At 34.8% G+C, this 72,089-nt stretch overlaps 2 protein-coding genes and 2 long non-coding RNA genes across 8 annotated transcripts; 3 read left to right on the plus strand and 1 right to left on the minus strand.

Annotated features, from left to right (window-relative positions):
• Positions 1-5,103: 5,103 nt before the first annotated feature.
• On the minus strand, positions 5,104-7,779 carry LOC147292584 (uncharacterized). Of its 2 annotated transcripts, none has more exons than XR_015120641.1 (3): positions 7,643-7,779; positions 7,464-7,538; positions 5,104-5,494 (listed from the first exon to the last, which is right to left on the minus strand). It is a non-coding gene; the product is annotated as an uncharacterized LOC147292584 (long non-coding RNA). The 2 variants fall into 2 exon arrangements; XR_015120640.1 differs by lacking the exon at positions 5,104-5,494 and adding an exon at positions 6,841-7,310.
• A 13,031-nt stretch (positions 7,780-20,810) lies between these two features.
• On the plus strand, positions 20,811-24,068 carry LOC147292585 ((-)-germacrene D synthase-like). The gene is made up of 7 exons (XM_086234590.1): positions 20,811-21,029; positions 21,249-21,519; positions 21,641-22,013; positions 22,133-22,354; positions 22,728-22,866; positions 22,983-23,231; positions 23,578-24,068. Exons 1-7 carry the CDS (start codon positions 20,892-20,894, stop codon positions 23,869-23,871), a joined length of 1,686 nt encoding a protein of 561 aa, XP_086090716.1. The 5' UTR covers positions 20,811-20,891; the 3' UTR covers positions 23,872-24,068.
• A 17,445-nt stretch (positions 24,069-41,513) lies between these two features.
• Positions 41,514-44,675, plus strand: LOC147292586 (uncharacterized). Of its 3 annotated transcripts, none has more exons than XR_015120325.1 (5): positions 41,514-41,737; positions 42,740-42,892; positions 42,965-43,035; positions 44,241-44,309; positions 44,505-44,675. It is a non-coding gene; the product is annotated as an uncharacterized LOC147292586 (long non-coding RNA). The 3 variants fall into 3 exon arrangements; XR_015120324.1 differs by having other exon boundaries at positions 44,246-44,309; XR_015120326.1 differs by lacking the exon at positions 44,241-44,309.
• A 4,765-nt stretch (positions 44,676-49,440) lies between these two features.
• Positions 49,441-55,839, plus strand: LOC147292587 ((-)-germacrene D synthase-like). Of its 2 annotated transcripts, XM_086234484.1 has the most exons (7): positions 52,579-52,801; positions 53,021-53,291; positions 53,409-53,781; positions 53,901-54,122; positions 54,501-54,639; positions 54,756-55,004; positions 55,349-55,839. In XM_086234484.1, the coding sequence occupies exons 1-7, from the start codon at positions 52,664-52,666 to the stop codon at positions 55,640-55,642; spliced, it is 1,686 nt and encodes a 561-aa protein (XP_086090610.1). In that variant the 5' UTR covers positions 52,579-52,663; the 3' UTR covers positions 55,643-55,839. The 2 variants fall into 2 exon arrangements, with proteins under 2 accessions (XP_086090611.1, XP_086090610.1); XM_086234485.1 differs by lacking the exons at positions 52,579-52,801; positions 53,021-53,291 and adding an exon at positions 49,441-49,699.
• The last annotated feature ends 16,250 nt before the right edge of the window (positions 55,840-72,089 follow it).

Here is a 72,089-nt window from a genome sequence, read left to right on the forward strand (position 1 = left end):
TGATCTTTGAGTGACAAACTAATAAATGAACGGTTCAGATCGTTAAAAACACAATCGACATATAAGGTTCTACATATAAATCAGTGGTTTTTGCACTTGAAGAATAAAATTATATCAACTCTTTCGTTAAAACCTTGTAGCTTCAATAATTGTGAAGACCACAACGTGATTATCACAATCAGAGCCATTCTTCATATATGTTCATACTCAAAGATCAACCCTGGAAAAAATCGGCTCAATCGGAGTTCATCTACCCGTTCGATTATTATTATAAGAATCAAGATCGTTCATACATCCTAAATGCTAAACCTAACTTCTACATCTCCAATTGAGTTAATTTTTTGCATGGATGATCTTTGAGTGAGGCACTAAGGAATGATAGGTTCGGATCGTTAAAAACACAATACAAAAGTGATCTTCTACATACAAATACACTTGAAGAGTATAATTATATTAACTTTTGGGTAGAAATTTTGGCGATTCAACAATTTGTGAAGACTACAATGTGATTTCAACGATCGGAACCGTTCATTCTATTCGTTTATACTGGAAGATCATCCCTGCAAAAAATCGGCTAAATCGGAATTCATCTCATACTTCGATTCGTATTAGAAAATTTACAATCGTTCATAAGTTCAACCACCGTTACCTAACTTCTACATCTCCGATTGAGCTAATTTTTTTGCATGGATGATCCTTGAGTGGGGAATTAAAAAATGAATGGTTATGATCTTTGGAAATACAATCGTATCGTATGCTATTACATATATAAAATTGTAAACAAAAAAGTATTCTTACTTTGGGCGAAGAACTACAAATTTCGTCGCCCAAAGTTATCTTGGGCGAGGAACTTCACAATTCGTCGCCCAAAACGACTTTGGGCGACGAAATGTGAAGTTCCTCGCCCAAACCATTATTACAAAACAATCATTCCTACATTCGAGCTCTGATACCAAATATTTACATCTCCAATTGACCTAATTTTCTGCAAGATTAATATTTGAGTGAGAAACTAATAAATGAACAGTTCGGATCATTGAAAACACGATCGACATATGAGGTTGTATATATACATGAACGATTTTTGCACTTGAAGAATAAAATTATATCAACTCTTTCGTTAAAACCTTGTAGCTTCAATAATTGTGAAGACCACAACGTGATTATCACAATCAGAGCCATTCATCATATATGTTCATACTCAAAGATCAACCCTGGAAAAAATCGGCTCAATCGGAATTCATCAACCCGTTCGATTATTATTATAGAATCAAGATCGTTCATACATCCTAAATGCTAAACCTAACTTCTACATCTCCAATTGAGATAATTTTTTGCATGGATGATCTTTGAGTGGGGCACTAAGGAATGATCGGTTCGGATCGTTAAAAACACAATACAAAAGTGATCTACTACATACAAATACACTTGAAGAGTATAATTCTATAGTTTTTTCATTGAAACTTTGTCGATTCAAGAATTGTGAAGACTATACTGTAATTTCAACGATCGGAGCCGTTCATTTTATTCGTTTATACTCAAACATCATTCCTGCAAAAAATCGCCCAAATCGGAATTCATCTACTCCATTGATTAGTATTAGCAATTTCTTGATCGTTCATACATTTGAGCACCGTTACATAACTTTTACATCTCCAATAATCCTAATTTTTTGCAATGCTGATCTTTCAATGAAGAATTAAAAATTGAACGGTTCGGATCGTTGGAAACACGATCGCATTGTATGATTAACATACATATAATTGTACAAAAAAAAAGGGAATGACCCTTTGGGCGACGAACAAATTCCTCGCCCAAACATAGTTTGGGCGACGAACAGAATTTCGTCACCCAAAGAGCCTTTGGGCGACGAAATATTTTGTCACCCAAAGTATGTTTGGGCGACAAATTTACGTTTTCCTCGCCCAAAGACACTTTGGGCGACGAACATGTATATTCCTCGCCCAATGTATTTCTCAATTAATTGTTTGTCGCGTATGTTTAGGCGACAAGATGAGTTCGTCGCTCAAAGTAACTTTGGGCGAGGAACGTGTTATTCGTCGCCCAAACCTCCTTTGGGCGACGGACCTGTTCGTCGCCCAAACCTTTATGACATTGAGCGACAAATGTTCTTGTTCGTCGCCCTAAATTTCTTTGGGCGACGAATATATGTTCGTCGCCCAAATATGTTTTTCTTGTAGTGACCTCAACTTATTTATGTTGAGGTATACCTTGTTAGGGCCCACACTAGCTGTTTTGCGTCGATCCGAACCGTTCATTTTTTACATCTCCATTGATAGATTATCCTTGCAAAAAATTAGCCAAATCGGAAATCATTTGCCTATCTAACTTTGATCAAATAAATGGACGAACCAAATATTTTCGATAAAACCGTCCATTTGTTTTATCAAAGTTAGATAGGCAAATGATTTCCGATTTGGCTAATTTTTTGTAAGGATGATCTATCAATGAAGATGATTCTTGTGAACGGTTCGGATCGACACAACACGACTCATGTGGGTCCCAACAAGGTTATACCTCAACATAAACAAGTTGAGGTATACCTCAATAGAAAGAGCCTGTATATATATACCACTCCCGTTAGCAGCATCCACTAATTCGGAGCTTAATTTTAAAACCATATTTCGACCTGGATGTTTTCGAGATGCCCCTAATAACCAACGAATAGCAAGTGCTTTTCCTTGTGTGATCCTATTTCAATGGGAACTTGATGAGTCGATCCGCCTACACGTCTTTCTTTTACTGCTATATCGGGAGTTACTCCACGTATTGCTTGACGTAAAACAGATAGTGGATTTGTTTCTGTCTTTTGTTGAATCTTTTTCATGGCTCGATAGATAATTTGATAAGCCAATGATTTTTTTCCGTGTTTCAGAATACGGTTAACCAACATGTTAACTAATCGATTACGATAAATTGGATCGGATTTTGCAGTTTTTTCTTCTGCAGTACCTCGACGTGACATGAGTGTGAAAGGGTTCAAGAATCAGTTTTCTTTTTATAAGGGCTAAAATCATTTATTTTGGCTTTTTGACCCCATATTGTAGGGTGGATCTCGAAAGATATGAATGATCTCCCTCCAAGCCGTACATACGACTTTCATCGAATACGGCTTTCCACAGAATTCTATATGTATCTATGAGATCATATATATATATATATATATATATATATAACACAACCAAATCTAATCCAATGCCATGTTTGGTTGTGCACAATCCAAAAGGCAGGATTAGCTAAATAATGCTATTTTAGTCTTGTTTTTCAAAAAAGTAACCATTTTTTTTTTCACATTTTGAATAATAAAATTTAACAAAATAATAATATATGAAATAAAATAACAAATTTTTTTTTTTTCAACTTCAAAGGAAATGATTTTTTTCAATACAAACAAAATAATAATGTACCAAAATTACAAATATAGTAAATCAAATACTACTCAAATATTCAACTCATTGGTCATGCAATGAGTTTAGCCACCATACCAAAATAATAGTACCAAAATTAGTATCCACCAATCTAGTCATTCAAATACTACTCAAATATGCAACTCATTCTTTATGAGACGAGTACGTTGCAATACGTACTCCATTTTATCTCCTGCAGTATCTAAAGCAAGAAAAAGATCAATTGTAGATGCATCAGAATCAGCCACAAGCACTTTTAAAGCTTTAATTCTATTTGCAGTGGAAAGCTCCAACCTTAGTATCTCATCTTGCACCTCATCTTTTTTAGCCCGAGTCTTCTCCTGTTTATCCTTTTTGTCATCTTTGGATTGCATTGATTGGATTAGGAGGCGTATTTGCTCATTTGATGTCTGCATAACTTCCTTGAATGATTCAACAAACTTGTCTAACCCAGCAGATAAAACTTCATCTTGTTTTTTCCTTTGCCTTTGTGTGGAATGAGATTTAGTAGCCGATACTTCACCAGTGCGCCTCTATATTAGTTTGATTCTGGTTGACCTCCTCAAGAATGTCAGCTGGTGCAAGAGAGTTTCTTCTAGTTGCAAGGTCTGCTCCAAATATATGTATGAGTCTCTCATAATATGGACAAAGTTTGCCATATTACTTTGAAACAGAAGTAAAGGAAATAAGAGTTGTCATATTAGTTTTTATATATATATATATATATACAGGCTCCTTCTATTGAGGTATACCTCAACTTATTTATGTTGAGGTATGACCTTGTTGGGGCCCACACGAATCGTTTTGTGTCGATCCGAACCGTTCATTTTTTACATTTTCATTGATAGATCATCTTTGCAAAAAATTAGCCAAATCAGAAATCATTTGCCTATCTAACTTTGATCAAACAAATGGACGATTTCATCAAAAATATTTGGTTCGTCCATTTATTTGATCAAAGTTAGATAGGCAAATGATTTCCGATTTGGCTAATTTTTTGCAAGAATGATCTATTATTAGAGATGTAAAAATTGAACGGTTTGGATCGACACAAAACGACTCGTGTGGGCCCTAATAGGGTATACCTCAATATAAATAGGTTGAGGTATACCTCAATAGAAAGAGCCTGTATATATATATATATAATTGCTATATTATTAAAAATGCTGATATTTGTACACTAAAATTAAGCTCCTATGATGTGTTTGGATGGAAGAAAAAAAAAACTTAGAATTTAAACAAAACTCAACATTTAAAAAATTACATACTATAATTTCCTTATTTGGGTAAATAAATACAGAATTTTGTAAATTCTAGCTATAAAAAAACTTGGGATTTGAAAGCTATAAATTCCAACTTTAAATTTAATCTAAATTGGTGTCATTTTCAAAATTTCAATTTTTACAAAAGAAAAATAAATCGTGTCAGCATACTACCACTGCCGCCAACATCACCACCACTAACACCACCGCCCCCGCCACCCCCGCCACCACCACCACCACCACTGAGACCGCCACTACCGCCGCCACCACCACCATCACCATCACCATCACTGTTGCCACCGCCATTGCCAACACCACCACCACCACCACCGCCACCGCCATTGCCAACACCACCACCGCCACCCCAATTTTCGCCGCCACCATTTCTCTCACCGCTTGTGGGCCATCACCACTACCAATATGGTCAACTCACCACAAGTATCATTTTTATTGTTGCAACCATCACCATCACTCTTTTTAATTAATGCATCAAAAATTAAAACTACCATAAATTTCGTATTTAAACTTCATTATGTTTACATGTTATCCAAACAAGAAAATTTACATATTCTAGAATTTTAAATTCCTTCATTTGTGAATTCCTTAGTAATTTTAATCTACTTCATCCAAACGCACCACTAGAGTTTAACTAAAACCCAATAGACATTACATCAAACCAAACTACCAACTTATATAATACATACCGGTAAATGCCTGCACCAAAGAAGATAAAGAGTGATCAGCCTGCTCCAAAGAAGATAAAGAGTGATCAGCCTGCTCCAAAGAATATGAAGAGTGATCAGCCTGCTCCAAAGAAGATATAGAGAGTGATAAACCAGCTCCAAAGAAGATGAAGTTGATTTGATAGGATGAAGCGCGCACTGGTTAGTAGTTATTCCACCCACCCTTTAGCTGGACAAAGAGGCTTGCTTGATATCTAGAGGTTTTGTACTTCTTTAATTTGGAGTTTCTGGATCCTTCATATACCCTTTTGTAGCTTATCATTTATGACCTTTTCATCACTTCGTGTAATGTAATATATCATGTTTTAGCTATCTTCAAGCTTTATATAGGAAAATATTTGGGTCACTCCCAGGAGGTATTTCAAGGTCACCCCATCCCCCCAAATTTCGATTTCGGCAATGCCGGTGCATGATCGAAACCGTTCACTTTTTAGATAACCAATTAAAGATCATCTCTGTAAAAAATCAAATCAATCGGAAATCGTTTGGTTATATAACTGTTGTCAATTAAGTAGAAAAAATTGATGGTTTTCAATTAAAGAGTGATTTTTTGACCAAACCGTTGATTTTTTCTATTTAATCAACAACAGTTATATAATCAAACAATTTCCGATTAAGTTGATTTTTGCAGAGATGATCTATAATAGGTGATCTAAAAAGTAAACGGTTCCGATCATGCGCCGGTATTACCGAAATTATTATTTTGGGAGGAGGGGTGACCCAAGTAGTGTCCCTTTATATATAAACATCTTCAGTTTTAAAGATATCCCTTGTAGGGAGTATTCAAAGAGGAAATCTCAGTATTATGTTTGTTTTTTTTTTTTTGGCCACTCAGTATTACGTTTTTAACCTGCCATTTTCTCCTGGCCTGAATTCAATTCAGGCAATACGTGGTTTTAAGTCTTTTTTTCTTTCTTTGGATATTGTATTATTGGTAAGTTTTATGGATGTTATATGTAATAATAAAACGTTTTCATTACTACTTTATAAGTCACACTAAATACATTATAATGTTTTCTCTACACCCACTTAATTTAAGATGATGTTTTAACAGTCACCACATTGCTTCCAAAACAGAAAATTATCCCATTTCATCAAAATAATTTTAAAATTTTTGGCCATGGTTGTATGATTACCACAGGGTAGAATATAGGGAGGCTGCTATATATTTGACATCCAACATATTTTATCGAAAAGTTTGAAACACTTGACATCCAACATATCAATAAATGTATGTTTGTTTCTGAGAAAATATGGGTCAGATTATATTCAATGAGAATAAATAAAATAATGATATGCATTTTTTTATATCAACAAGGATTAAGAAGAAAAAAAAAAAACCAAAGTGAGAGATGGAAGGTTCCAAGTGTTGTTTACCAAACTGCTCTAATTACTAATCTGATCTTCATCTTTATCACAAGAACTGAAGAGACACCAAGCTATATATGTAGCACTTTCATTTATGTACCAAACTACTTTGTTGCTATCCCTATCACTAGTCATCATTACCAAACTATTTCATGGTTAACATATGTTGCCAGAACCACACTGGCCATCAAAATCTCATCCCAATTAAACTATAGCTAGCTAGACACGTATAACCCAAGACCAACCTTTTAGCATGAACAAAGTTATACTCTAGTCTCTAGCTTATTGCCCATACACATTCAAATATGCATTCAAAGCTGTTATCCCATACACATTCAAAAATTAATCAAAACCCAAATGATGAAAACCAAGATAATCTTGTCCAAATCAACAAAAAATCAGACTAATCTCAAATAAAAAAGCCTATATACATGAAAACTTGCACAAAAGAAATACAAACCTCAAGCAAATCAGGTTTATCTCAAAAGAAAATGCAGAATCCTAGTAACCTGCAACAAAAAAAAATTCAAACAAACCCATAAATTCAAAACCTAGAACCAAATTAAGTAACAGATTGAGAGAGTGTGAGCGAGAGATAGAGACATAGATAGAGAGTGAGAAAGAGAGGGGAAAAACCCTCAGAAAAAAGGAAAAACCTCAACCTTTTCGTAGCTCACAACCAAAGCCCCAAATTTGAGAGTGAGAAGATGGATCACGTAGCAGCAATGGAAGAACAACTGGTATCAGAGAGAATTAAACAAGATTGAGAGAGAGTAAGCGAAAGACAGAGACAGAGATAGAGATAGAGAGAGTGAGAGAGAGAGAGAGAGAGGAGTGAGACCTGAAGATGACATTTGGCGAAGATCGATGACTTGCCGAAGATGACTTTTGCCGACGATGAGTGGCTGGAGATGATCACCGTCGTTGGAAATCGAATCGACGAGAGCAAGAGAGGTAAGAGGTTCAGCTGAGGTATGCATGATTGGAATATTAATCCTTCACATTTTAATTGGATAAGTTATCCTACAGCATATAACTTAGGCTGGACTAGGTAGGATTAGGCTTTTTCCAATCCAAAGTTATACTTGCAGCCCAAACATGGTAAATAGATAACTTATTCTATTCCAAGCCCATATCCTACCCAACAAACGGGCCTAAGAGATTTAGAATAGTTGAGAGAGAGAATAGAATAGTTGTCTAGGCTATCTCTTTATAGAGGCAAACTCTCAGCATCACAAGGGAAATCCGGGTGCTAGTAGGGAGTCTCTTTGCCGACTTTGGGGGCCCACCTTCACTTTCTTTCTTTCACCTTTTTCCTTCAATTTTGCTAGGAGTCTTAAGACCATTACGTGACCCACTTCTCCAAAACATAACCACCAGCCCATCTTATGCTTTCCTTAATTAATTTATTTGCTCACTGCAATGCCTATGATGTCTTTTCTTCTTGAAATTGATCCCTCAATCATGTTCCAACCTTCATGGCATTTTTCTCTAAATGAACAAAATAAAACTCAAATGGATAATTACCATTAAAGAAAAGTGTGATAGAATTAGAGCATCCAACCCAATACGCGTAATTTGCGTGTAATTCTATCATGGTATCAGAGCCAGGTTATCCGCGTGTAAGGCCTAACGGCTACACGTGCTCCCACGTCACCCAATACAATTTGTTCACGTGTAAGGCTCAAAATATCGCCACACGTGCGGGGGCGTGTTGAGAGTAATGTGGAGCAATGTCCCACATCGGAAAAACTAGAACTTAGCATATGTGCTTATAAGTCTTGGGCCTCTCCACCCATAGCCAATTGGTTTTGGTTTGATGCTCTAATTCTATCAAAGTGCACAAAATATATAAATTAAGAACAATAAACAAGCAATTTTGAATTATTATCAGTGATTGAAGAGCTACAAATTAATGTCGTGAGGTCAATTTACTTTTTAAAAGGAAATTAGTTAGGATTTGGATCGAGTCACTAGATGTATTTTTTCATATTATCATAGTGGATTATTTATTTGAATTAGGTCCCGCGGTTTTTGTCTAGTGGAGGTTTTTCCGCGTCAACAAATATCTGTAATCTTTGTGATTATTTTTTATTGCTTTGTTTTGTTGATTGATTCATATTGATTTAATCCGTTGTTTAATTCATCAACTTGTTAAAATTAAAATTGGACAAATTTTTGATAAAGCCTGTTCACCCCTTTGTAGGCTTGTTTAGTGATCTACTTGGGAATTTCAAAAACCTCCCTATATATACAATCTAGTGTTGGATTGCCTTTTCTTTTTTGGCTGAAACAGCGTTGCATTTCTGACTGAATATTGTTTAGTCATACTCATTAGTTTGTCACTCTGTTCCACCTCCACCTTAATTAACCTCCATTTATTCACTCACTCGCTCGCTTCTCTCTCTCTCTCTCACACACACACACACACACACATGCACACACACACATACATGTATGTATCTACATATATATGTATGTTTATATATATATATTTATATATATGCAGACTACACCAGAAGCAGGTATCAATCAACTTGCCATGGCACTATGGCAGCCTCAAAAATTCAAAAGGAACTTCTGAAATTCTAGAAGACCAACCAAATGGGTGCTGTAGAAAGTATGTCTCTTTTGATTGATTTTAAATTCTGGTCATGGCTCAGAAAGTTGAATGCCTAGACAATCACCATTGAGAAAGCTCCAATGATTTAGGAAGGATTTTGTTGTAATTGTTCATCCCTGATATTAATCTTTTGGCTTGAATATGCAGCGAAGGGGATGGAAATGCTGGTTTCAGAAGAAGAACATGATAAGATGGAATTGAATAAGAAGTGGCACTTGAATAATGTTATTTTTATTGGCCACGTCGGTGATTATTTTATTTAATTTTTTCCATGAGGTTGCTTAATTTAATATATCTTGACTTTAGAATTATTCTTCTAGTTGCTTAATTATCTTAGAACTATCTGCGTGCCACTAGACATTAATGTTCCCATTGGTGATGTAAGTTGGTGTTTTGTGCTCTATTTGACCTGTGTGATTATTTTAAAGCCCACCCCCCTCTCTTTCTCTCTATCTCTCTCGTTGGTGTTTTAGAACCATCCTAAAATTGACTATGCAACTTAATTTCCAACCAATAGGGCCCCAAATCATCATGCTTTTTGGTACATATGTAATCAGTACATATGCTTTTAAATTTATGACTTCTCACTTCTCAGTTTGGTTGCTGCTTTTAAGTTTATCATTCAGATTAGTAACTTTTAACATTTTTGTTATCACTATCTAAAATTTGGATCCCCATCTCCATCCCCTCGCTGTCCACTTTTAAATTTTTTCTCCCTAATGTAAAGTGAGGTTAATTCTTATTTAATTTTACAGTAATACAATATATGCTTCACAACAGTGGAAAGATCTCTGGAAGGATTGGGTGGGTTGGTGGCTACGGTGGAATTTGTGTTTTGATTTGATGAGATGGAAAGAAGAGCGAGAAAGAGAAGGAGAGGGAGAGAGAGGCAAAAAGAGCGGAGGGAGAGGAAGGGGTCGGCGGTTGGCAGTTAGTGGAGTGGGTTGGTAGGTGGGGGTGGGGGTGGGGCTGGGGTGGGCTGGGGAGGGAGGGTGTGTTGGGAGATGGATCTCGTTTTTTTGTTGTTTTTTATTGGTTTTTTTTATAATAATTTTTATTTGATTTTTTTATGGACAAATTTTAGTTGATATTAATATATTTTTCTTTTTAATATTAATTTATTTGATGCTGTAATTGTTTGTATTTTTTTTTTTCAAGATTTTCATTTAAAATTTTTAGGATATAATATAATAAAGGGTGCCACTATTCGAATCAAACTTTTTTATTGATAGCCCAACAATTAAATGAAATATTAATTCACAATTTTATCCTATTATAAATTAACTGGACAAACACTTAATTTAAAATTAAAAAAATAATTAACTTGAAGTATACCCAATATTTTTGTTTACCCAGCATCTTCACTCCTCTCTCCAATTGCCAAAGCAATGAACCCAAGATGAGCTTGCTTTGATTCACCCATCTTTCACAGACAAATTGGGTAGGTGGGAGGGGGTATCAAATCCTTAAGGCATAAATTCAATTTAGATACATAACTATATATGCTATTTCAACGGGGTCCACGAACTTTCAAATATAAACCTGATTTATTATGTAAATTGAAAAATGAAATTCCGTTCATCAATTTATTGAGAGATCAATTAAATGTCAGCTTGCCTTTTGCTAACGGGGATTAATTGGTGACGTGGCACCAACTCAGCATACATTTCCCGCCAAATGAGCAACAGGGGTCCACACACCCATCACCTCTTTCCCGCTCGTCGAACACTCTCCTGACCATTTGTCTTCAAAAAACATCACGTTTTCCCCCAAATTCGAATACAAATCCCTCATTTGTGTTCAAGGAGAGAGAAACAGATGATGAGCGACACAGGTCCACCTAACCCCTGACACGGGCCCACAAACTCTCTCTCTATCTCTCTCTCTCTCTCTATTGTATTTAAATTGTTGACCCGTGTCGCTCATTTGGCGGGAAATGTTTGTTGAGATAGCGTCACGTTGTCAATTAATCCCGGTCAGCAAAAGTCAAGCTGTCATTTAACTGATCTCTCAACGAATCAATGGACATAAATTCATTTTTCAATTTAGATAATAGATCGGGTGTATATTTGAAATATTTTAAAGTTCATGGACCCCGTTGAAACAGCTTATATAGTTAAGTGTCTAAATTGAATTTATGTCAATCCTTAATTATAACATTGTTGGAAATATCAATCACTTTTGAATAGTTCTAACTTACCTTTCTTGGCAATGCAAATCGGCAAATCCATCTATATCGGATGCTATTTATACTAGTTTTTTATGGGTATTGAAGCTTGGAAATTGCTTGAACTGAAATGAGATCAATAGATTCAATACACTCAGTTCTAGAATATAGTAAAACCTGTAGCCAAGTCTGGCCATTATTTGGTGATTTCCTTGATCTATATAAATGCATGAATGCCCAAATCCCTTTGTATATGAATTTAAGTTTCTTCAACAATATTTTTGTTCAAATGATTGATGATGTCTTTAACACTTCTCTTGAATGGATCTCTGTGATGGCATTGTTGATACCCAAGTTGGTGTTGGATGGCGGTGGTTATGGTATTTGGTGATGGTGGTGATGTTTGTTGGGTATAGAAAATACAAATTGTTGGGTGTGTTTATGGGGTTTTGATAAGGGTAATTTTGGAAAATTGGTTCGGTGTGGTAATAAATTTTTTAAATTTTTAATTTGGAGTTGGGTGTAGAGATCATGGTGGGGATAAAAAAAAAAAAAAAAAAATTTTAGGTGCAAATAGCGGCACCCTATAATAAAAGACTGAATTTTGGTACATATGTAATCAGTTCATATGCTTTTAAATTTACGAGTTCTTAGTTTATTTTGAAACTTTTGTTTTTTTGTTTTTCCTCTTTTTCATTTTTATTTGAAGATAAAATCTAGGGAGACTTAGAGTTCAATCAATTTTATGAGTCTTTCTGAGACTATGACCGGTAATGATTTATGTTTTTTAATCAAGTCTTTTTATTTTTCTTCTTTGACGGCTTTATGTTAGGTTTTAACTTCGCCACCCAAAATCCCGGAGTTAAATTTTAACATGAAATCTCTACAAAGCCCACTCTACATCTTAGGAGGGAAAATACCCTACAAATCGGGGAAGAACTTTATTATGAATTAAAATAATTTTCTTATAAATTTTAAAACACATCCGGTCTCCATCTACAAACTATTTTTCTAAAGAACCCAAGCCTAATTATTTCTAAAATCTATTAAAAACCAAATTGTTAGTGAAGTTGGGAAAAGATAGATCCCTTCTCATATGACAAAAGATATATCAATTAAAACCTCTTATCATTTTGATTCATAGTAACCAAGGAGCCAAATTTCAAGTTTCAAGGAAATGTCAATTGAAATTTCGATGGAAATTTGGAGACAATTTTGATTTCAACAAAAACGACAAAAATTGCTATCAAAATATGAAAATTTTGAATAAAACTTTAACATATGTTTATTTAACATATTATCTACTACATTGATAAAAAAATATTGAAGAAACCAAATTATATAGTAGATTTCATGTGATATAAGATGAATATAATGCGTACTGGTGGCAAATACTCTTAAATAAAAATTGTTCACTAATTAATAATTATAGAAATTTTATTGAACACACACCTCAATTTTATTTATACAACAACTTTTTACACTTTTTATATTGCATCATGAATTACACAAGTAATCAATACCACATAGAGCTTCTATGAGGTTCAAAATGTTTATTATCTTCATTATCCTCATGTGCAGAGTAGGTGTATTGCGAAGAATAATCACCTCATGATACTTCAGAATAATTTTGCATGTAATTGTTAACATGCCAACCATGTAATTATAACACTAAAGTAAAAAAACAACAGTAAAAAAATAATAGATGTATACGAATATCATTGTTTTATGAGATTAACTCATTAATAATAATATTATCATTTACAAATAAAGAAAATTAAATCAAATAATACAAGAGATTTACTTAAAATGAAAAAATAAAAAAATATATAGAATAACATTGTGTGAAATTGTTTTTGTTAGTGGATCGAAAGCTTGAGACAAATATTTGTTAGAGAAAAGATTTTGAAACAAGAGAAAACAATAATGAGAGTCATATAAAGGAGTGTCTAAAGAGGAGGTGAGGCTAGTTTAGTATTATTGTGCGGTGAGAATAATCATTTATAGCTGTGCTGTGAAAATAATTAACTATGAAATAAAATAGCAAGTGTTTGGTAAACTGTACTTTTAAAAGTGTTGCGGGAATAAAAAGTAATGTTCAAGTGTCTGGTAAATTTTAGTGTTAAAAGTGTTGTGACTATGTATAAGGACTAAAATAGACATAATACTAATATTGATAACATAATTAAATTAGACGTTAAATACTCAACCAATGTTTGACATTGAATCACATATATTGGATTAATAGCAAATTCCCTATCAATAGTAGTAACAACTAAACTAACCATTAATAATGGAAACATTATACTATATCCTATTAGTCCTTATTTTTCTTCCTTTCTTTTTATGGGAATCCTCCTTATTTGTCTTCTCAGTTTTGTCTTCTCAATGTTCTTATTCATCTTAAGCAGTTGCAGTACTTCGTATGTTTATAGTTTAAAGCTCCTCTACCTTTTTGAGATTGGCATCTTCATCTTCCTTCTTCTGTTTAAAAAATGATAGCCATGCTCTCAAATTAAAAAATGAAATAATTTAAGACAAATATGAAAGTTAACTTCAATATGTGTGATACAAGTAATTAATCTATGAACTTCTAACGCACTTTGATACTTGAAAATTGTTAGGAATATGGACCCCCATTGGTTTAATGGACCACTATCTTGGATTAATTATTAATGGCCTTATTGAGATGATGCTGCAAATTAGTTTTGACATTTTATTATAGAATAATGCTATATTTACCACATTCTTATACCATATTTTTATACTATCTCACGTGTCATTATTTTATGCTATACTCAGAAACAGACTTGGAACCGTTCTCCATGGACAACAACTGAAAGCGAAGATTGTTGGAATTGGCAATGGAGGCCTGAGAAAAATGCTGACGAAGACATTCCCAAATAGCATGAGCAGAGGATTTGCCCACAGCAAGAGAGAGCACGGGGTCAGAGAGAGTAGAAGTGATATAACTAACCACCAACTGCTCTTGTTGGAACCAAAAAGCATAGGCCAGATTGGGAGCAAGGGAGGCAGCAGCACCAGTGGCGGCATCAGCAAGAGTAGCCACGGTAGAGGAAGGAGAGGGATAAGAACCATCAACAAATTTAAAAAGACCATGCCCAATAAGAAAAGGACGCATCTGACTCTCCCAAAAGAGATAGTTAGTCTCAAAGAGCTTCAAAAAGTGAACCACATTAGGACCCGAGGGAGTAGAGGAAAAGAAGGAAGTAGATGCAGACGCCATGGAAACAAAGAAGGAAGAGGAGGGGGGCTAGGGTTTCGAAAAGAAGAGAGAAAAGCCCACAAAGTTCATTAGAACCTCTGATACCATGTAGAAAGGTTAAACTTGATAATTGCATTATGAGAAGAGTACATATGTATACACAGCCCAATACGTGTTAACCTAAAGTAATTAGGATTGCTTGATATACAAGAATAACATTAACCACAAGGACAAGAAACTAAAGTCCTACACTATGAGGGTTTCCTAACAACCTGGAGAAAAACCCAAGAACCTCTTCTTTGTGAGCACCGTTGATCAGAGCGTACTAGAATGGGCAATTGATGTACGTTGCTATTGATTTTGGCTCGCCATCACTGATAGATTATTGAGAATTTTTTGATTTGGGTTTTGGGGTTCTATAGGAAGAAACTGAAGACATAAACTGAAAATGAAAGAGATAAGAAAATTACCTAAAATAAAATTAAAGAAAAAGAGTGAAGAAAGCTGAAATCAGTGATGGGAAGAAGAAGAAAGTGGAGAGCTGAACAAAGAAATGTGTAAAATGAGAAGAATAGTTGTTGTCAATTGCAAAAGTTATTAAGGACTCGTTGGGTATTTAAAAAAAAAAATCATTAAACCACACACCGGTTCTTTTCCACTTCTGGTGAACGAGAATTTCAAAAGCAGCCTTGAGCTACTTCTTAAAACTGCTGCGAGAACCCCTCGCTTTTAAAATAAGCGGTTACAATTTATTTTAGAGAAAATTAGGCTTAGACCCTTTTAGATAATAGTTTTTACGTAGAGGCCGAGGGTGTTTTAAAATTTATAAGGAAATCCTTTTAATATAGATTAAGGTCCTTTTTCTGATTATCACATCAGAAAATCTAATACACGTCAGCATTTCTGATTTAAATGATATATACACATCATCATTTTTTATTTAAATGATATTTTTCAAAAACCAAACAGATATTTGATTGTTATCTTTACTCAATTTTGAATTAAGAAACCAAATAACTATTAGAGTTTGAATTTACAAACCATATTATTGTACAAACTAGATTACATGTTCTCATCTTGAATATTAGCTCTTGAATATTAGCTGCTCCAGCCACGAGCTCTTGATTGTCTCTCAATACACCCTTGTTATGTTCTTCATATACATTATTCTCTAGTAAAAAGTGTTTAAATGCATGATGTTCAATCATTTTCCCTTTTGGATGCGTGGAGACAAATGAAAAAATCATTAGTTTATATAATGTACCAACCATGCATAGACAAATTTAAAACCACGGGCCCTTTAATTAACAAGCAGATGGATGAAACTCAATCCTCAAAGACAATGATCGATAATGAAAAAAGAATATGATTGAATATTATTGAATATTATATATGATAAAATTTTCTATCTATCAAGAATCATTTGCAAACAAATGGGCACCAACCGCACCATCATATGGTCTGATACATTTACAATCACAAGTGGTACATTTAGTAAATGAATTGGTACATTAATGGTACATTCAAAATGAACTGGTAACTATCTTTAGATTTACAAAGTACAGTTAAAGAACCACGCCTTAAAGTTTAGGGTGCAAACATCCCTCATCATGCACCTGTCCATACAAGTGCTCACTGAAACAATCAAAGAAAAGAGAGCAATATATGCCCTCATCTATGTACACAAACTATTAAACTGCAACAATTCATAAATTACCATACACATCCCTTCATCAATTCACATAAGCAGACATTTGCAGACCAAACGCACTCAATAAAATCCAATCAATTTACTTTTATAAAGTCACCAAATAACTTTGAAGACCAAACAAACATTGTAAACAATAACTTTGCAGACCAAACCCACTCAATAAAATCCAAACAAACATTTGCATTTATCAATTAACTGTCATAAATTCACAAAGTAGGAAAAATAAGCATCACAACCAAAATGAACTTGATCTCCTGCATCATTGTACCAAAATGAATGATCCACCAATCCTACACACCATGGTTGTTCCAAAAGTAGAGCAACATCTGACCTAAATGAACCAACCAATAAAGCAATAAAAAAACACAAAGTACCAACAACTTGTACATCTTAAAGTCATAAGTCACTGCTGCTGCCAGACATTATTTTTGGGCTGCATTAGTTTCTAAATCATCTAACATCATTGACACCTCACCCTCATTAACACATCATGCTCGGACGTCAAAGAACTTTTGATCTGTTCAAATAGTAAAAAAAAAAAATGGTATATGGATGACCTATATAAGAGCTGCTACGATGTCACGCGTTTAGTGGCCTCCTGTAAAACGTGAAAAAAAAAAAAAAAAAAAAAAACCTTAAATTTACCTCCTCAAAATCCAAAAAACCAAGGTAGATTTAATTCCAAAAGAAAAAAAAAAAAAAAAAACCTAAACCTTAGTCTATTTTGCAGGAAATTAGCATTACGACCTTCAACAACACAGAATCACCCATGTTCATTTTGACACCTTAATTGATTATGTAAACACATCAACTAGAAAGAAAAACAATAAAATCACACTTTAAACACAAATGGTGATTCTAAGAAACTAATCAACTACTAATTGTGCAATTGGTACAACACAGAAAATTAACAAAATAAATAAAAATCAATTGATACAACACAAATGGTTCCCTTCCACTAAGAATTGCCAAGAACCCTAAAACTTGGTATAAAAAAAAAAAAAAAAAAAAAAACCAACCACAAAAAATAAAATCAAACACACACCAAAAAAGAATTGACAAAAAACCCTTCATGTTGGACGAAGAAGTTAAATAAGCACAAGAAACCCAATCTGACATTAAACTCAATCTCATGGTACATGGAAAACAGAAAAATGAAAGAAATTAAATAAGTACAACAAACATAATTCGATCATAAACCCTACCCTATGGTACATGAAACAAATAAATTAAAATTAAATTAAATAAGAACAAGAAAACCAATCTGAAATTAAACTCTATCCCATGGTACATGAAATTCAGGAATTACAAAGAAATTAAATACGAACAAAAAACTCAATCCAACCACAAACTGTATCCCCTGGTACGTGAAATCCAGAAATTACAAAGAAATGAAATACAAACTAGAAACCCAACCCGACATTATACACTATCCCATGGTACATGAAATTTTGGAATTAAAAAAAAAAAAAAACATAACAAGAACCATAAATCAACCTTAATCCCTATCCCATGGTACATGAAATACATAAATTTAAGGGAAATTAAATAAGAACAAGAAACCTCAATTCGACATTAAACTCAAACTCATGGTACATTAAATTCATAAATAACCAAGAGATTAAATAAGAACCCTAACCCCAAACCACCCTGAAACCCAAACCCATGGTACATGAAATACAACAATTACAAAGTTATTAAACAAAAACAAGAAATCCAATCCAACATTAACCCCTTTCCCATGGTACATGAAATACATAAATTTAAGGGAAATTAAATAAGAACAAGAAACCCCAATCCGACATTAAACCCAAACTCATGGTACATTAAATTCAGAAATAACCAAGAGATTAAATAAGAACCCTAACCCCAAACCACCCTGAAACCCAAACCCATGGTACATGAAATACAACAATTACAAAGTTATTAAACAAAAACAAAAAATCCAATCCGACATTAACCCCTTTCTCATGGTACATGAAATACATAAATTTAAGGGAAATTAAATAAGAACAAGAAACCCCAATATGACATTAAACACAAACTCATGGTACATTAAATTCAGAAATAACCAAGAGATTAAATAATAACCCTAATCCCAAACCACCCTGAAACCCAAACCCATGGTACATGAAATACAGCAATTACAAAGTTATTAAACAAAAACAAGAAATCCAATCCGACATTAACCCCTTTCCCATGGTACATGATATACATAAATTAAAAGGAAATTAAATAAAAACATGAAATCTCAATCCGACATTAAACCCAAACCCATGGTACATTAAATTCAGAAATAACCAAAAGATTAAATAAGAACCCTAACCCCAAACCACCCTGAAACTCAAACCCATGGTACATGAAATACAGTAATTACAAAGTTATTAAACAAAAACAAGAAATCCAATCCGACATTAACCCCTTTCCCATGGTACATGAAATACATAAATTACAGAAAACCGAAAAAAAACCCAAATGAAATCCCAACTTGAAAAGGAAACGTACGTACCATTTGTGGTTGAATCAGTCCCTTCGAATGTCTAGTGTCAACCATGGTCTATCTGGTAGAAGAAGGAAAGATATAATTCCAAAACCACAAAACCCAAATAACCCCAGCAACATTCTCCTCTACCCAACTTGGTACAATCGAAACTTAACTATACTAGATAAGAGATAAGATCAAATTTTGAATAGAGAGAGTTTCGGATGATAAGAAACCAGGCTTGAGAAAAAAAAAAAAAAGGAAGAAAGCAGGCTGGAGAAAAAAAAACGAGACTTCTGGAGAAACTCACAGTGTTGTTTCTAAATTAAAGGGGAAAAAAAAAAGGTGACATGGCTGCTGAGTAATTGATGACTAGGATTAAAAGGACTTCTATCTATATTATAAATCTCTCCTGGTGTTACTCTAAGAAAGGTGTTAACATTGGACCTATCTCTAAGTTTCTCTTTATTTTATCAAACACTTTTATCAAGAAAATTTTCAATAAAAGCACTTTTAAGACCTCTCACAGCAATATCAAATGTTAGTTAAATGTTAAAAATGTAAAACTCACACCAGGACGCTATAAATATATAATACATGAGAAGTATAACAAAAACAGCTTGCAGCTTGCAGGGAAGGAAGCGGTTCGACTCTCATTGCTTCCAATTTGTCTAATACTTTTTCTGATATTGTGAAATTGAAGAGAAATTACCAAAAAATTGGAAAAAATTGACGAAATTATCAAAATATAGACTGGTAGTGTATTAAAATTTCAAACCTTGAAAAAAGTGAAAATTTTGAAAGTTAATTAATACCCTGATAGTAACTAGTAACTAATCAAAAAATCTTATGCAAGTTTGTGATAATAGGAGAAATAAATTTCACATGAAGTATGTATGACAAATGCAAGAAAACCATAAAAGATGGAGTTGGAGAATATATAAGGCCCATAAGTTTTGTTTTATAAAAAAAAAAAAGTAATAAGAAATAAAGCAGATTAAAGTCTCTAGCTAGAAAACTCATGGTAAGGACCGTAAGATTAATCAAACAAAGAAAAGTCATCGTGGCCAAAAAATTAAAACAAACAAAGAAAAGTCATGACAGGTGATGTGGTGGTTAAAGTTCAGGGGTAATATATAACAAAATGGATGCTTGAATATGTTTTGGCAGCAGCGATTTATTTTGACCGTGTACTTTTCAATTTTCATAGAAATGGGGAAAACATGATCAACTAATTGCTTTTCCTCTACGTGGATTTGGAACTCCATCGAGATGAATTGACTTGTTTGGACCACCCCCATTGGATCTGGGAAATTTTGACACCTACTGTTGGCCGGTGGAATATTTGCATGTTTTATATATTTTGGGAGTGGAGACGAAACAAATATAATGATATTTCCATGGAAATTTTGACACCTATGTCCTGTATAGAGTGGAATGTTTGCATGTTGAATATATTTTGACACCTACCGTCTTACGCGCGTAGGCCCAAAATTTCATTCTTTCAATTTTTCAAAGGAGACTAACAATTTGACTCCAATTGCAATCAACTTGAAAATTAATGACTGAAATTATTACTTTAAAAAAATAGGACCAAAAATATCATTTGGACTTTTATATTTTGTCTAGAAAGAAAAGTTTTTTGTTCGGTGTACGTAGCTGCTACTTCCTAGTACTCATCATTCGGTCCGCTCTACACATTTAGGTACAAGTTGCTTTCACTACAGTACGTAGCTACATATTTTTCTATAAATAGCTAGCAAGCATTGCTATTCGACTCACTCACTCCAGCTAGCCTAACTTTCAAGTGCCCCAAGTTTCAGCATATCAATTAAGCTCAAAGCCTCAAACCTCAAGTTTCATTTCAGTCTTTGTAACAAAATGTCTGCTCAAGTTCAAGTTTCAGCATCTCAAGCTCAAACCACATATATTGCCAATACTACTCCTGATGTTAATCGACTTTCAGCTAATTTTCCTTCCAGCATTTGGGCTGACCATTTTCTGTCAAATGCTTCCGTGGTAAGTCATACTAATTAATTTCTTAAAGTTAATTAGTCATTCATAATAGATTAATTTTGAATTGTTTAAATTTGCACCATATAAAGAGGTCACTCTTTTTCATTTTTTCTTTTTAAGGCATCCAAGCTAGGCTCTTAAAGATTGTTCAGTTAGGGGAGCAAATTAATTTGGTCATTTTTTTACTAATTTTATTGTCTTTTTTCCAATTTGTCTTAACAGAAAACAAATACTAAAATGGAGCAACGAGTCCAAGAACTGAAGAAAGAAGTGAAGAGGAAGATAATGGCTCCAGTTCAAAATGTTTCACAAAAGTTGGACTTGATTGATGACATTCAACGTTTAGGGGTGTCTTATCATTTTCCAAATGAGATAGACGAAATTTTGCAGCAAATTCACAAGAATTATTATGAAGTCTGTGATGATGGTGACCTTTACACTGTCGCTCTTCATTTTCGATTGCTTAGACAACAAGGTTATAACATTCCATGCGGTAAGTCCTCCTCTCCTCGACAGTCATAATATCTTTTATAACTGCTTTCTTTCAGTACGGTAATTTTGCTCATGATCATATATATATGATGCTGTAATTAATGCATTGGCGGATCTTGCAGACATATTCAACAAGTTCAAGGACAATGATGAAAAATTTAAGGAATCACTTATAAATGATGTGGTTGGATTGTTAAGCTTGTATGAAGCAACACATTTTATGATCCACGGAGAGGATATACTGGAAGAGGCACTAACCTTCACCACCACTCATCTTGAGTCGGCATCAAACCGTTTAAGCCCCCCACTTTCGAAACAAGTGAGTCATGCCTTATATCAGTCATTACGAAAGGGCATGCCAAGGATTGAAGCAAGGTACTACTTGTCTCTCTACCAGGAGCGCGATTCACATGACGAAACTCTCCTAACATTTGCAAAGTTAGATTTCAACCTGCTCCAGCAACTCCATAAAAAGGAACTAGTTACTATTACAAGGTGACTTACTAAACCCTATCACACTCAAATTTGTAATTAGATCTCTGATCAAGTTCTTACCGTGCTACTGAAAACTGAAGCAAATCCTAATTCCACTAAATAATTATGCAATTGATCAGGTGGTGGAATGACTTGGACGTTGGAAACAAGCTACCTTTTGTAAGAGACAGAGTGGTTGAGCTCTACTTCTGTTGGCCTTTGGCAGTCTACTTTCAGCCTGAATACTCCTTCGGTAGGATTATATTAAGCAAAGTTACTGCTGTGGCATCCATTATTGATGACATTTATGATGTTTATGGCACACCTGAGGATCTAGAGCTCTTTACTGATGCTGTGGAGAGGTTTGAACACTTGCCCTCTTATATTATATATATATAGGAATATGTTTATTGCCTCAATTACTTTTCTCAAATTTTGATTCCCAACTTAGGTGGCAACAATTCATATATTTGAAAGGGTTTATTCTCTTTAAATTTTTTTTTTTTTTTTGTAGAGTCCAATACATGAATGATACATTAACATCTTCTTTCTAGATCGTATAATAGGGTTTAGGGTTTAGCGGATTAATATATATATATATATGTTGATCATTAATAATCCTTAATTTTAAATTGAGGTCAGCTAGCTTATTGCAACAGACGGTAGGTTTAGTTAACTGATTTGACTCATTTGAGATTATATATATAGTCTAGCTTATTAATTTTGATGATCTAGGTGGGACATCTCTGCCATGGATCAACTGCCAGAGTATATGAAAGTATGTTATCAGACACTGTTGGATGTGTATAGTGAAATCGAAGAAAAGCTTTCCAATGAAGGAAAATTATATCGCAACCATTATGCCATAGAAGCAGTAAGCCCCAAATTCAGAATCTACTTAATTCCATTCTTAATTTGTGATCAATATTTAAGCCTAAAATTAATTACTGATCAAAATATATTATTAATTTGGGTTGGTGTCTCAAATAGATGAAGGAACAAGTTAGAGGTTACTTCCATGAAGCAAAATGGTTCCACAAGAAACACATACCAACACTAGATGAATATATGCCCATATCGCTTCAGACCGCTGGCTACGAATTGCTAACATCCATATCCTTTGTTGGAATGGGAGATGTTGTTACAAAAGACTCCTTTGAATGGTTGTTAAGTAACCCCCAGGCTGTAAAGGCTGCATCAACAATTGCCAGACTCGAGAATGACATAGCGTCCCGCAAGGTATGTACCTAGCTACTTATAAGTTATAATAATAACAAGTGCATATACGTATATAGAATTTTTCTCTAAAGAGAATATCTACATTTTTCAAAATTTACGGATGTCGATACATTACTGACATGGGGTAGATAGTGTGTCGACATATATGATATGTTGTAGCAAGTTCTGATGTGTTAAAGCAAGTTTTGGAATTTCGTGTCGATACACTGTCTACCCCATGTCGGCACTGTGTCGACTTCCGCAAATTTTGAAAAATGCAGACATCCTCTCTAGAAAAGGATTATATATATATATAGCACTAGTAATTAATTTATGATGACATTAATTATGATGTACGTTCATGTAGCTTGAGAAAGAGAGGGGACATGTTGCCTCAGTTGTGGACTGCTACATGAAACAATATGGTGCCTCAGAAGAAGAAGCGATAATCGAACTTCGTAAACAAGTGAATAATGCATGGAAGGACATAAACGAAGCGTGCCTCCAACCTACTGCTGTCCCCATGCCCCTACTAATACGAATTCTCAATCTAATGCGTGCCTGTGATGTTGTATACAAGCATGGAGATGGCTACACTACCAACATAAATGTGCTCAAGGATTCTATAGCTTCTGTACTTGTCGAACCTGTGCCTATATAACCCTAAAATTCAACTTGTCGTATTTCATATAAATTAAATAAGGTCTCCCAAGTCCTATAGCTAATACGTCCTTTAAAACTGTTTCGACAGTGGGAGCTTAATTGCAGTTGAAACCATATCTCCATGAAGTAATTAATATTTGGGATATTGTTTGTCAGTCCTCTTTTCTTTCTATCAATAAAGAATAAAATTTTTTATATGGTGGGTACATATCATTCTCGTTCTACTATAGTTTATGGTCTTGTAATTTGGATCCGATTCTACTTTGTCTTAATATTTACGATTTTTAACTCAATTTCAATGGTTAATAGTGTTAATTATAATTTATTTGAAATTCAGTTCAAAATCACATTTTATTTAGAACAAATTTATGAAAGAACATCACATTATTGGTTGGCTTTCTGTGCAATTCTCAATCATGGTTGTAAAAGAGAGTTTCGATTCACAATTAATGTATGTCACACTACAGGAAAAACTGTAATAGACATCACTTTTTTAATATCAGTTTTTACATTAACCGATATCGTATATTTTTAGATATCGGTTAATTTTGTAGATGATGTCTAAACTCATTAACATATCACCATTTTTTTTTCCGATATCTTAATTTTTCCCTGTTGATTAAGTTTTTTTAAAAACTGATATGTAAAAATCATATCTGATATCTATATTTTGACCGAAAAAAACACGGGGGAATTTTTTCCACAAACTTAAAAATTTTGGCTAAGTGTTCCAACCCCAGCACGATATCCACACACACACATTCCCTTCTATGCAGACATCTCCTTCTCTCGATCTCACCCTCTCAAACACAAACTGAGACACACACTCGATCGCCGCCATTGTCGATCTCTTTCTCTCTCGCGCGTCTCGTTCTCACTCAGACCTTGCCGTCGAAGTCGAAGTTGCCGTCGGCGGTCAAGTACGAACTATCTCATCCTCCTGGGTTGCGGCGTCAAAAGGTAAGCTCAGTCTCATCTCTCCTGGGTTCTCTCTTTATCTCTATCCTCTTCTCTCTATCTCTCTGTCCTCTTCTCTCTTGTTGTTGTTTAGGTTTTTCTTCAAATTAGGGATTTCCATAGGTTCGTTTGCAATGCACAAAATAAGGGGTTTTCTTGGTTTTCAATTTCTCTCTCCTTGGAACAGGATATTGTCACATATTTAATTCACTAGGAGGATCTGTTACTGAGAAAGATTTGCTAGGAAACTATCTTGCTATGTTTACAAGTTTTGTTCACAGGGATTTGTATTTTGACTTTGTGCTGGGATCTTTCCCTTTGTTTCATTTCTTGACGTTATATTGTTAACTAAATTCATTGGTTAGTTGATTGATGATTTTTAATTTCAGTTTGTGTTCGGGCTCAATCACCATAAATTTCCTTCGATCATCCAAGATGAATATTTATAGGTGATTAATTGGTTGTGGGTTATTGGTATTTCTGTATGTCTTGGTGAATCTGAAATTGGGTTTTCAATATATGGGGTGGCAGTATGGAGGCCAAACAGGCAACATTGTAGTTTGGATGGGAGATGAACTGCACAAGATCCCTGTTTTGGATCTTAGTAAAACCAGTAACTTTTCAGATTGGTTTAGATTTTCTGAGATTTTGCAGTGTGGCAGGTTTCTTGTTGTTGTTTGTATACAAAATTCCTTCACTAATTAAAAGGAAATAATGTTTATTTGGGGGCTGAACTTGTTTTATTTCTTTGCAGGGCCTTTAAATTTTATTTGCTTCCGGGGAAATCATTTATACCCAGAGTTTGTTGGTATATGCCTATATGGTAAGGGTGCAACGTACTATCAGAAAAAAGCAAGGAAAACCTTTGATCTCTGTTTTAAGCAACTTAAGGCTTTAATTTGTAGGTAACTTTTCTCTGCTTTGTTTCCTTTTATGATTGTGCAGCCAATTTTCGTGTAGTAAAGTATATCAAATATACTTGACATGTACTCTGTGGTTGGTTTCAAGAATATGAAGGGCTCACATGTGCTTGAACTATATTGAAGGCAAGAACAAATTGATTTCCTGAAGAGAGTGCTTGAACTATAATGAAAGCATCTAGGGTGATGTAGTATTTTGCATTATCATGCAATTATGGGACCAAGCATATCCACTGTAAATCTTACTATTATTAACTACGAAATGAGTTGCTTAGTTGCTTATAATAAATTTGTTTTGTTTTGGTTATTTATTTCAGTTTGTGCTATAATAGATATAAGATTTAATTTATGTAAATTTAATAATGAAATATGAGAATTAAAATAAATTCTCGCTGTAGAGGACCTATGAGTATATTCTCTTAGTGCAATACTTAAACTTGTAGCTTTTATTTGTATAATTAATTGCTATAAAAAAGAGCTAGGCTACATAGATGATTTAACAGATTCTGCCCAGTCCCATACCCTTTTATTTTTACATATGTTTGCATTATGCAATTTCTGAAACATCTTATTTTTGCATTATATATATGCTTAAAAATTGGTGAAAATTGTGTTGTATGTTGCTATTTTGCATGTTTTTGTGTTAGGAATGCTGAAATAATTGTGGATTGTGACTTTGCTAGATTGTTGTTTTGGGAAATAGGTGTCTTAATAGCTATATATTTTGCATCTTTAATTGGTATTTGGTATTGAATTAACTTGGTTTCTCTTCATGTGAAGTTGATATCAATAAGTTCAATGGATAAAACATGGATACATGCTGATAGAAGGAGTAAGGTGTATGAGGTGGGAGTTGAGAATTTTCTAAGGTTAGGAGTAGGCAATAATGGCAAACATAAGTACATCCATTGTCCTTGCAATAGATGTGGGAACTTGAGTAAGTATACGGTAAAAGTGGTTAGGGAGCATTTGTACTTTCATGGTTTTGATGAAAGGTATAACAACTGGATATGGCATGGTGAAGCTAGTGTCTGTAGGGATGAGCAATATGGTTTTCTTGGTTCTGAAACAGTAGACATGTGCGAAGGAGCGTTTGATAATTTCAATCATGATCCGGACAAGTTTCAGAGTTTCGTTGAGGAAGGGGAAATGCCCTTATATGTTGGTTGTGATAAGTACAGCAGGTTATCTGCATTGGTCAGATTGTTCAACCTGAAGGCAAAACATGGGTTGAGAAAGAGTAGCTTCTCTGATTTTTTGGTTGCTTTTGGAGATATGCTACCTGATGGTAATGTGCTACCCGATGGTAATGTGCTACCCTTGTCTATATACGAGGCGAAGAAGACATTGGCTGCTTTAGGAATGGAGTCTGTGAAGATACATGCTTGCCCGAATGATTGTATCTTATATAGAAAGGAGTATGAAGATGAAACAAGGTGTCCGAAGTGTGATCTCTCTAGGTGGAAGGTAAACAAAGAAGCAGTTGAGAAGGAAGGGGTGCCAACCAAAGTATTGTGGTACTTTCCTCCTATTCCAAGGTTTAAACGAATGTTTAAATCTTGTGAAACTTCGAAGAACCTTACTTGGCATGCCGATCAGAGAGTGAGTGACGGCATCATGCGCCATCCAGCTGATTCTCCAACTTGGAAGTTGGTTGACCATAAATGGCCGGATTTTGCAATCAAGCCTAGAAATCTAAGGCTTGCCCTTTTGGTTGATGGGATAAATCCACACAGTTCATTAAGTAGTCGATATAGTTGTTGGCCTGTCCTCTTAGTCACCTACAACCTTCCTCCGTGGTTGTGCATGAAGAGGAAATTTATGATGCTAAATTTGTTGATTTTGGGTCCTAAGCAGCCAAGAAATGACATAGATGTGTATTTAGAACCATTGGTTGATGATTTGAAAGCACTATGGAATGGAATTGAGGGAGTGTATGATGGTTTCAGGGAAAACTCATTCACTTTGAAGGCTGTACTTCTATGGACGATCAATGATTTTCCAGCTTATGGTAACTTGTCTGGGGCCTCAGTGAAAGGGTATAAAGCATGTCTCATATGTGGAGAAAACATAGATTCTGTTAGGCTAAAACATGGTAAGAAAATTTGTTTCCAAGGCCACAGAAGATTCTTACCACGCCACCACCCATATCGGAGACAAATGGCTGCTTTTAATAACAAGCAAGATGAGCGTGAGCCTCCTACACCTCTAAGTGGACATCAAGTCTTGGAAAGAGTTTCAGTAATCAATTGTATCTTTGGGAAGAAACAAAGAAAGGACAACTTAGGTGGTGAAAGCCATGCTCTATGTTGGAAGAAGAGATCAATCTTCTTTGACCTAGAGTATTGGAAGTCCCTTCATATAAGGCATGCTCTCGATGTAATGCACATTGAGAAGAACGTGTGCGAGAGTATCATTGGGACTTTACTAAACATTCCATGTAAGACAAAAGATGGGGTGGCTGCCCGTTTAGATCTCGTGGAAATTGGGGTAAGACTAGACTTGGCACCACAAATTGGGAACAAGAGGACATTTCTGCCTGCAGCTCCATATACACTTTCTCGGGATGAGAAAAAAGCTATATGCAAGTGTTTGTTTAGTATCAAGGTCCCGGAAGGTTACTCTTCAAATATACGAAACCTAGTATCCATGGAAGAGCTCAAACTTTTCGGTCTTAAGTCTCACGATTGCCACACCTTAATGCAACAATTGCTACCTGTTACCATCCGTTCAGTTTTGCCCAAGAATGTGAGATATGCTATTACTAGGCTGTGTTTCTTCTTTAATGCCCTATGCTTCAAAGTGGTTGATGTGTCCAAGTTGGATAAAATTCAGTCTGATCTTGTAACCACCTTGTGTTTGCTGGAGAAGGTTTTCCCACCTTCATTCTTTGATATAATGGTCCATTTAACTGTGCACCTTATTAGAGAGGTACGATTGTGTGGACCAGTCTTTTATAGGTGGATGTATCCATTTGAAAGAGGCATGAAAGTGTTAAAAGGTTATGTCTGGAACCGTAATCGTCCAGAGGGCTGCATTGCTGAGTCTTATATTGGTGAGGAAGCCGTGGAGTTTTGCTCGGAATATTTATCTGGGGTACATGCAATTGGTACTCCCTCTTCGCGTATGGGTGCACCAAAGACTAGTAAGCCTCTATCAGGTGGTAGGGTAGTTAATGTAGACCGTGAAGTTTGGGAACAAGCTCACCGTTGTGTTTCGGAGAATTCCGCTGAATGCGATTCGTATGCCGAGTAAGCTCACTGATTGTGTTAAATACACACTTAATTAGCAGTTTTTGTAATGCATAATATACATGTTTTAATAATTGTACTTTATCTGTTTATAGACAGCATATGGCTTACTTAAAAACCCTTTATTCAAGTAAAAAAAGAAGTGAAAAGTGGCTACTAGAAGAGCACAACCGCAGATTTATCTATTGGTTACGTGACAAGGTATTACTTTGTTACCTTTAAAACCACTTAGCCTAATGTCATCTATTTGGTGTTGTGTTTCTGTTTTAAAAATGACATCCTAACCTTTGTTCTCATAGGTGGCAGAGTTAATCAATGGTGGATCCAGTGGCATAACGGCCTCGTTGAAGCGGCTAGCTATAGGTCTACCTATGAGTGTGTTGCAGTATGAGGGCTATCAGATTGAGGGCTGCCATTATCACACAAAGGCACGTGATTCCATACGCACAGTCCAAAACAGTGGGGTGACCTTGGTGGCAAAGACAATGCAAGTGGCAAGCGCGAAGGATAAAAATCCTGTCTACACTGATATGTCTTTCTATGGTGTTATCGAAGAAATATGGGAACTGGATTATAACGACTTTAGGGTGCCTTTGTTTAAATGTCAATGGGTAGAGAACAATAAGGGAATTAAGACAGATGAACTAGGGTTCCAATTGGTTAATCTTAGTAGGATAGGTCATAAGAAAGACGTATTTGCTTTGGCTGCCCAAGTGAAGCAAGTATTTTATATAGAAGACCCACTAGACTCTAATTGGTCAGTGGTACTTGCAGTCCCAAATAGAGAGTTTAATGATTGTGCTCATGAGGATGAGTTGGGGGACACCATTATTGACCATCAATCCTTTAGCCTTGGATTACCTCCTGTTGAGGAATTTGATGATATAATGGGAGAGGATGATAACAGTTACAAGAGGGATAATTGTGAGGGTGTATGGATTGATCACTCCAAAAACACAAATTGAAAATCTAAAGGTTTGAATTTATTCAGTTTTTATTTGTCACTTAATTTCAGTGATCGAGCTTCAATTTAAAGGTTTCTATCTCTTTTTCTTTTCTTGATTGTTGGTTTTGTCACTAACCTGTCAGTTTACACGTTACTAAGCACACAAGTAAGTATTGCTCTAACTTTGAAGCTACTAATGTTTTCAGGAATATGAGTTGATAATGGCTACACCATCAAGAAAAAAAGCTATAGCTGCGAAATCCAAAGGCAATAGGGTTGCCACCCCAAAATCAAAGGCCAAGAAACCTTCAGTTTCCAAGGCCAAGGACAATAAAAAAGCATGTTCGACTTCAAAGGACACTGTTACAGATGAAGGCAGCAGCAAATCCTCACGTGGTGTTACAAAGATGCACAGAATTGTTGTTAAGAAGGCTTTAGGTCGAAAGCTGAAAGTGAATTACAACTCACATGGCTTGCCAGTAGGGGAAACAAGGTTGTACTTGGCTTCTTACATAGGAGTTTTGGCAAGGACAACTATACCTATTACGCATACTTGTTGGCCGAAAGTGCCAGATGACCTAAAGCAGAACATTTGGGACGATGTTCAGGTAATTAAGACCTTCATAAAATTTCTTATAATCAGAGTGTCATTTGAATCTGTATGTGTCTTAATTAAAAAGTTTATAAATTAGATATACTATTGTAGAAGAGAGTGGGAGCGAGGCATACATTATAATTATATATACTATTGTTTAGAAGAGAGTGGGAGGCATACATTATACCAGATACCATAAATTTTCTGCTCTAAGAATATGCCTGTAACAGTTTAGGCTAATTGGCACAAGAAAATTAAGGGAATGTTACTCTTCTTACTGCTCACTCGTTGATACTTTAACATGGATATACAAATTTGCCATTATACACACTTGCGTATATAATATAGGCATATTGTCATATACACTACCACATAATGCTCTGCCACATTATAAGCATTTTTCTTTCATTACACACTTCCTTTAGATACACTTGTTACACACTTGCTTCATCTTCAATTCATTATAAGCATTATAATTTCAGTCACATAAGCTTTATAATTTCAGTCGCATAAGCATTAACATTTCAGTCACATAAGCTTTATAATTTCAGTCGCATAAGCATTATACTTGTTCCTTGTAGAAAGCGTTTGAGTTGGCCAAAGAAAGCAGGAAATGGGTGTTGTCATCTGCTGGCAGTAAATGGAGGTCTTTCAAGACTACATTAACCACCAAATACATATTGCCATTCAAAGATGACCCAGAAGCGGAAGCTTTGTAGACCCAGCCGAAGGAGTACGACTTTATTGCACAAGAGGATTGGACTGCCTTTGTTGCTCAACGATTATCAAACGATTTTCTGGTAAAGATTTCAGTTTAGAATTCAAAGTTTGTGGTACATATATATGTTTGTTAGCTTCCATTTAGGGTCTAATGTTTGTGGTATGTGGTGTCGTCATCGTAGGAACTACACGAAGCTCAAAGGCAAAGAACTGCAAAGCAGAAGTATCATCATAGGTTATCAAGGAAGGGATATATTGGCTTGGAGGAGGAATTAGTAAGGCTATAAGAATCCCATAATTGATTTGTCTTTCAACTATATGTAATGGGAATTGGAGGTTGGACTAACTATATATATGGTTAATTTTATGCCGAATAGAGGAAGAAAAATGTTGATGAAGATGATCTAGACCGCTCTAGCCTATAGAAGAAAGCTAGGGAAGACTATAATGGGAACTTGACTGAAGAAGTGATGCATGTGGCTAAAGTCATAGTAAGCTACTGAATCTCACAGATTGAGGTTGGATAATTGATTGTGTAGTGATATGCTGAAACTGTTCATGTTTTTCTTATTTTGGCAGAACGAGTTGATGGACAAAGTGAAAGCTGGAAGGTGCTAATGATGTTCTAAGCATGGCATTGGATACTCCGGAGCATGCCGGTAGGGTCAAGGGTGTGGGGGGAAATATCAATCCTTCGGTGTACTTCAACATCCCAAAAAAACCTAGGGATGAGATGACCATGAGTAAGAGAGACCTAGTGGCTATATTGCAAAGGAACAATAGGGAGCTGTTGGACAGAATTGAGAAGTTGGAGTCAATGAACAATGTGGCTACACCAAAACAAGTTCCAAGTACAGGGATGGTCTCCGATAAAGCAAGTTGCTTTGGTGAGGAAAAGGCTAAGGATGCAGAGGTTGATGTTGAAGAGAAAGTTGAAGCAGTGTCGGTGGAAGAGATGGAAGAGGCAGCAATGAAGGTAACGTATGATTCTTTGGTGCCATGTTTTCATATGACAAGTAATATACTTAAGTTTGATTGTTTCTAAGCCAAAGAAAGCTATTGATTACAAATCTGATTTTAAGTTTAAGCTTATGAGTTGTTATGTTTGTGTAGGGAAAATCATGCAAAATGGCAGTAGGAGATGTCGCCAACATTGTTGCATGGGATACAGTGATTGATATGGCATCCAACATAGTACACGGTGTTCCCTTAGGTGAGGGAAATGTGAGGGTTTCAATTGACATTGCCAACAAGGAAGAAGCATTACTTCCCTTCCCGGTAAGGGACGAGTTAATCACAGTTGGGCAGGCTGTTGGAAGCCATGTGGCTTGGCCCCAAGAACTTGTTATCATTGGGAACAAGAAGGTAAATACCAACTTCAGGTCACTTGTGTTTTTCCTTCATATTTCAGCGAGTTACATGTTTGTCACTAGCAGCTTAATAAACCTGCGTCTAGCTAGACATCAGAAACATGCTCTTAAAACTTTTTTTGCGAAGGCCACTGATTCTCTAGAACTAAATGCAGTATTTCCAAGGTTTTAATATTACTATAAAACTATTATCTTCTATCTTCCTAACAGCAGAAACAACATAGACCACTCTTTTATATAAAACTAGCATCTGAAGCAACACAATTTTCTTGATGATTAGCATACAATATCTGCCAAATGAATGAAAAATAAATCCACAGCTACGCAAGAAAGTTATGATCATAATTCCAATATGCCTGATGTGTCTTTGTCTTAGTAAATCACTAACAAGCTCTTGTTTATCTTTGATACCCTATAACCAGAAAAAGCAGGTTCCTGCCATGGTGAAGGAGCTATTCAAGAAGGAAGCAGCCGAAAAACACGTCCCGAAGCAATGCAAGTTGTTGTATCGATTTGCAACGGAAACAATGGTCGCTATTGGCAAAGTCATGAGTAGTGAAGTGGAGGCAGAAGTCTTTGGAGATGTCCGAAGACTTTATATATTAAAAGAGGATATTACTAGCTTATTGGAGATGAAAGAACTTTCAGCCACATGCTTAGTTGTGTACATGAGGTAATTTTACTCTTTCAACCACATGCATAGTTAATTTATTCAACTATTTCTCAACTTGAATTGTTTCTGATACACATGCATTGTAAAAACATTGATAGGCACCTATACGATAGGCTGTTCGAATCAAACATGACTGACATGGTTGGTTTGGTGGACCCGGCACGCATCTCTATGGGAGTTGGAAACCCAGAGCGGAGATCAACCTACCTAGCAAATAGGTTCCAGCAAGGAAAATGCGATCGTGTCTTTTTAGTGCCATTCAATGCTGGGTATCCCTTGACTGGTTGATGTTTTAATGCTAGTTTTATGCTCATGTGTATTTCTTTGGCTAAGTATCGTTCAATTTGACAGTAACCATTGGATTTTGACAATCATTAATGAAGAAAAGGACGTGGTCCACATCATGGGCCCTCTCCCAAGACAAACCAGTAACCCAGCCTGGATGGATGTCATGAACACATAAGTGTCTATTAATATGTACCATCTTACATAATATGGATTGTATATTAAATTGTGATATATAACTTAAATTGATATTTTGTCTAAACTAGTGCTATTAGACAATTTAATGGGGTTACGGGAAGGAAAGGTCCGAAATCACCAACTTGGAAGCATCTCTATGTAAGTGTCTATGTATTACTTAAGTCTTTAAGTTTCTTATGTCTTACACATTGGACTAATTTAATTAAGTATAACTCTATGTAATTTCCTTTGCTTGTCTGTAGTGTCCTAAACAACCGGGTGGTGTTGAATGTGGATATTATGTCATGAGGTACATGAAGGAAATAGTTGATGACACAACCCTTGCATATGAGTCGCAGGTTAGAATACTTACTCCTATTGGGGCAGTTGACTGGTATATTTTGCTATCCTTTGTACAGTTCTAACTTAGGAAACTTGTAAAAGGGAATTACAGGAGGAAGGGATGGCCTAGCTAGGATACTAGTTTGTTGCTGGTTTTTAAGACTTTGTTTTCTGGCTTTGCATATTTTTAATTTTTTATGTGTATTTGTGTTTGGGTTGGTGCTGTGTGCATTAAAGGGTGTGTTTGGGTTGATGGTCTGCATTTCTCTTCTATTTTCATTATTTTTAACTTGCATTATTGCTGAACTCTAGGCTGATACTATGACTACTCATTTATACTTGCATGATCCATTTTTTGAATCATATATATGTGCAGCCATTTGAAAGCCCTTTGAAAGCCCAATTCCCTTATCCATCAGTTTTGCCCTTTCTGTTTGTGGCATGGACCCTTCTTGGCTCAAAACGATTATGCCTCACCCTCTGTACACACTTGTTTACATTATTGTGAATCTTCATCCACTATAGTAAATTATGCATAAATTGTGAATGTCACCTTGAAATTCAAAGAAGATTACCCTACACTTAAGAGGATTCTATCATGCTTTTCCTTATAATTATTACAATGGAATCATTATATTGGATTGGATTGCATTACAATAAATATACTTTTCTCACTGGTTGTGAAAGTTTGTATGGAAGTTAGTTGAGATGGGTCCCCAAAAGGAAAAGGCAACGTGGTGGAGGAGGTTTCCAAGATGAAAATGTAGCAGCATGGAGCGAGTGGGTGGTAGGCAGTACCTTTTGATAGGCTTTGACTTTTATATCTACAAAATAGGTGGTCTAAGCTTGGTAAAAAAATAAATGTCGCATTAGAGCATGTCTTGCCACGCATGAATTGACATGTTTTCTCCAACATGCTCAAGTGAAAATCATCACTAGCTACAGAGAGAAAGAGAGAGATGATTCAAAGTCTCATTTTCTATTTTTCACACTTGTTATTGTCAATAATTCTTCCAAGTTTGTCTGAATTTTGTTAGTTTACCCAATTTTTGCTGAATGCACTTTTCAATACTTTGGGATCCTTGCTGCCATCTTATTAATTAATTCACTTTTCTTTCTTGTTTTCAGTGGAGTAACCTGAAGAACAAGATGAGCAGTTACACACATGAACAAATAGTTGAAGTCCGGGTTGAATGGGGAGATTATGTTTCCATGAATTTTATTTAGACTAACATGCATGTTTTTGGTACCTTTTTGAGCATTTTGTTGTAGATATGAAGATATATACTAGCTAGTTCAGATTCAAATCTTTTTTATAGGCAGAATTTAGGCTTAGCTGAATTGCACTGTCATGCCTTCATTATTTTTGTACATGTTGGCATGTATTTAATTAGGATCTAGCTAGCTAGAGATGGATTTTGTGAAGGTTATGGAGATAGGATAGTGATTTTGAGGTATACATGATGAGGGCTATCCATCTTTTTATATGGATTTGTAATCTTATTTTGTTAACTTCATTACTGAGTTTGGATGTTGGATTCATTTATATGAATGGAAGAATTTAAGTTGGATTACTTTAGAAGCTTAGTAATTGTTGCGTGGATGCATATTTACCAATTAATTTTTATCCATATCAGAAGCATATCAGATTATATAAAAATGCAACGATAAGGAATGATGTTTCAACATCATTTAAAAAACAAAAAACCGATATGTAAAGGATACTTTCATATCAGATTTCAAGTACAAAACCGATATGTTATACACCTTTTATATCTGATTTCAAGTACAAAACCGATATGTTATACACATTTTATATCCGATTTTAAGTACAAAACCGATATGTTATACACCTTTTATATCCGATTTTAAGTACCAAACTGATATGTTATACACCTTTTATATCCGATTTTAAGTACCAAACCGATATGTTATACACCTTTTATATCCTATTTTAATTTAAAAACGATATGTTATCCACTTTTTATATCATATTTTAAGTACAAACCGATATGTTATCCACCTTTTATATCATATTTTAAGTACCAAACCGATATGTAATACACCATTTATATCCGATTTTAATTACAAAACCGATATGCTATACTCATTTTATATCTGATTTTAAGTACTAAGACGATATTGAATACATTTTTTATATCGGTTCTAAAATTACTAATGATATCATAAGTATCTTACATATCGAAATGAAGTTTTTAAGATATAATAAATGATTAATATCTGATAACGATGGTGGTATATCATATCAGATTATCAAACAAATACGATATCTAATATAGTATAGACATCAGTGTATAACTGATATGTAATATGGGAGAATAGATATCGGCACTCAATATATCGGTTAGAAACCTAAATAGATATCGGTTTTTCACTGATATATATTAAGGTTTTTCTTGTAGTGTCAAGAGAGAATGACTCTGTAGAGTGTAGACCCCTTAATCCTATCAATTTAGCCCTTTTGACCAATTGGGTTGGGGAATTTTATTTAGGATATCAATTAAGTAAACATAATTTTATTTTTTATGTCTCGTATAAATATAGAGTTGGACTTTTCATCAAAATATAGAGCTAGAATTTTTTATTTTTTGGGTTATAGAGCTGGACTTAATTGAAGTATATATTTTTCATTTTTTGGCTAGAAAAGTAGATACTCATGGCCAGGTTGCCTCATTTTAGTCTTTCATATGACTGCCTCTGCCTACCTTGAACATGGTATTGGATGTTTATTGACATCAATTAAGTATAAGCAAGGTTGAAAATATCGGAGATATCTTAAATATCAGTACTCAAATTTACGGATATATCGATATAGGAAAATATCGGTGTAAGTCAACAAAAATACATAATTTTTTAGTAAAACTCTAAGAAATATATAATCAATCATCAATTCATATATTAAACAAGTAAAATGCATAAACTATTACTTTCATAATGAGTATATAATATGCAAAAAGATATAATAAACATCGGTGATAATTAGATGAGAGTCCATCTACATCTAGAAATAGGACCTAGCAAGTTCATAATTAATTATATGAGCTTTCATCTACCCCATACAATAGTTGTACCAATTCATGACACTTGAATAGCTCATCATGTATGTTTAGACATGGAACATATACATCTCTCTTGAGCTCCCTACATTACCCAATTAATTAACCTAAATTCTACATTCCCAATCTGTGATGCATGTTATTGTAAATTAAACATATTTCACTAAATCTTATGCCATAGTAAATCAAATGTATTTCACTAAATCTTATGTCATAGTAAATTAAACATATTTCAATAATCTTACGCCATAGTAAATTAAACATATTTCACTAATTTTTTTTATTGAACATATTACATTAAATTAAACAACCATATTAATTTCAATTAAAAGTTACATATACCACTAACATATTAATTATTCTCTTGTTCTTACTTATTTTGAAAGAAAAAAAAATAAAATAAAAAGCCCAACTGAGAGACCACCAGCCCTTTTGACCACAAAAAAAAAGAAAAAAAAAAAAAAAGTAGCCCACCAGCCCCACGCCCCCACCCACAAATTTAAGTAAACCTATTAATTAACCTACCCACCCACATTTCCCAAGTTCTCAAGCACAAAAGCCCACCCACGCTCTTCTTCAAAATACAACATGCAATGTGAGTCTGTGAAAGAGAGAGTGAGAGCAGAGAGCGAAAAATGCAGAAAAAATTGAAAGATAGCATACCTCAAATCTCAATGAAGTATGAACAAATCAACTGAGTTTGAACTTTGAAGGCTGAATTGAAGAGAAGCCAACTTGAAGTGAAGAAACAAAGGATGTGAGAAAGAGTTTCTGCATTTAAATTTTTGAAGTTTTCAGGAACCAGCCTATAAGATATGGATAGAAAATGATGGGAAGGTTGTAAAGGATGGGAAAGAAAAGTTGGACAAAGTCAGATTGTGGAAGACAAGATGAGTGCTTGTTTGAATTTACTGGCCGATGGGAAATAATTACACTATTAGAAAAACATCGATATACGTACATTAGTGCAAATTAAATTGATGAATAATCTTCATTTCAACTGATGTCTCCAGGGGTAATATCTAATGTACCCTTTTAGACATCAGTTTTTAGACATCAACTTATAACTGATGTCTAATATATGTTTTAATATCGCATTATTTTTAATCTGAAATTAATGATGGACCAAATACATCAGTTTATGTCATTTTCAATGAGTAAATTAAGTGAAACACATATGTTAGATATATAGGTTATCATAAATTATTTTGGAACTGATATAAATTCCTACATTATACATCAGTTTTTGAATTTGTTTAGATATAGTAAGTCACGTATTTCCAAGTATATACATCATAATTAATATGATTAGACATTAGTTTTGATAAAACAGTGATACAAAAGTTGTGTATGGTATCAGTATTGTTTTAAAATATGATATGTAATATCTCTAAAATTACAGTTTTTTGCATTAACTGATATCTTTAATGTTTTTTCCACAAAAAATAGTGATATGTGAAGTGTGGTATATATCAGTTTAATTTGTGGACAAGTGATATAATTGATAATGGTACTTGAGTACCCAAGATAAAACCTGCTGGCAATTTCAAAATACCCATGATTGCTTGCAATTTCACAATACACAAGTGCTTGCAAGTTAAAAATGCCTTCCTCTCATAAATGAATCATCCATACAATATCAAAATGATAAAAGTACTTGGTCAAATTTAGCCAAAAGAGATTACACAATTTAAACTAGCTAGCACATCTACTTAAGCTATCTTATTTCTTATTTCTTCTTTTCAAGCACTTGGTATTCAAAAATCTGCCACAATTTACAAAATATAGGCATGGCAGCAGCACTTGGTCTAAACCAATTGTTCCTTTACAAAAAAATGGCATGGTAGCAGCACCTTATCAAAATTCCATAAGTAGCAACCCTTTATCTACAAATATGCAATATTCCTCCTTAACAAAATAATGGCATTGCAGCATTAGCTAACTATATTGATTTAAACAAAATATCAAGGGACCAAATACCAACATGCACATAATTCAAGTTCCACTACAAGAAAGAGGGACATGAGGCACATAGAAAGTGGGCACAAATACGGATTTGTGACATGTTATTCAATAAGGGGCATAAATATAAATATATTTGTGTTTTGTTATATTTGGCATATGTGATTGTGTCTTTTTTATATGTGTTCTATTATATAAGACATGATTTTTGTGCATTTTTACATATTACTACTTTGAAAGCTGTGCAACAATTTTATTGAAACCCATGTGAGGGCTGAGGAAGTAATTAAATCCAAGGAATAAAATTTTGAAATTTTCGCCGAAAATTTCGTTTTTTAGGAGTATGGAAATTTTAACACCATACCAAATTAATTTCGAAAAATTTCGCCGAAATTTCGTCGAAATTTTCCGAAATCCTTGAAATTTCGGCGAAATTTTCGATGTAGAGACCGGAGAGAGAGAGGGGAGGCAGAGACCGGAGGGAGAGGGGAGGTAGAGCACCGTCGCCGGAGGGAGAGACGAGATCGGAGAGGGAGAGCCGTAGTCGGAGGGAGAGGAGATCCGGGGAGGGAGAGGGAAGAAAAGATTAGGGAGGGAGGAGGGAGAGGCAAGAGAGAGATTATGAAGGGAGGAGAAAAATTGGTGAAGGGAGAAGAAAAGAAAAGCTGGAGAAAAAAAAAAGAAGAAGGCAGCCACTGGATGGAAGAAGACGAAGAGATGAAGACCGGTGGGGAAGAAGAAGGAAAAGGAAGGAAGAAAAGAGGAAGTCACGTGACGTGGGAAGAAGAGAAAAAGGAAAGAAAAAAGAGAAGAGAAAAGAAAGGAAAAGGGAAAAAAAAGAAAGGAGAGAAAAAAAAAAAAAAAAGAGGAAAGAAAAAAAAAAAGAAAGAATTTTTTTTTTTTTGGTAAGATAGATTGAGATTTGAAATCTTTAGGCAATTGGAAAGAAAAAAAAGATTTGAGATTTTATTTGAGGTTTGATTTTGTCATTTTAGTGTTTCGTTTAGTTGTAAACATAAATTATGAAAAAGAAATTTATCATTTTATCATGAAGTTTCATTTACTTAATGTTTGGTTTTCCAATTACGATAATTTGTAAAATTGAAATTTTAGATAAACCGTTGTTGCCGCTACTGTTATCGGATTGGTTCTATTTTAACCCAATTCGGCTTAATTTAACTATCGAAGACCATTTCCAAGTCCCTTTGAGTAAGCTTGCTACTTTCCGTTGCCATATTGGTGATTTATTCGTGTAATTTTATTATGTAATTATTAATTAGTGAAGTATTTTTTTAACAGTATTGTCTCCGGCGCGCATTATATTCATCACATATCACATGAAATCTACTATATTATTTGATTTCTTCAATGTTTTTTATTAATGTAGTAGATAATATGTTAAATAAACATATGGTCAAATTTCATTCAAAATTTCCATATTTTGATAGCAATTTTTGTCGTTTTTGTCCAATTTTATCAAAATCGAAATTTTAATCGAAATTTCCGCGAAAATTTCCATCGAAATTTTTATCGAAAATTTCCTCGAAACCGAAATTTTACTCCTTGATTAAATCTACTCACAAAATTAAAAATAATATTAAATTAGGTTTATACTCAAATATTTGTACTCTTTTTGACAGGTCATAAGACACAAATATATGATTCATGCTCTTTGTTGCTGTCATAAAACACATATATTACCATTGTTCTACTTGGAAAGTCACCCAAACCAAACCAAACCTCAAACAACTAAAACACAAAAATCAGAAAGTCTCTCACTCACTCTCGAAACCTACTCACTGTCTCTCTTTTAGTCTCTCAAACTCTCTTGCTGTCCAGCGCCGCCCTCTCTCTCTCTCACTCATCTCGTCGTCTCACGCCGGCACTGCCCTCTCTCTCTCTCTCTCTGTGAGTCTGTGACTCTGTCACTCATCTCTATCAGTCTCTCGCCTTTCATCTCTCACTATCCACTACAAGAAATTTGGATTTTAGTGATGAATTTAAAATTCGTCATTAATAATACTGATTTAGTGACCAAATATTTTTATTCATCACTAAAAGTTTGCCCTTCAAAATTTTTTCCCATTAGCCCATTTTCGATTAATTAGTGATGAATTATTTAAGTACTAGTCACCAATTATAAACTCATCACTAAATTTTCTTTATTAGAAATTTAGAATCATCTATAAAATTTCTTATTTCTTTTTTCATCAAATAATTTTTTTGGCCAAAAAGAAATTTGTTTTTTATTTTTTTTGGTAAAAAGAAATTTTATTAATGTTAGCAATTATACTGATTTTATTCTTGTTAAGTTTTATTTTATTTTATTTTTTTCTGATTGCAGATAAGTAGATAAGTGACTCATCTCTCTCTCTCTCTCTCTCTATTTCTCTCGCTCTCTCACTTAGAAGCTCACCTCTGCATCCCTAAATCCTAACCCTAACAATGGCCTCCGATGACCTCTCGACCTTGTCTGTGGTTGGCGAATTTTATTTCGGGCAACCGATTGTTTTGAGATTGTACCAGACAGCTTTCTCTGTCTCTCAACGTAGCAGGAACCAGACAATTTCTATCTCTCTCTAATCGGTGGTAAGGATTTTTTTAGCTTTATTTTCTTTATCTCTATGAATTAGCTTAATCAAGGTAGACTAGCTTGGAGGCTGAAGAAATATAGGAAAGGCCAAGTCGGCAAACTAGGTCAAACTTGGTTCTAGCTGAGATGATGGATATAGATATATATATATATATATATCTGATAATAGGCATAAAATTGGAAGCCAAAATAAACTTAGATCAATAAGAATACCAAAGAGACATCAAATTCGTCTTGTTCTTTGAACGGATTTGCTCTGGGTCTTGTGGATCGCATGGGTGCTGCAATGGGTGTCCAATTGGGTCTATAGTGTTGATATTTATTTCAATTCCATGCCCCAGAATCTTGGTTTTTTTTTTTCTTTCAATTTTATTTTGTATTTTTGTTTGATTCTTTGTTTCTAAATAACATGTTTTATATATCAGTTTCTCTCTCTATATATCGATTCATTTGTGTCTATTAATCATTACAATTTCATCTTGTAAACTTTAGGTTGTAGAGATAATTTCAGGGTTTCAAAACAAGGGATTTAAACTGACTACACAAATCTCCTTTCAAAAAAGAAAAAATAACTAAACAAATGAAAGAAGGTTGGAGATAGAATCTCAACAACATAAATAAATCATATCTTATGTGTTTGGCCCGATTTTAATGGAATGATTTGGGTTTAAGGCAAGAGAATTGAAGGCCAAGGCCCAAAATGGTCCTTTTAGGTGGTCCTTGTTTTTGTAGTTCTTGATTTCATCACCTTGAGTTTGATAAATGAAGGACAAGGCCCTCTTTGGCTTTAACAAAAAATCATACAGAAGGACAAGGCCCTCTTTGGCTTTAACAAAAAATCATACAGATATAAGAGCCACCAAACTACACTCATAGTAGCATCTTTGCTGCCATTGTTTGCTTTGCTTTCAGTTTTTTGCCTGTCCTTTCTTTCTTTCTCTCTCTCTTATTCACCTTCCTTTTTCTCTCTCTTATTCACCTTCCTTCTTTTTTTTTAGCAATGGACTTATGGTGCTAATCACTGAATTATCATCATCATTATATGTATTTACCAAGATGTGTCTACATGCCGTTTGAACAATGCTGTCTGTTTGGGCCTCTTTCTCATTACTACAAATGAAGCATACGATGGGTGATCATATAAAAAAGAGGTATGTGACTCTTGTAGTTTTAATTTTTTTTTTTTTCATAGTTGGCCTCTTGATTTTATTATTTTTCTTCAGTTTTAGTTGTGTGGGATCAGAAGACAGGACGTTCATGAGGCTTTGGGTTTGTCTCATTCCGAAACCAACAGGTAGTATTTTTCAATTTGGTGTCTTTTGGAATGCATGGGATCTTGAATTTGTTCTGAATGGTATTTTGTAATGGATTGGTATCTGAAAGCAAGGGATTTGGATGTAGGAATTTAAGTAATGGCTTTGATATAGTCAGGAATTTAAGATCATAAATAGTTTCCCCATTACATTAAGCAGTTCTTTCCTGCTTTAAGAAAAGAGAAATGAAGTAGTTGAAATATAGTGCCAGCATAAGTTAAGAATCAAACATCTCTTTTCTGTCTTTTTTTTATTTTTATAGAGAAGTCAAAAGTTACACCTTTTTTATTATCTTTGTTGTTGCTTGGTGAGTTCTGAACAGATAATATGTAGTGACAAGCCTTGTGAATTGTATAGTTTTCTGTTCTTTGAGTTCTGCATGTAGGCTTGGTGTTGTGAAGTGCTTTGCCTCTAATACATGTATTAATTTATTTTGTTATTTACTCTCTGTTGATGGTTCTTTGGTTAAATTTTTATTATTCTTTTTAACAATGAAAAAAATTTTGAATCAAAAGAAACAGCTTTATGATTGATTTTGTGGTGGACTTGATATAGGTGGGAAGATTAAGCAGGGTATTGAAGCATAAAACTAAGATAAAAAAATATTAAGAATTGGGACATGGAAGTTCAGTTTTTTTAGTTTTTTTTTATATGTTTGCAGAATGAAGTTAAGGTTTGGAGCTAGAAGATACTGTATTAAGTGCTATTAGTCTAACTCATCATTTTGTTAATATAACATATCATCTAAGCATGTGAGACCTTAAAATGTACTTTAGCAGTGCATTTTGTATAGATCGAGATTTCAGTACGAAAGCAAATTTTATTGTCTGTTGATGTTAAATGCCCTGTTGAACTTGCGAAACATTTCTATTTTACCAAATATTGAGCACACCATCTCTATTTAAATTATGTATTTGTTGGTTGTTCCATCATTTTCTGTCATGGCTACCTCCACCAGATCATGCATCGATGTTGATGGAACATGGTTTGTGTTTCTTTTCAACAAAAACGAAGAAGTTCCCTAGCCTTTACTTTTATTCCTTTTCTTTTCTTCTTTTTGTTGCTAGACAAATATTAAAGGATATGGCTTAGGCTCTAACCCGATTGTAATGCAGCTAGTATTAAGTACCCTTTTGTAATTAAAATGAGCAGATTTATTCACTTATTCTTGCTTAACGAATAAAAGTGCAGATACTATTTGCTTAGTTGTGAGTGGAGTACTGTATGATGAAGATGCTTAGATGAGAAAAGCAAGGTAAGATGCTCAGAAACTGGGAAAAGCATACTTGAGGATGGGAATGTGAATGTGAATGTTTGTTTTGTTAAAAGTAATTATATAGTTTGTTATATAAGTACTACTTGAATGCAACATAATATGATATGACAAATATATGCTTCCAGTATGCTTTCAATAAATTAAAGTACTCATTTCTTTTTTGCCCTTTTTCAGATCATTGATTGAACTGCCAAAGACTCATGCCTACATCACTCTCGGAAATTCAATCAAGTATAGAGTGTATGCACTTAAGTGTAGTTTTTTCGTTATTATTTTTTTGTTATTATAGATGTAAGCACATAATTTTTTTTAATTTTTATTATTATTTTCTTATATCTGTATGTAAGGATCATGGTCTATTTTCTTATTACGCTTTTTTTTCCGAACAGATTACACAATAGAATTAAGTACTGATTGTCATTATAGTCTATATGATTTGTTTGTAGCATATTATGATGAAATTAACTAATTGCAATTAAATCTTTTTTATTAGGTATTTTTACAATGATTATTTGTCATATCATTTTACTTTCTAATAGGGTTGTACACTATACTAATTTTTTACTAGTTTTAATGGTATAATATAATAACATGTTTGCATATAGTTTTAATGGTACTACACTTCCAGTAGGTAGGATGGTATTCTAGATTTCTAGTGTGTAGCATGTGCTATATATACTTACTAAGTGCAAAATATTAGGTGTAAATATTAACACAAAATGGTCTTCATAGTTCATACTAATTTATATTGTTTATTTATTTATTTTTAAACATAAACTCATTGGGCACATTTCTAGTAGATGTGCCATGTTCGTAACAGTCAGGCCACTGCACATTTGTCAACGTAATGCTCAGAGGGAAGGCACAATTACTACTTGTATTTGTGTTTCCGTGTGTGTGACACAAATATCAAGGTTGTGCCCCATCTTTATGGGTAACGGAGAAAATGATCCCACAAACAAAGGAATTGTACACTACAAAATAACATAAAAATCGATTCATTAAAATAAAAAAATCTTTTACTCAAATTGTGTTTTTTTGACAGGAATCAATAAAAAATAATAAATATTTTTATCCCATTAGATTATATTTCATCCAAATGTAGTAGTATAAGAATGAAGGGAACTATTCCGATTTCATTGAAGTTGAAGAATCAAAGAATTTATTACACAAATTGGGATAATTCAAAAAGTTTTGATTGAATTATGATCCAAAAAGGAAAAAACAATACCGGTCACAAGCATATAATTGTGGCTGTACCATTACCAATGACATTAGAGCATGATTAATTGTGTTTTTTAAAACAAATGACACAAAGATAAGTTTGTGCTTTGTAAATTTGTTCTTGCAGTGTTCACAAAGTTAACATCAATTCCTTCTTTGGCCTTTAAAAAGAAAATTAAATACTCCTGCTAGCTACTCAATTCCTATGGTCAGAGAGATATTTGACGTATTCAGTTCAATTCAAAGATAAAAAATGCGTCCACCCAAAAAAAGAAAAGAAAAAAAAGACAAGATAAACAATGAGAACAACACTAAATATATATAACATAAATATAGCATAACTAGGACTGTTATCATAAAACAAATGCAATCAAACCATTTATACAAATTGTCACCACTCATAACCTAATCAATTTATCAACTAATTTGTAATACAATTATATTAAAGAACTCAAAAAGCATACCAGAGGGGCCAATACTCAGAAGTAATGAAAATCCACATACGAAATACACTAACAGATCTGGCCTTTGAAGGGAATAGAAGCAAGAATTCTGTCAAATGCACTATGCCGACTGCTCTTGACCAGTACTAGATATTCCCCACTATAAACAAATTTTGTAAGTTGGAAGACACAGAATTACAAGCCTTTTCCCATTGAAAATAAAATCCCGGCCAGAAGTTGGTTGTTGAAAAAAGAAAATTACCTGGAGAAAAACCCAAGGACCTCTTCTTTGTGAGCACCGTTGATCAGAGCGTACTAGAATGGGCAGTTGATGTACGTTGCTGTTGATTTTGGCCTGCCATCACTGATAGATTATTGAGAATTTTTTTATTTGGGTTTTGGGGTTCTATAGGAAGAAACTGAAGACATGAATTGATCGAGAATTGGGAGCTTAATTGCAATTTGGCGTATACTAAAAACCCAATTAAAGAGGAAGGGGAAGAACTGAAAATGAAAGAGATAAGAAAATTACCTAAAATAAAATTAAAGAAAAAGAGTGAAGAAAGATGAAATCAGTGAACAGAAGAAGAAGAAAGTGGAGAGCTGAACAAAGAAATGCGTAAAAATGGGGTGGGCATGGTCCAGTCCAATTCAGTTCTCCCCCCAAACCGTGCACTGGACTGTGGAGGTTATCCAGTCCGGTCCGGTGCTGAGAACTGTACATTTTGCACCAGAACTGGACCAAACTGAACCGTAACAAGTTCAGTTTGGTCCGGTGCACTGTTTGGGGCTGGACTAAAAATTGTACTGCACCAAGCCACCAAACAGATTCACAACCCCAAACAGATTCACAACCCCAAATCAACCAAGAAATTAAGAAACAAACCATTGTAAAATTTGACACTGAACACCATTTGATTGAATACATACATCCCAGAGAAAAATTTCTAATGAAAAACAAAACCCAAATTGGATTTGACAACAACAATCGTTTGACTTTACTGTAAAATCAGTAAATCCCTAACCCCTAACCCAAAATCAGTAAATCCCTAACCCAAAATCAGTAATCCCTAACCCCAAATCAAACCCTAAATCAAACCCCTAACACAAAATCAATAATACTGTAAGATATGAGATGGAGAGGCGCTGAGAGAGTGAGAGATCGAGAGAGGAAGATCGCCACGGCCACGGCCACGGCGACGGGAAGAGAGGAAGATGGCAAGGGTGACTTGGCGAGTCGGCGACGGACACAGCTTGAGGAAGACCGCGACGGCGAGAGGAAGACCGCGACAGCGTAAGGAAGACCGAGTCGGCGTGAGGTCTGGATTGCGGGCTCGGGCTGCGGCGTGAGGGCTGAGGGTTTCAGACTTTCAGTCTTTGAATTGAGTTTGATACTTTGATTCGTTTGAAGTCTTCGAGTTAGTCAAAATGAAACACAGAAACTTTGACTGTTTACTTGTTTAGTGAATAGTGACTTGACTTCAGTCAATGAGTCTGTTTGAGTTTTGTAATTAAATTGGGGTTTTAATTTTTTAAACACTTAAGTCGCTTAAACACTTGTAATTAAATTGGGGTTTTAATTTTCATTGGGGTTTCAATTGTGGTTATATAGTTAATTAGTTATATATGTTATATATGTATAGAGTAATTAATATAATTTAGGGTATATGGTTATAGTTGACTATGAGTCTAATTGGGATTTCATTGTGGTTTCAATTGGGTTTATATACTTATATAATTATATATGTTATATACTTATATATTTATTACTTATATATAATATATGTATAGAGTAATTAACTAATTAATATAGTTTAGGGTATATAGTTATAATTTTATTAAGATATAGGGTTATAGTTGACTATGAGTCTAATTGGGGTTTCAATTGGTTTTATACACTTATATACTTATTACTTATATATAATATATGTATAGATCGAGTAATTAACTAATTAATATAGTTTAGGGTATATGGTTATAATGTATTAGGATATAGGGTTATAATTGACTATGAGTCTAATTGGGGTTTCAATTGGGTATATAGTTATATATGTTATATACTTATATACTTATTACTTATATATAATATATGTATAGAGTAATTAACTAATTAATATAGTTTAGGGTATATAGTTATAATTGTATTAGGGTATAGGGTTATAAAGTTAGCGTTTGTATTGCTTTGGTACAACTTGGAGAGTTTGTGGACCAAATTGACACTTTTTATAGTTAGTGGATTAAATTGAGACTCATTGTAAAGTTTATGGACCATTTTTGTATTTAACTCTATACAGTTTAGAAGAGACACCTACAAGCAATGGTGGCTCAATGGAAAGTGAGGCCTAAAGCGAAACTACACAGAGGCTTTCCAAATATATTATTCAAAAAATCAGCCTTTAGGCTTGCTTCATTTAGTTTTAACGAGAGAAATTACAAATAATGAGAGAAAAGGACAAAAAAAAAAAAGGCAGATCACAATGTACAAATGAAATAGATGTGAGATATCCCCGAAAACAATTCATGAAGCACTTTTTTTTAGTGGAAAGCCTAAGGGAATAAAAAAATCAAAAGTCTCACTAACAAATAATGAAGAATCTCACACCTAAACATTAAATAAGAAAGTAGAAAACCTCTTTCAAAATTTTGAGACCTAATTGACTAATTATAAATATTTTAAGTTTTTTTTTTTTTTTAATAGTGTGTCAAATATTTTCAATATGAGGGAGGCCCTAGGCACAGGCCTTGCTTGCCTTATGCTTGAGCCGGCACTGTTTTCAAAATTTTGAGACCTAATTGACTAATTATAAATATTTTAAGTTTTTTTTTTTATTTTTAATAGTGTGTCAAATACTTTTAATATGAGGCCCTAAGCACAGGCCATGCTTGCCTTATGCTTGAGCCGGCACTGCCTACAAGTTGCTTTCACTACAGTAGCTACATATTTTTCAATAAATAGCTAGCAAGCATTGCTATTCGACTCACTCACTCCAGCTAGCCTAACTTTCAAGTGCCCCAAGTTTCAGCATATCAATTAATTAGCTCAAAGCCTCAAACCTCAAGTTTCATTTCAGTGTTGTCATAAAATGTGTGCTCATGATCAAGTTTCAGCATCTCAAGCTCAAACCACAAATACTGCCAATACTACTCCTGATGTTAATCGACTTTCAGCTAATTTTCCTTCCAGCATTTGGGCGGACCATTTTCTGTCAAATGCTTCCGTGGTAAGTCATACTAATTAATTCCTTAAAGTTAATTAGTCATTCATAATAGATTAATTTTGAATTGTTTAAATTTGCACCATATAAAGAGGTCACTCTTTTTCATTTTTTCTTTTTAAGGCATCCAAGGCTCTTAAAGATTGTTCAGTCAGGGGAGCAAATTTGATCATTTTTTACTAATTTTATTGTCTTTTTTCCAATTTGTCTTAACAGGAAACAAATACTAAAATGGAGCAACGAGTCCAAGAACTGAAGAAAGAAGTGAAGAGGAAGATAATGGCTCCAGTTCAAAATGTTTCACAAAAGTTGGACTTGATTGATGACATTCAACGTTTAGGGGTGTCTTATCATTTTCCAAATGAGATAGACGAAATTTTGCAGCAAATTCACAAGAATTATTATGAAGTCTGTGATGATGGTGACCTTTACACTGTCGCTCTTCGTTTTCGATTGCTTAGACAACAAGGTTATAACATTCCATGCGGTAAGTCCTCCTCTCCTCGACAGTCATAATATCTTTTATAACTGCTTTCTTTCAGTACGGTAATTTTGCTCATGATCATATATGATGCTATAATTAATGCATTGGCGGATCTTGCAGGCATATTCAACAAGTTCAAGGGCAATGATGAAAAATTTAAGGAATCACTTATAAATGATGTGGTTGGATTGTTAAGCTTGTATGAAGCAACACATTTTATGATCCACGGAGAGGATATACTGGAAGAGGCACTAACCTTCACCACCACTCATCTTGAGTCGGCATCAAACCGTTTAAGCCCCCCACTTTCGAAACAAGTGAGTCATGCCTTATATCAGTCATTACAAAAGGGCATGCCATGGATTGAAGCAAGGTACTACTTGTCTCTCTACCAGGAGCGCGATTCACATGACGAAACTCTCCTAACATTTGCAAAGTTAGATTTCAACCTGCTCCAGCAACTCCATAAAGCATAGGCCGGATTGGGAGCAAGGGAGGCAGCAGCGCCAATGGCGGCATCAGCAGGAGTAGCCACGGTAGAGGGAGGAGAGGGATAAGAATCATCAACAAATTTAAAAAGACCATGCCCAATAAGAAAAGGTCGCATCTGACTCTCCCAAAGGAGATAGTTAGTCTCAAAGAGCTTCAAAAAGTGAACCACATTAGGACCCGAGGGAGTAGAGGAAAAGAAGGAAGTAGATGCAGACGCCATGGAAACAAAGAAGGAAGAGGGCTAGGGTTTCTAAAAGAGGAGGGGGACTAGGGTTTCAAAAAGAAGAGAGAAAAGCCCACAAAGTTCGTTAGAACCTCTGATACCATGTAGAAAGGTTAAACTTGATAATTGCATTATGAGAAGAGTACATATATATACACAGCCCAATACGTGTTAACCTAAAGTAATTAGGATTGCTTGATATACAAGAATAACATTAACCACAAGGACAAGAAACTAAAGTCCTAAACTATGAGGGTTTCCTAACAACCTGGAGAAAAACCCAAGAACCTCTTCTTTGTGAGCACCGTTGATCAGAGCGTAGTAGAATGGGCAGTTGATGTACGTTGCTATTGATTTTGGCCTGCCATCACTGATAGATTATTGAGAATTTTTTGATTTGGGTTTTGGCGTTCTGTAGGAAGAAACTGAAGACATGAACTGAAAATGAAAGAGATAAGAAAATTACCTAAAATAAAATTAAAGAAAAAGAGTGAAGAAAGCTGAAATCAGTGAAGGGGAGAAGAAGAAAGTGGAGAGCTGAACAAAGAAATGGCGTAAAATGAGAAGAACAGTTGTTGTCAATTGCAAAAGTTATTAAGGACACGTTGGGTATTTAAAAAAAAATCATTAAACCACATACCGGTTCTTTCCCGCTTCTGGTGAACGAGAATTTCAAAAGCAGCCTTGAGCTGCTTCTTAAAACTGTTGCGAGAATCCCCTCGCTTTTAAAAAAAGCGGTTACAATTTACTTTTACCAAACACTTTTATCAAGAAAATTTTCAATGAAATTATGAAAGCACTTTTAAGACCTTCCACAACAATATCAAACAGAGCCTTAGTTAAATGTTAAAAATGTGAAAATCACATCAGGACGTTATGAATGAGAAATATAACAAAAACAACTTGCAGGGAAGGAAGCGGTTCGACTCTCATTGCTTCCAATTTATCTAATACTTTTTCTGATATTGTGAAATTGAAGAGAAATTACCGAAAAATTGGAAAAAATCGACGAAATTATCAAAATATAGACTGGTAGTGTATTAAAATTTCAAACCTTGAAAAAAGTGAAAATTTTGAAAGTTAATACCCTGATAGTAACTAGTAACTAATCAAAAAATCTTATGCAAGTTTGAGATAATAGGAGAAATAAATTTCACATGAAGTATGTATGACAAATACAAGAAAACCATAAAAGATGGAGTTGGAGAATAAGGCCCATAAGTTTTGTTTAATAAAAAAAAAAAGTAATAAGAAATAAAGCAGATTAAAGTCTCTAGCTGGAAAACTCATGGTAAGGACCGTAAGATTAATCAAACAAAGAAAGTCATCGTGGCCAAAAAATTAAAACAAACAAAGAAAAGTCATGACAGGTGATGCATGTGGTGGTCAAAGTTTAGGGGTAATATATAACAAAATGGATGCTTGAATATGTTTTGGCAGCAGCGATTTATTTTGACCATGTACTTTTCAATTTGCATAGATAAGCAAATGGAGAAAACATGATCAACTAATTAATTGCTTTTCCTCCATGTGGACTTGGAACTCCATCGAGATGAATTGACTTGTTTGGTCCACCCCCATTGGATCTGGGAAATTTTGACACCTACTGTCGGCCGGTGGAATATTTGCATGTTTTATATATTTTGGGAGTGGAGACGAAACAAATATCACTACAAAAAATATGACCAAAGTCCACTAATGATTGGCGGTTATAAAAGGGGTGGCAATTAGCAATAGGAACTAAAGTGCCTCTATTTTAACAAAAATTGGTGGCAATTGAGCAATATGCACTAAAGTTTCAAATTGCCACCCCTTTTGTAGTCGCCAATCATTAGTGGGCTTTGCTCATATTTTTTGTAGTGTATAATGATATTTCCATGGAAATTTTGACACCTATGTCTGTATAGAGTGGAATGTTTGCATGTTGAATATATTTTGACACCTACCGTCTTACGCACGTAGGACCAAAAATATCATTTGACCTTTTATATTTTGTCTAGAAAGAAAAGTTTTTTGTTCGGTGTACGTAGCTGCTACTTCCTAGTACTCATCATTCGGTCCGCTCCACACATTTAGGTGCAAGTTGCTTTCACTACAGTACGTAGCTACATATTTTTCTATAAATAGCTAGCAAGCATTGCTATTCGACTCACTCACTCCAGCTAGCCTAACTTTCAAGTGCCCCAAGTTTCAGCATATCAATTAAGCTCAAAGCCTCAAACCTCAAGTTTCATTTCAGTCTTTGTAACAAAATGTCTGCTCAAGTTCAAGTTTCAGCATCTCAAGCTCAAACCACAAATATTGCCAATACTACTCCTGATGTTAATCGACTTTCAGCTAATTTTCCTTCCAGCATTTGGGCTGACCATTTTCTGTCAAATGCGTCCGTGGTAAGTCATACTAATTAATTTCTTAAAGTTAATTAGTCATTCATAATAGATTAATTTTGAATTGTTTAAATTTGCACCATATAAAGAGGTCACTCTTTTTCATTTTTTCTTTTTAAGGCATCCAAGCTAGGCTCTTAAAGATTGTTCAGTTAGGCCGGGGAGCAAATTTGGTCATTTTTTTACTAATTTTATTGTCTTATTTCCAATTTGTCTTAACAGAGAACAAATACTAAAATGGAGCAACGAGTCCAAGAACTGAAGACAGAAGTGAAGAGGAAGATAATGGCTCCAGTTCAAAATGTTTCACAAAAGTTGGACTTGATTGATGACATTCAGCGTTTAGGGGTGTCTTATCATTTTCCAAATGAGATAGACGAAATTTTACAGCAAATTCACAAGAATTATTATGAAGTCTGTGATGATGGTGACCTTTACACTGTCGCTCTTCGTTTTCGATTGCTTAGACAACAAGGTTATAACATTCCATGTGGTAAGTCCTCCTCTCCTCGACATTCATAATATCTTTTATAACTGCTTTCTTTCAGTACGGTAATCTTGCTCATGATCATATATGATGCTGTAATTAATGCATTGGCGGATCTTGCAGGCATATTCAACAAGTTCAAGGGCAATGATGAAAAATTTAAGGAATCACTTATAAATGATGTGGTTGGATTGTTAAGCTTGTATGAAGCAACACATTTTATGATCCACGGAGAGGATATACTGGAAGAGGCACTAACCTTCACCACCACTCATCTTGAGTCGGCATCAAACCGTTTAAGCCCCCCACTTTCGAAACAAGTGAGTCATGCCTTATATCAGTCATTACGAAAGGGCATGCCAAGGATTGAAGCAAGGTACTACTTGTCTCTCTACCAGGAGCGCGATTCACATGACGAAACTCTCCTAACATTTGCAAAGTTAGATTTCAACCTGCTCCAGCAACTCCATAAAAAGGAACTAGTTACTATTACAAGGTGACTTACTAAACCCTATCACACTCAAATTTGTAATTAGATCTCTGATCAAGTTCTTACCGTGCTACTGAAAACTGAAGCAAATCCTAATTCCACTAAATAATTATGCAATTGATCAGGTGGTGGAATGACTTGGACGTTGGAAACAAGCTACCTTTTGTAAGAGACAGAGTGGTTGAGCTCTACTTCTGTTGGCCTTTGGCAGTCTACTTTCAGCCTGAATACTCCTTCGGTAGGATTATATTAAGCAAAGTTACTGCTGTGGCATCCATTATTGATGACATTTATGATGTTTATGGCACACCTGAGGATCTAGAGCTCTTTACTGATGCTGTGGAGAGGTTTGAACACTTGCCCTCTTATATTCTATATATATAGGAATATGTTTATTGCCTCTATTACTTTTCTCAAATTTTGATTCCCAACTTAGGTGGTAACAATTCATTTGATAGGGTTTATTCTCTTAAATTTTTTTTTTTTTTTTTTTTTTTTGTAGAGTCCAATACATGAATGATACATTAACATCTTCTTTCTAGATCGTATACTAGGGTTTAGGGTTTAGCGGATTAATATATATATATATATATGTTGATCATTAATAATCCTTAATTTTAAATTGAAGTCAGCTAGCTTATTGCAACAGACTGTAGGTTTAGTTAACTGATTTGACTCATTTGAGATTATATATATAGTCTAGCTTATTAATTTTGATGATCTAGGTGGGACATCTCTGCCATGGATCAACTGCCAGAGTATATGAAAGTATGTTATCAGACACTGTTGGATGTGTATAGTGAAATCGAAGAAAAGCTTTCCAATGAAGGAAAATTATATCGCAACCATTATGCCATAGAAGCAGTAAGCCCCAAATTCAGAATCTACTTAATTCCATTCTTAATTTGTGATCAATATTTAAGCCTAAAATTAATTACTGATCAAAATATATTATTAATTTGGGTTGGTGTCTCAAATAGATGAAGGAACAAGTTAGAGGTTACTTCCATGAAGCAAAATGGTTCCACAAGAAACACATACCAACACTAGATGAATATATGCCCATATCGCTTCAGACCGCTGGCTACGAATTGCTAACATCCATATCCTTTGTTGGAATGGGAGATGTTGTTACAAAAGACTCCTTTGAATGGTTGTTAAGTAACCCCCAGGCTGTAAAGGCTGCATCAACAATTGCCAGACTCGAGAATGACATAGCGTCCCGCAAGGTATGTACCTAGCTACTTATAAGTTATAATAATAACAAGTGCATATACGTATATAGAATTTTTCTCTAAAGAGAATATCTACATTTTTCAAAATTTACGGATGTCGATACATTACTGACATGGGGTAGATAGTGTGTCGACATATATGATATGTTGTAGCAAGTTCTGATGTGTTAAAGCAAGTTTTGGAATTTCGTGTCGATACACTGTCTACCCCATGTCGGCACTGTGTCGACTTCCGCAAATTTTGAAAAATGCAGACATCCTCTCTAGAAAAGGATTATATATATATAGCACTAGTAATTAATTTATGATGACATTAATTATGATGTACGTTCATGTAGCTTGAGAAAGAGAGGGGACATGTTGCCTCAGTTGTGGACTGCTACATGAAACAATATGGTGCCTCAGAAGAAGAAGCGATAATCGAACTTCGTAAACAAGTGAATAATGCATGGAAGGACATAAACGAAGCGTGCCTCCAACCTACTGCTGTCCCCATGCCCCTACTAATACGAATTCTCAATCTAATGCGTGCCTGTGATGTTGTATACAAGCATGGAGATGGCTACACTACCAACATAAATGTGCTCAAGGATTCTATAGCTTCTGTACTTGTCGAACCTGTGCCTATATAACCCTAAAATTCAACTTGTCGTATTTCATATAAATTAAATAAGGTCTCCCAAGTCCTATAGCTAATACGTCCTTTAAAACTGTTTCGACAGTGGGAGCTTAATTGCAGTTGAAACCATATCTCCATGAAGTAATTAATATTTGGGATATTGTTTGTCAGTCCTCTTTTCTTTCTATCAATAAAGAATAAAATTTTTTATATGGTGGGTACATATCATTCTCGTTCTACTATAGTTTATGGTCTTGTAATTTGGATCCGATTCTACTTTGTCTTAATATTTACGATTTTTAACTCAATTTCAATGGTTAATAGTGTTAATTATAATTTATTTGAAATTCAGTTCAAAATCACATTTTATTTAGAACAAATTTATGAAAGAACATCACATTATTGGTTGGCTTTCTGTGCAATTCTCAATCATGGTTGTAAAAGAGAGTTTCGATTCACAATTAATGTATGTCACACTACAGGAAAAACTGTAATAGACATCACTTTTTTAATATCAGTTTTTACATTAACCGATATCGTATATTTTTAGATATCGGTTAATTTTGTAGATGATGTCTAAACTCATTAACATATCACCATTTTTTTTTCCGATATCTTAATTTTTCCCTGTTGATTAAGTTTTTTTAAAAACTGATATGTAAAAATCATATCTGATATCTATATTTTGACCGAAAAAAACACGGGGGAATTTTTTCCACAAACTTAAAAATTTTGGCTAAGTGTTCCAACCCCAGCACGATATCCACACACACACATTCCCTTCTATGCAGACATCTCCTTCTCTCGATCTCACCCTCTCAAACACAAACTGAGACACACACTCGATCGCCGCCATTGTCGATCTCTTTCTCTCTCGCGCGTCTCGTTCTCACTCAGACCTTGCCGTCGAAGTCGAAGTTGCCGTCGGCGGTCAAGTACGAACTATCTCATCCTCCTGGGTTGCGGCGTCAAAAGGTAAGCTCAGTCTCATCTCTCCTGGGTTCTCTCTTTATCTCTATCCTCTTCTCTCTATCTCTCTGTCCTCTTCTCTCTTGTTGTTGTTTAGGTTTTTCTTCAAATTAGGGATTTCCATAGGTTCGTTTGCAATGCACAAAATAAGGGGTTTTCTTGGTTTTCAATTTCTCTCTCCTTGGAACAGGATATTGTCACATATTTAATTCACTAGGAGGATCTGTTACTGAGAAAGATTTGCTAGGAAACTATCTTGCTATGTTTACAAGTTTTGTTCACAGGGATTTGTATTTTGACTTTGTGCTGGGATCTTTCCCTTTGTTTCCTTTCTTGACGTTATATTGTTAACTAAATTCATTGGTTAGTTGATTGATGATTTTTAATTTCAGTTTGTGTTCGGGCTCAATCACCATAAATTTCCTTCGATCATCCTAGATGAATATTTATAGGTGATTAATTGGTTGTGGGTTATTGGTATTTCTGTATGTCTTGGTGAATCTGAAATTGGGTTTTCAATATATGGGGTGACAGTATGGAGGCCAAACAGGCAACATTGTAGTTTGGATGGGAGATGAACTGCACAAGATCCCTGTTTTGGATCTTAGTAAAACCAGTAACTTTTCAGATTGGTTTAGATTTTCTGAGATTTTGCAGTGTGGCAGGTTTCTTGTTGTTGTTTGTATACAAAATTCCTTCACTAATTAAAAGGAAATAATGTTTATTTGGGGGCTGAACTTGTTTTATTTCTTTGCAGGGCCTTTAAATTTTATTTGCTTCCGAGGAAATCATTTATACCCAGAGTTTGTTGGTATATGCCTATATGGTAAGGGTGCAACGTACTATCAGAAAAAAGCAAGGAAAACCTTTGATCTCTGTTTTAAGCAACTTAAGGCTTTAATTTGCAGGTAACTTTTCTCTGCTTTGTTTCCTTTTATGATTGTGCAGCCAATTTTCGTGTAGTAAAGTATATCAAATATACTTGACATGTACTCTGTGGTTGGTTTCAAGAATATGAAGGGCTCACATGTGCTTGAACTATATTGAAGGCAAGAATAAATTGATTTCCTGAAGAGAGTGCTTGAACTATAATGAAAGCATCTAGGGTGATGTAGTATTTTGCATTATCATGCAATTATGGGACCAAGCATATCCACTGTAAATCTTACTATTATTAACTACGAAATGAGTTGCTTAGTTGCTTATAATAAATTTGTTTTGTTTTGGTTATTTATTTCAGTTTGTGCTATAATAGATATAAGATTTAATTTATGTAAATTTAATAATGAAATATGAGAATTAAAATAAATTCTCGCTGTAGAGGACCTATGAGTATATTCTCTTAGTGCAATACTTAAACTTGTAGCTTTTATTTGTATAATTAATTGCTATAAAAAAGAGCTAGGCTACATAGATGATTTAACAGATTCTGCTCAGTCCCATACCCTTTTATTTTTACATATGTTTGCATTATGCAATTTCTGAAACAACTTATTTTTGCATTATATATATGCTTAAAAATTGGTGAAAATTGTGTTGTATGTTGCTATTTTGCATGTTTTTGTGTTAGGAATGCTGAAATAATTGTGGATTGTGACTTTGCTAGATTGTTGTTTTGGGAAATAGGTGTCTTAATAGCTATATATTTTGCATCTTTAATTGGTATTTGGTATTGAATTAACTTGGTTTCTCTTCATGTGAAGTTGATATCAATAAGTTCAATGGATAAAACATGGATACATGCTGATAGAAGGAGTAAGGTGTATGAGGTGGGAGTTGAGAATTTTCTAAGGTTAGGAGTAGGCAATAATGGCAAACATAAGTACATCCATTGTCCTTGCAATAGATGTGGGAACTTGAGTAAGTATACGGTAAAAGTGGTTAGGGAGCATTTGTACTTTCATGGTTTTGATGAAAGGTATAACAACTGGATATGGCATGGTGAAGCTAGTGTCTGTAGGGATGAGCAATATGGTTTTCTTGGTTCTGAAACAGTAGACATGTGCGAAGGAGCGTTTGATAATTTCAATCATGATCCGGACAAGTTTCAGAGTTTCGTTGAGGAAGGGGAAATGCCCTTATATGTTGGTTGTGATAAGTACAGCAGGTTATCTGCATTGGTCAGATTGTTCAACCTGAAGGCAAAACATGGGCTGAGAAAGAGTAGCTTCTCTGATTTTTTGGTTGCTTTTGGAGATATGCTACCTGATGGTAATGTGCTACCCGATGGTAATGTGCTACCCTTGTCTATATACGAGGCGAAGAAGACATTGGCTGCTTTAGGAATGGAGTCTGTGAAGATACATGCTTGCCCGAATGATTGTATCTTATATAGAAAGGAGTATGAAGATGAAACAAGGTGTCCGAAGTGTGATCTCTCTAGGTGGAAGGTAAACAAAGAAGCAGTTGAGAAGGAAGGGGTGCCAACCAAAGTATTGTGGTACTTTCCTCCTATTCCAAGGTTTAAACGAATGTTTAAATCTTGTGAAACTTCGAAGAACCTTACTTGGCATGCCGATCAGAGAGTGAGTGACGGCATCATGCGCCATCCAGCTGATTCTCCAACTTGGAAGTTGGTTGACCATAAATGGCCGGATTTTGCAATCAAGCCTAGAAATCTAAGGCTTGCCCTTTTGGTTGATGGGATAAATCCACACAGTTCATTAAGTAGTCGATATAGTTGTTGGCCTGTCCTCTTAGTCACCTACAACCTTCCTCCGTGGTTGTGCATGAAGAGGAAATTTATGATGCTAAATTTGTTGATTTTGGGTCCTAAGCAGCCAAGAAATGACATAGATGTGTATTTAGAACCATTGGTTGAGGATTTGAAAGCACTATGGAATGGAATTGAGGGAGTGTATGATGGTTTCAGGAAAAACTCATTCACTTTGAAGGCTGTACTTCTATGGACGATCAATGATTTTCCAGCTTATGGTAACTTGTCTGGGGCCTCAGTGAAAGGGTATAAAGCATGTCTCATATGTGGAGAAAACATAGATTCTGTTAGGCTAAAACATGGTAAGAAAATTTGTTTCCAAGGCCACAGAAGATTCTTACCACGCCACCACCCATATCGGAGACAAATGGCTGCTTTTAATAACAAGCAAGATGAGCGTGAGCCTCCTACACCTCTAAGTGGACATCAAGTCTTGGAAAGAGTTTCAGGAATCAATTGTATCTTTGGGAAGAAACAAAGAAAGGACAACTTAGGTGGTGAAAGCCATGCTCTATGTTGGAAGAAGAGATCAATCTTCTTTGACCTAGAGTATTGGAAGTCCCTTCATATAAGGCATGCTCTCGATGTAATGCACATTGAGAAGAACGTGTGCGAGAGTATCATTGGGACTTTACTAAACATTCCATGTAAGACAAAAGATGGGGTGGCTGCCCGTTTAGATCTCGTGGAAATTGGGGTAAGACTAGACTTGGCACCACAAATTGGGAACAAGAGGACATTTCTGCCTACAGCTCCATATACACTTTCTCGGGATGAGAAAAAAGCTATATGCAAGTGTTTGTTTAGTATCAAGGTCCCGGAAGGTTACTCTTCAAATATACGAAACCTAGTATCCATGGAAGAGCTCAAACTTTTCGGTCTTAAGTCTCACGATTGCCACACCTTAATGCAACAATTGCTACCTGTTACCATCCGTTCAGTTTTGCCCAAGAATGTGAGATATGCTATTACTAGGCTGTGTTTCTTCTTTAATGCCCTATGCTTCAAAGTGGTTGATGTGTCCAAGTTGGATAAAATTCAGTCTGATCTTGTAACCACCTTGTGTTTGCTGGAGAAGGTTTTCCCACCTTCATTCTTTGATATAATGGTCCATTTAACTGTGCACCTTATTAGAGAGGTACGATTGTGTGGACCAGTCTTTTATAGGTGGATGTATCCATTTGAAAGAGGCATGAAAGTGTTAAAAGGTTATGTCTGGAACCGTAATCGTCCAGAGGGCTGCATTGCTGAGTCTTATATTGGTGAGGAAGCCGTGGAGTTTTGCTCGGAATATTTATCTGGGGTACATGCAATTGGTACTCCCTCTTCGCGTATGGGTGCACCAAAGACTAGTAAGCCTCTATCAGGTGGTAGGGTAGTTAATGTAGACCGTGAAGTTTGGGAACAAGCTCACCGTTGTGTTTCGGAGAATTCCGCTGAATGCGATTCGTATGCCGAGTAAGCTCACTGATTGTGTTAAATACACACTTAATTAGCAGTTTTTGTAATGCATAATATACATGTTTTAATAATTGTACTTTATCTGTTTATAGACAGCATATGGCTTACTTAAAAACCCTTTATTCAAGTAAAAAAAGAAGTGAAAAGTGGCTACTAGAAGAGCACAACCGCAGATTTATCTATTGGTTACGTGACAAGGTATTACTTTGTTACCTTTAAAACCACTTAGCCTAATGTCATCTATTTGGTGTTGTGTTTCTGTTTTAAAAATGACATCCTAACCTTTGTTCTCATAGGTGGCAGAGTTAATCAATGGTGGATCCAGTGGCATAACGGCCTCGTTGAAGCGACTAGCTATAGGTCTACCTATGAGTGTGTTGCAGTATGAGGGCTATCAGATTGAGGGCTGCCATTATCACACAAAGGCACGTGATTCCATACGCACAGTCCAAAACAGTGGGGTGACCTTGGTGGCAAAGACAATGCAAGTGGCAAGCGCGAAGGATAAAAATCCTGTCTACACTGATATGTCTTTCTATGGTGTTATCGAAGAAATATGGGAACTGGATTATAACGACTTTAGGGTGCCTTTGTTTAAATGTCAATGGGTAGAGAACAATAAGGGAATTAAGACAGATGAACTAGGGTTCCAATTGGTTAATCTTAGTAGGATAGGTCATAAGAAAGACGTATTTGCTTTGGCTGCCCAAGTGAAGCAAGTATTTTATATAGAAGACCCACTAGACTCTAATTGGTCAGTGGTACTTGCAGTCCCAAATAGAGAGTTTAATGATTGTGCTCATGAGGATGAGTTGGGGGACACCATTATTGACCATCAATCCTTTAGCCTTGGATTACCTCCTGTTGAGGAATTTGATGATATAATGGGAGAGGATGATAACAGTTACAAGAGGGATAATTGTGAGGGTGTATGGATTGATCACACCAAAAACACAAATTGACAATCTAAAGGTTTGAATTTATTCAGTTTTTATTTGTCACTTAATTTCAGTGATCGAGCTTCAATTTAAAGGTTTCTATCTCTTTTTCTTTTCTTGATTGTTGGTTTTGTCACTAACCTGTCAGTTTACACGTTACTAAGCACACAAGTAAGTATTGCTCTAACTTTGAAGCTACTAATGTTTTCAGGAATATGAGTTGATAATGGCTACACCATCAAGAAAAAAAGCTATAGCTGCGAAATCCAAAGGCAATAGGGTTGCCACCCCAAAATCAAAGGCCAAGAAACCTTCAGTTTCCAAGGCCAAGGACAATAAAAAAGCATGTTCGACTTCAAAGGACACTGTTACAGATGAAGGCAGCAGCAAATCCTCACGTGGTGTTACAAAGATGCACAGAATTGTTGTTAAGAAGGCTTTAGGTCGAAAGCTGAAAGTGAATTACAACTCACATGGCTTGCCAGTAGGGGAAACAAGGTTGTACTTGGCTTCTTACATAGGAGTTTTGGCAAGGACAACTATACCTATTACGCATACTCGTTGGCCGAAAGTGCCAGATGACCTAAAGCAGAACATTTGGGACGATGTTCAGGTAATTAAGACCTTCATAAAATTTCTTATAATCAGAGTGTCATTTGAATCTGTATGTGTCTTAATTAAAAAGTTTATAAATTAGATATACTATTGTAGAAGAGAGTGGGAGCGAGGCATACATTATAATTATATATACTATTGTTTAGAAGAGAGTGGGAGGCATACATTATACCAGATACCATAAATTTTCTGCTCTAAGAATATGCCTGTAACAGTTTAGGCTAATTGGCACAAGAAAATTAAGGGAATGTTACTCTTCTTACTGCTCACTCGTTGATACTTTAACATGGATATACAAATTTGCCATTATACACACTTGCGTATATAATATAGGCATATTGTCATATACACTACCACATAATGCTCTGCCACATTATAAGCATTTTTCTTTCATTACACACTTCCTTTAGATACACTTGTTACACACTTGCTTCATCTTCAATTCATTATAAGCATTATAATTTCAGTCACATAAGCTTTATAATTTCAGTCGCATAAGCATTAACATTTCAGTCACATAAGCTTTATAATTTCAGTCGCATAAGCATTATACTTGTTCCTTGTAGAAAGCGTTTGAGTTGGCCAAAGAAAGCAGGAAATGGGTGTTGTCATCTGCTGGCAGTAAATGGAGGTCTTTCAAGACTACATTAACCACCAAATACATATTGCCATTCAAAGATGACCCAGAAGCGGAAGCTTTGTAGACCCAGCCGAAGGAGTACGACTTTATTGCACAAGAGGATTGGACTGCCTTTGTTGCTCAACGATTATCAAACGATTTTCTGGTAAAGATTTCAGTTTAGAATTCAAAGTTTGTGGTACATATATATGTTTGTTAGCTTCCATTTAGGGTCTAATGTTTGTGGTATGTGGTGTCGTCATCGTAGGAACTACACGAAGCTCAAAGGCAAAGAACTGCAAAGCAGAAGTATCATCATAGGTTATCAAGGAAGGGATATATTGGCTTGGAGGAGGAATTAGTAAGGCTATAAGAATCCCATAATTGATTTGTCTTTCAACTATATGTAATGGGAATTGGAGGTTGGACTAACTATATATATGGTTAATTTTATGCCGAATAGAGGAAGAAAAATGTTGATGAAGATGATCTAGACCGCTCTAGCCTATAGAAGAAAGCTAGGGAAGACTATAATGGGAACTTGACTGAAGAAGTGATGCATGTGGCTAAAGTCATAGTAAGCTACTGAATCTCACAGATTGAGGTTGGATAATTGATTGTGTAGTGATATGCTGAAACTGTTCATGTTTTTCTTATTTTGGCAGAACGAGTTGATGGACAAAGTGAAAGCTGGAAGGTGCTAATGATGTTCTAAGCATGGCATTGGATACTCCGGAGCATGCCGGTAGGGTCAAGGGTGTGGGGGGAAATATCAATCCTTCGGTGTACTTCAACATCCCAAAAAAACCTAGGGATGAGATGACCATGAGTAAGAGAGACCTAGTGGCTATATTGCAAAGGAACAATAGGGAGCTGTTGGACAGAATTGAGAAGTTGGAGTCAATGAACAATGTGGCTACACCAAAACAAGTTCCAAGTACAGGGATGGTCTCCGATAAAGCAAGTTGCTTTGGTGAGGAAAAGGCTAAGGATGCAGAGGTTGATGTTGAAGAGAAAGTTGAAGCAGTGTCGGTGGAAGAGATGGAAGAGGCAGCAATGAAGGTAACGTATGATTCTTTGGTGCCATGTTTTCATATGACAAGTAATATACTTAAGTTTGATTGTTTCTAAGCCAAAGAAAGCTATTGATTACAAATCTGATTTTAAGTTTAAGCTTATGAGTTGTTATGTTTGTGTAGGGAAAATCATGCAAACTGGCAGTAGGAGATGTCGCCAACATTGTTGCATGGGATACAGTGATTGATATGGCATCCAACATAGTACACGGTGTTCCCTTAGGTGAGGGAAATGTGAGGGTTTCAATTGACATTGCCAACAAGGAAGAAGCATTACTTTCCTTCCCGGTAAGGGACGAGTTAATCACAGTTGGGCAGGCTGTTGGAAGCCATGTGGCTTGGCCCCAAGAACTTGTTATCATTGGGAACAAGAAGGTAAATACCAACTTCAGGTCACTTGTGTTTTTCCTTCATATTTCAGCGAGTTACATGTTTGTCACTAGCAGCTTAATAAACCTGCGTCTAGCTAGACATCAGAAACATGCTCTTAAAACTTTTTTTGCGAAGGCCACTGATTCTCTAGAACTAAATGCAGTATTTCCAAGGTTTTAATATTACTATAAAACTATTATCTTCTATCTTCCTAACAGCAGAAACAACATAGACCACTCTTTTATATAAAACTAGCATCTGAAGCAACACAATTTTCTTGATGATTAGCATACAATATCTGCCAAATGAATGAAAAATAAATCCACAGCTACGCAAGAAAGTTATGATCATAATTCCAATATGCCTGATGTGTCTTTGTCTTAGTAAATCACTAACAAGCTCTTGTTTATCTTTGATACCCTATAACCAGAAAAAGCAGGTTCCTGCCATGGTGAAGGAGCTATTCAAGAAGGAAGCAGCCGAAAAACACGTCCCGAAGCAATGCAAGTTGTTGTATCGATTTGCAACGGAAACAATGGTCGCTATTGGCAAAGTCATGAGTAGTGAAGTGGAGGCAGAAGTCTTTGGAGATGTCCGAAGACTTTATATATTAAAAGAGGATATTACTAGCTTATTGGAGATGAAAGAACTTTCAGCCACATGCTTAGTTGTGTACATGAGGTAATTTTACTCTTTCAACCACATGCATAGTTAATTTATTCAACTATTTCTCAACTTGAATTGTTTCTGATACACATGCATTGTAAAAACATTGATAGGCACCTATACGATAGGCTGTTCGAATCAAACATGACTGACATGGTTGGTTTGGTGGACCCGGCACGCATCTCTATGGGAGTTGGAAACCCAGAGCGGAGATCAACCTACCTAGCAAATAGGTTCCAGCAAGGAAAATGCGATCGTGTCTTTTTAGTGCCATTCAATGCTGGGTATCCCTTGACTGGTTGATGTTTTAATGCTAGTTTTATGCTCATGTGTATTTCTTTGGCTAAGTATCGTTCAATTTGACAGTAACCATTGGATTTTGACAATCATTAATGAAGAAAAGGACGTGGTCCACATCATGGGCCCTCTCCCAAGACAAACCAGTAACCCAGCCTGGATGGATGTCATGAACACATAAGTGTCTATTAATATGTACCATCTTACATAATATGGATTGTATATTAAATTGTGATATATAACTTAAATTGATATTTTGTCTAAACTAGTGCTATTAGACAATTTAATGGGGTTACGGGAAGGAAAGGTCCGAAATCACCAACTTGGAAGCATCTCTATGTAAGTGTCTATGTATTACTTAAGTCTTTAAGTTTCTTATGTCTTACACATTGGACTAATTTAATTAAGTATAACTCTATGTAATTTCCTTTGCTTGTCTGTAGTGTCCTAAACAACCGGGTGGTGTTGAATGTGGATATTATGTCATGAGGTACATGAAGGAAATAGTTGATGACACAACCCTTGCATATGAGTCGCAGGTTAGAATACTTACTCCTATTGGGGCAGTTGACTGGTATATTTTGCTATCCTTTGTACAGTTCTAACTTAGGAAACTTGTAAAAGGGAATTACAGGAGGAAGGGATGGCCTAGCTAGGATACTAGTTTGTTGCTGGTTTTTAAGACTTTGTTTTCTGGCTTTGCATATTTTTAATTTTTTATGTGTATTTGTGTTTGGGTTGGTGCTGTGTGCATTAAAGGGTGTGTTTGGGTTGATGGTCTGCATTTCTCTTCTATTTTCATTATTTTTAACTTGCATTATTGCTGAACTCTAGGCTGATACTATGACTACTCATTTATACTTGCATGATCCATTTTTTGAATCATATATATGTGCAGCCATTTGAAAGCCCTTTGAAAGCCCAATTCCCTTATCCATCAGTTTTGCCCTTTCTGTTTGTGGCATGGACCCTTCTTGGCTCAAAACGATTATGCCTCACCCTCTGTACACACTTGTTTACATTATTGTGAATCTTCATCCACTATAGTAAATTATGCATAAATTGTGAATGTCACCTTGAAATTCAAAGAAGATTACCCTACACTTAAGAGGATTCTATCATGCTTTTCCTTATAATTATTACAATGGAATCATTATATTGGATTGGATTGCATTACAATAAATATACTTTTCTCACTGGTTGTGAAAGTTTGTATGGAAGTTAGTTGAGATGGGTCCCCAAAAGGAAAAGGCAACGTGGTGGAGGAGGTTTCCAAGATGAAAATGTAGCAGCATGGAGCGAGTGGGTGGTAGGCAGTACCTTTTGATAGGCTTTGACTTTTATATCTACAAAATAGGTGGTCTAAGCTTGGTAAAAAAATAAATGTCGCATTAGAGCATGTCTTGCCACGCATGAATTGACATGTTTTCTCCAACATGCTCAAGTGAAAATCATTTCCCTCTTGACCCCATCATCACTAGCTACAGAGAGAAAGAGAGAGATGATTCAAAGTCTCATTTTCTATTTTTCACACTTGTTATTGTCAATAATTCTTCCAAGTTTGTCTGAATTTTGTTAGTTTACCCAATTTTTGCTGAATGCACTTTTCAATACTTTGGGATCCTTGCTGCCATCTTATTAATTAATTCACTTTTCTTTCTTGTTTTCAGTGGAGTAACCTGAAGAACAAGATGAGCAGTTACACACATGAACAAATAGTTGAAGTCCGGGTTGAATGGGGAGATTATGTTTCCATGAATTTTATTTAGACTAACATGCATGTTTTTGGTACCTTTTTGAGCATTTTGTTGTAGATATGAAGATATATACTAGCTAGTTCAGATTCAAATCTTTTTTATAGGCAGAATTTAGGCTTAGCTGAATTGCACTGTCATGCCTTCATTATTTTTGTACATGTTGGCATGTATTTAATTAGGATCTAGCTAGCTAGAGATGGATTTTGTGAAGGTTATGGAGATAGGATAGTGATTTTGAGGTATACATGATGAGGGCTATCCATCTTTTTATATGGATTTGTAATCTTATTTTGTTAACTTCATTACTGAGTTTGGATGTTGGATTCATTTATATGAATGGAAGAATTTAAGTTGGATTACTTTAGAAGCTTAGTAATTGTTGCGTGGATGCATATTTACCAATTAATTTTTATCCATATCAGAAGCATATCAGATTATATAAAAATGCAACGATAAGGAATGATGTTTCAACATCATTTAAAAAACAAAAAACCGATATGTAAAGGATACTTTCATATCAGATTTCAAGTATAAAACCGATATGTTATACACCTTTTATATCTGATTTCAAGTACAAAACCGATATGTTATACACATTTTATATCCGATTTTAAGTACAAAACCGATATGTTATACACCTTTTATATCCGATTTTAAGTACCAAACTGATATGTTATACACCTTTTATATCCGATTTTAAGTACCAAACCGATATGTTATACTCCTTTTATATCCTATTTTAATTTAAAAACGATATGTTATCCACTTTTTATATCATATTTTAAGTACAAACCGATATGTTATCCACCTTTTATATCATATTTTAAGTACCAAACCGATATGTAATACACCATTTATATCCGATTTTAATTACAAAACCGATATGCTATACTCATTTTATATTTGATTTTAAGTACTAAGACGATATTGAATACATTTTTTATATCGGTTCTAAAATTACTAATGATATCATAAGTATCTTACATATCGAAATGAAGTTTTTAAGATATAATAAATGATTAATATCTGATAACGATGGTGGTATATCATATCAGATTATCAAACAAATACGATATCTAATATAGTTTAGACATCAGTGTATAACCGATATGTAATATGGGAGAATAGATATCGGCACTCAATATATCGGTTAGAAACCTAAATAGATATCGGTTTTTCACTGATATATATTAAGGTTTTTCTTGTAGTGTCAAGAGAGAATGACTCTGTAGAGTGTAGACCCCTTAATCCTATCAATTTAGCCCTTTTGACCAATTGGGTTGGGGAATTTTATTTAGGATATCAATTAAGTAAACATAATTTTATTTTTTATGTCTCGTATAAATATAGAGTTGGACTTTTCATCAAAATATAGAGCTAGAATTTTTTATTTTTTGGGTTATAGAGCTGGACTTAATTGAAGTATATATTTTTCATTTTTTGGCTAGAAAAGTAGATACTCATGGCCAGGTTGCCTCATTTTAGTCTTTCATATGACTGCCTCTGCCTACCTTGAACATGGTATTGGATGTTTATTGACATCAATTAAGTATAAGCAAGGTTGAAAATATCGGAGATATCTTAAATATCAGTACTCAAATTTACGGATATATCGATATAGGAAAATATCGGTGTAAGTCAACAAAAATACATAATTTTTTAGTAAAACTCTAAGAAATATATAATCAATCATCAATTCATATGTTAAACAAGTAAAATGCATAAACTATTACTTTCATAATGAGTATATAATATGCAAAAAGATATAATAAACATCGGTGATAATTAGATGAGAGTCCATCTACATCTAGAAATAGGACCTAGCAAGTTCATAATTAATTATATGAGCTTTCATCTACCCCATACAATAGTTGTACCAATTCATGACACTTGAATAGCTCATCATGTATGTTTAGACATGGAACATATACATCTCTCTTGAGCTCCCTACATTACCCAATTAATTAACCTAAATTCTACATTCCCAATCTGTGATGCATGTTATTGTAAATTAAACATATTTCACTAAATCTTATGCCATAGTAAATCAAATGTATTTCACTAAATCTTATGTCATAGTAAATTAAACATATTTCAATAATCTTACGCCATAGTAAATTAAACATATTTCACTAATTTTTTTTATTGAACATATTACACTAAATTAAACAACCATATTAATTTCAATTAAAAGTTACATATACCACTAACATATTAATTATTCTCTTGTTCTTACTTATTTTGAAAGAAAAAAAAAACAATAAAATAAAAAGCCCAACTGAGTAGACCACCAGCCCTTTTGACCACAAAAAAAAGAAAAAAAAAAAAAAGTAGCCCACCAGCCCCACGCCCCCACCCACAAATTTAAGTAAACCTATTAATTAACCTACCCACCCACATTTCCCAAGTTCTCAAGCACAAAAGCCCACCCACGCTCTTCTTCAAAATACAACATGCAATGTGAGTCTGTGAAAGAGAGAGTGAGAGCAGAGAGCGAAAAATGCAGAAAAAATTGAAAGATAGCATACCTCAAATCTCAATGAAGTATGAACAAATCAACTGAGTTTGAACTTTGAAGGCTGAATTGAAGAGAAGCCAACTTGAAGTGAAGAAACAAAGGATGTGAGAAAGAGTTTCTGCATTTAAATTTTTGAAGTTTTCAGGAACCAGCCTATAAGATATGGATAGAAAATGATGGGAAGGTTGTAAAGGATGGGAAAGAAAAGTTGGACAAAGTCAGATTGTGGAAGACAAGATGAGTGCTTGTTTGAATTTACTGGCCGATGGGAAATAATTACACTATTAGAAAAACATCGATATACGTACATTAGTGCAAATTAAATTGATGAATAATCTTCATTTCAACTGATGTCTCCAGGGGTAATATCTAATGTACCCTTTTAGACATCAGTTTTTAGACATCAACTTATAACTGATGTCTAATATATGTTTTAATATCGCATTATTTTTAATCTGAAATTAATGATGGACCAAATACATCAGTTTATGTCATTTTCAATGAGTAAATTAAGTGAAACACATATGTTAGATATATAGGTTATCATAAATTATTTTGGAACTGATATAAATTCCTACATTATACATCAGTTTTTGAATTTGTTTAGATATAGTAAGTCACGTATTTCCAAGTATATACATCATAATTAATATGATTAGACATTAGTTTTGATAAAACAGTGATACAAAAGTTGTGTATGGTATCAGTATTGTTTTAAAATATGATATGTAATATCTCTAAAATTACAGTTTTTTGCATTAACTGATATCTTTAATGTTTTTTCCACAAAAAATAGTGATATGTGAAGTGTGGTATATATCAGTTTAATTTGTGGACAAGTGATATAATTGATAATGGTACTTGAGTACCCAAGATAAAACCTGCTGGCAATTTCAAAATACCCATGATTGCTTGCAATTTCACAATACACAAGTGCTTGCAAGTTAAAAATGCCTTCCTCTCATAAATGAATCATCCATACAATATCAAAATGATAAAAGTACTTGGTCAAATTTAGCCAAAAGAGATTACACAATTTAAACTAGCTAGCACATCTACTTAAGCTATCTTATTTCTTATTTCTTCTTTTCAAGCACTTGGTATTCAAAAATCTGCCACAATTTACAAAATATAGGCATGGCAGCAGCACTTGGTCTAAACCAATTGTTCCTTTACAAAAAAATGGCATGGTAGCAGCACCTTATCAAAATTCCATAAGTAGCAACCCTTTATCTACAAATATGCAATATTCCTCCTTAACAAAATAATGGCATTGCAGCATTAGCTAACTATATTGATTTAAACAAAATATCAAGGGACCAAATACCAACATGCACATAATTCAAGTTCCACTACAAGAAAGAGGGACATGAGGCACATAGAAAGTGGGCACAAATACGGATTTGTGACATGTTATTCAATAAGGGGCATAAATATAAATATATTTGTGTTTTGTTATATTTGGCATATGTGATTGTGTCTTTTTTATATGTGTTCTATTATATAAGACATGATTTTTGTGCATTTTTACATATTACTACTTTGAAAGCTGTGCAACAATTTTATTGAAACCCATGTGAGGGCTGAGGAAGTAATTAAATCCAAGGAATAAAATTTTGAAATTTTCGCCGAAAATTTCGTTTTTTAGGAGTATGGAAATTTTAACACCATACCAAATTAATTTCGAAAAATTTCGCCGAAATTTCGTCGAAATTTTCCGAAATCCTTGAAATTTCGGCGAAATTTTCGATGTAGAGACCGGAGAGAGAGAGGGGAGGCAGAGACCGGAGGGAGAGGGGAGGTAGAGCACCGTCGCCGGAGGGAGAGACGAGATCGGAGAGGGAGAGCCGTAGTCGGAGGGAGAGGAGATCCGGGGAGGGAGAGGGAAGAAAAGATTAGGGAGGGAGGAGGGAGAGGGAAGAGAGAGATTATGAAGGGAGGAGAAAAATTGGTGAAGGGAGAAGAAAAGAAAAGCTGGAGAAAAAAAAAAGAAGAAGGCAGCCACTGGATGGAAGAAGACGAAGAGATGAAGACCGGTGGGGAAGAAGAAGGAAAAGGAAGGAAGAAAAGAGGAAGTCACGTGACGTGGGAAGAAGAGAAAAAGGAAAGAAAAAAGAGAAGAGAAAAGAAAGGAAAAGGGAAAAAAAAGAAAGGAGAGAAAAAAAAAAAAAAAAGAGGAAAGAAAAAAAAAAAGAAAGAATTTTTTTTTTTTTGGTAAGATAGATTGAGATTTGAAATCTTTAGGCAATTGGAAAGAAAAAAAAGATTTGAGATTTTATTTGAGGTTTGATTTTGTCATTTTAGTGTTTCGTTTAGTTGTAAACATAAATTATGAAAAAGAAATTTATCATTTTATCATGAAGTTTCATTTACTTAATGTTTGGTTTTCCAATTACGATAATTTGTAAAATTGAAATTTTAGATAAACCGTTGTTGCCGCTACTGTTATCGGATTG

Source organism: Dryas octopetala, chromosome 2, assembly GCF_963921425.1.
Source record: "Dryas octopetala chromosome 2, drDryOcto1.1, whole genome shotgun sequence".
NCBI lineage: Eukaryota > Viridiplantae > Streptophyta > Magnoliopsida > Rosales > Rosaceae > Dryas > Dryas octopetala.

Bases quoted from the DNA above. Each gene is read 5' to 3' on its own strand.
- LOC147292587 (XM_086234484.1), top strand. From the start codon at position 52,664: ATGTCTGCTCAAGTTCAAGTTTCAGCATCTCAAGCTCAAACCACAAAT. The intron at 52,802-53,020 runs GTAAGTCATACT...TTGTCTTAACAG, and splicing joins TTCTGTCAAATGCGTCCGTG to AGAACAAATACTAAAATGGA. The intron at 53,782-53,900 runs GTGACTTACTAA...GCAATTGATCAG, and splicing joins GAACTAGTTACTATTACAAG to GTGGTGGAATGACTTGGACG.
- LOC147292585 (XM_086234590.1), top strand. From the start codon at position 20,892: ATGTCTGCTCAAGTTCAAGTTTCAGCATCTCAAGCTCAAACCACATAT. The intron at 22,867-22,982 runs GTAAGCCCCAAA...TGTCTCAAATAG, and splicing joins ACCATTATGCCATAGAAGCA to ATGAAGGAACAAGTTAGAGG. The intron at 23,232-23,577 runs GTATGTACCTAG...ACGTTCATGTAG, and splicing joins ATGACATAGCGTCCCGCAAG to CTTGAGAAAGAGAGGGGACA.